This window comes from Pleurodeles waltl, chromosome 4_1 (genome assembly GCF_031143425.1).
Source record: "Pleurodeles waltl isolate 20211129_DDA chromosome 4_1, aPleWal1.hap1.20221129, whole genome shotgun sequence".
NCBI lineage: Eukaryota > Metazoa > Chordata > Amphibia > Caudata > Salamandridae > Pleurodeles > Pleurodeles waltl.
In genome coordinates, this window is record NC_090442.1 from 964,237,760 (window position 1) to 964,309,848 (window position 72,089).

A 72,089-nucleotide genomic window follows, 5' to 3' on the forward strand; every position below is an offset into this window, starting at 1 on the left:
CAACAATCTCCCATCAAATGTGTGACACATAGCTCAGCCCTTATTGTCAGGAGAAGCAGTCTGTACCCCACTAATTCACCTTGCAATAGTACAGGCAGGAGTTTGCTGTGTACTAACCCCCTTGTTGCTGCAGTGCTGCCTTCAAATGCCCATCCAGCGCAGGCTGTGTCTCTGCCAGAATGTGAGCTATTAGGGGTTCATGGTCTGACGGAGCAACCCACCCACATTGGGAGTACTGCCTCAACCAGGATTCTGCTATCTTTCAGGCCCAGCGTCTCAGGTCCTCTGAACTCCTGCAACAGTGGGCGCTCTGCCGGCTGAGGACCCCCAGGTTCCACAACTTCTTGGCAATGGCTCTTCAAATCCCTTTCGACTGATGGGCATTGACCTGCATGGATGCCAAAGACAAGACAGGAAATCATGTCAAAAATACATCATGTATTGGCCAGACTGGCCAGGTATGGCACATACTCGTCACTGAGTATAGGGAAATGATAACAAACACTACTTAATCAGCAGACCAACCCATTACCCTGCACAGGCCCTCCACTGACCAGGTAGGCCAACTGACATCCTGTGTGACATTCCCAAACAATCAGAGTGAGCTCAGAAGTACAATAGGACACATGGCAACTCTGTGGCTTCTGAGTTCATAGTTATCCACCAACATGTATTCCAGCCTAGTGCCAGGGTACAAGACCCAAACCCATATATAGGTGACAATGAAGGAACTGTCATGGTGGATACAGGAGGTTCCTAACCTGTCCATGTGTGGACATGTGGACTCAAAGATGCATATTAATTCAACCTCTGGGGCTGGGATAGTGTATCATCTACTTGTGACACGGAACATGCTTTCAGAAATATGTTTCCATCCTATTATGATGGATTCCAACAAACAAAGGCACGCTTTGTTCATTGTCCGCCATGTAACACAAATGTGCCGGATAGCATGGTATCACAGGATTCATCTCACTGTCTGCACTGTGAGACTGACATGTATGCTATAAGCATGCACAGGACAAAGTTGACCTGTGTAATGAAAAAAAAGGGATCTGGGAGTAAGGGACCTACCTGTCAGGGGTCAGAGACACACATTGACAGTGATGCCTAGTGCACATTGATCACAAAGCTTTGACTCTCCATCCACTGCCATCTACATACTCCTCAGTGAAAAAATCTCAGGAAGTTGCATCTTAGCACAGATACCACAGTGGTCCACAGGACAGGATTTCCTGCAAGACAGATAGTGGACACAGTGTCACAGTTGCATAGTCAAAATTACTCAACTCAATCCTAGACTTGGACCCATACAGTGAGATACAGTTGACAGACACTGGTCTGTGCAGACTGGGAAGACAGAACCTGCATGATAATCGATTCCCATCAATTCCATGCATGACAGAACATCATGTAGCCAACAGCTACTTACCATGTGATGTGTATGAGGCAACCGGAAGGGCAGAGTAAGTCCGCATATGCCTTCAAAATGACAGATTACCATGGCCAGACGTGGTCTGAAGCTCAGTAGCAACATACACATGGCACAGTTTACACACACCTCACACATACAACATGCCCACGCTGCTCATGCTGCCAGGGATGTACATGTGCTATCACATTGTTGACTTCCATGTGTCAATTGTTTTATGGACATGGCTGAGGTGTCCCCTCACGTAGTACAGGGTAAAATGGTGTAAATGTGGTTCTTACATGTTCCTCTGGTGCACCATAAAGCTGTTCATACAGGGTAGGACCTCCTCCACAAGCTTCTCAAGCGCCTCCAGGGAGAAGGCTGCAGCCCTATCACCTGCTAGACGTGGCATGATTGCTCCCAGAGGTGGTGTCTAGCAACTCATGTAGTGGAGGTCTTGCTGACAGCAGTGTCAGGAGCCAAGTGAGGGATGTCGAAGAACATGGAAGTCACGTCTGCCACAAGCAAGCCGTCACCGTCAGCGGACACAAATATTGGCCCAAGACTGCCATTGGCAACAACGTTAGCTGATGGCTGTGTTCGCTGCGTTAGCATCCACCTACTGACATGACAACTTCCGCCAGCGGTCAAGAGCAGTTCTTTTCCTTGCCCAACTTGACCTCTTCCCTCCCTCTCCACCCCTGTCCTGCCAGTAAGAGCAGGATCACAGTGACCTAGCTCAGCATCTCAGCCAAACAGTCCATGGGGACAGTGGAGGCTCCTCCTAGTCATGGAGGCAAGAAAGTGAAGGATCCCACTCTACCACCAAATAAAGGGAAGGATCCCACTCCACCACCCAAGAGAGGGAAGGACCCCACTCTACCACCCAAAAAAATGGAAGGTTCCCACTCGCCCAACTAAGAAAGGCAAGAGGCCCCCTCGAACAGCAGTTGGCAAGGAGCCCTCACCTCTGGCAGAGGCTGTCAGGGTTTCCCCTCCAAAAGCAGTGGGCAAGGAGCCCTCACCTCCAGCAGAAGCTGACAGGGTTTCCCCTCCAACAGCAGTGGGCAAGGAGCCCTCACCTCCACCTTGGACACAGCAGCCCTCACCTCTGCTGGGGCACAGCAGCCCTCACCTCCAGCAGAGGGCATGTAGGCCACCATCCAGTGACTGTTGTACAAGGAGCCCCCTCCAGAACCAGTGGGCAAGTTCCCCACCTCAGAGACTGTGACCTTGCACTCCCCAGCAAAAATAAATGGGCATGGAGCCCCCTCCAGATCCAGTGGGCATGTTCCCCACCTCAGAGACTGTGACTTTGCACTCCCCAGCAAAAAGAAATGGGCATGCAGCCCACTCCAGAACCAGTGGGCAGGTTCCCCACCTCAGAGACAGTGACCTTGCACTCCCTAGCAAAGATAAATGGGCATGGAACCCCCTCCAGAACCAGTGGGCAAGTTCGCTACTTCAGCTGAGGTGCCCCCAAAGCCCCTTCCCCCTGAGGTGCCTGGCCATTCCCAACATGATGCCCCTGCACAGTATAGTGCTGATTTCTTCAGGCAACAAGTTGGGCCTTGGACTGTGCCCTGTGGCCATGAGGGCCATTTGTACTTTAGACTGGCCATTAGCCCTTTCTGAACAGACAAATATGTCTTGCCACATGGACAATGTGTTGGCTGTTGGCATCAAATTACACTATCAGTTCTGGCTAAATATTGTCCTTGCATAATTATGACGTGTGTCCTTTGAGACTGGTTTTCCTCTGCAGCTGGGTTTGATGTATGGTGTGTGTTATGCTTGTGTGTGTCATTCTCCTTTTCCTCCCTCCTTCCCTTGTGTGCTAGGTGGCTGTACTCACTGTCGTCATCTTCATCGTTGTTTGTGTTCCAGGTGGAGCATGGCGTAGATGAGCATCGGGAGGACTTGAAGTTCCAGTTCTATGGCGGCGTTGATCTTCTCTGTGTCTCCAATGGTGAGACTTTCATCTTCTGTGTTCTGTTTCCGCCAGGCTTTTGATGACATTGGTACCGCCCTAGAAATCCTGGCGGTTTGCTATGTCATAATATGGTGGGTGGTACCTTGTCTTCCGCCTGGCTGTTGATTGCTACCGCCGTGGTCAGTTGTGTTTATACCCTGGAGGTTGGTGTGGTACATTGGCTGTCTATGGGAGTTATCACCACCATCATCGTAATGTGGCGGTAATTACCGCCAGCCTGTTGGCAGTGTTACCACCACTTTAACAGTCAGCGCCATTGTCATAATGACCACCTATATTTTTAATCAATATTTTGGCCAAACACTCTAGAGTTAACCTTTCCTTTTGCAGCTAATTCTTTTTGATACATCTGATAGCTGTCTGATAATTGCTGAAACTACAAAATCAAGGGTTATCAGGAGAAATGTAATTCAAACAATTAGAGAGTAGTTCTATAGGCAGGTCCAATATCAATCAATTGATTATTCAGATTTTGATGTAAGGCACACACAATGGGCCCCTCACTAATAAATCCACAAAGGAACTAGAGGCCTGATTATAAGTTTCTCAGTCCAGTGACCGTCATGGTGCCGGTAGTCTGCCACAGTGTTGGTGGTCAGACCACCGTCTAAGATACATGCACTTACATAGACGAAAGACGCCATGGTCCCACCCACACCATAATCAAATCTAGACCGCAGTGTTGGCGAGACAGGCCAATGCATCTATCAGACGGTGGACCACCACTGTAACCGCTATCCCAAACATGATGTTACTTCCTGCTAAGGTGACCCTGGTGTTCCACCAACCATATTTGAGCTGGCGGAAAGGGAGGGATATAAGGCCAAACCGCACCTGTAGGCAGCCTCGCACATCCTGTGCCACCATAGAGCCGATTCTTCATGTCTTGCGGCTATTTGTGCTGCTTGATGTTGTACAAAATCGATGTCGTCATGGACACAACTGACAGTAAGTCAAACACCTACCTGTTTCCTCCAACTCTACAGTAATGTGACATGCATTCATTGACATGGTATGTGGGCTGTGCTCCACTCCCCAAATATATTTTGAGTGCCCTGGTTTGGAATTGTACACAACGTATGCCTCAACACAGCCCCATGGTGCCTCCTTTGGCCAGGTCACTGACACTGCACCACCACACTTAAACAAAAATTGATATGGGTACAGGTCCCAGTTTCAAGGATAGTGATGTGTTCATAACACACAACAGCAAATCCACATCAACATCAATATCATACCTGCAAATTGAGTGACACCCTCACATTGTACACATGCCATGGCCTGTCTTGTCCTAACACATACATCTGTATGGATGTGTCATTGAACCCAAACCCACTTTCCCTGCAAGTTCATTGTAATGGACTCACACATATCACCCACATTGCAAGAGAATGTAAGGAAAATGGGATGCAGAATAATTTGTGTGATGAACATCCAAATCATACAATGTAAACAATCCCTGCAGAATAGGTATAGCAACATCAGGGGGATCTCAGGAAGGCTGCTGCTGTTGGACACATTTCGCTTTGCACATGCCTCAAAAACACTATTTGCACAGGATCTGTGGCCTGATGAATATCAGGGACAACCAATAGCATAACCAAGTCCCATGCCTATGTGGCACACGTGAAAGTGCACGTCTTGAAAGCAAATACACCAGTAACAGCATGGTTCACACATAAAAATGTACACATGTCCATTTAATTGTATAGGGACGTAGCACAATTGAACACCCTAAACGTGTGTACAAACACATCTCTAGATTGCACACATTAAACATATGTCCAATCTACATCAGGGGGAGAAATATAACCCAAAAGATGTTGGCAGTGGCTAAGAAATACTTACCATATGAAACAACACCCAATGCAATGCCAACCAAAAGCAGATCACATACCACACATCCATTCATAAAACGTTTTCCTTTGTCTTGGGGGACTCTAGCACTGGTTCCAAATTTTGATATTACCAACCTCACCAAATGGATGATCAATCAAGGTGAAACAAACACAGCTGTAGTCATATCTCACACATTATTCATGAACATCAAAAAGGTAGACATGTAACAGTAGGACCAATGTATGGCAAAGCAAACAACTGCACTTTATTTACATGCCTCTGAAAATGGAAATGAGGCCAACGCCCAGTCCTTGGTAAAAGGTGTGCTGAGCACACTGCTTTGCCCTACAACTTGCCTCACAGATCAACAGATCACTGCCACAGAAACCTCCACAGGAAGGGGCATTTTGTGGGTATTCCAGGAACCTCAATGATTGCCCTTGGGTGGGCTGGGGTTTTTGATTGGTGGGTTTTGGCTTTGGGGGGTGAGCTTCACTTTTTGAAAGGTTGTCTTCTTTTTGAGTTTTGGTGGGGTATAGCGAGGACTGGGGGGGGGCAGGAACCACAGGGGAGAACTTGGATGTGGAAGGAATGGTTTGGGGTGTGGTCAGGGTCCTTTTTGCTTGGGGAAGAGGGTGGACAGCTATTTCCCCACTTATGTCAGTCCTGTCTCCTCCGCTTGTGATGATGATGAAATGATGAAGACAATTATTCTATGTGCCAGAACACACTTGAGCAACAGTTTTGATTACAAACCATTACCATAATGTACAGTAGCCCAAAGCCACAAGGTCCCCCAAGGTGTTTCAAACATTTTCAACACCACATGCATTTTTGCTACATGAACTGTAAACATTTATGCCCTCGAAAATCAGAATCACAGACAACTTCAGTTGCATGAGCGAAGCTGTCCAATCGCAATATCCATCGATCAAGCATGAGCCATTTTCACTTTGAATGGTTCAACTCTTGTAGCACCCCTCACTAACCTGTTGGCATCAAATATAATGACAATGCCAAGGGCATCTAACGGATTCCACACAAGGTCCTGCAACCAGCAAATGTTCATATACACAATACAACATCAAGATGAAATGATGGGCACATAATCCAGCCATGTTGCAGTAAGAGGTACAGTAGCCCAAAGAAAGTGACTTGAAAACACCAATATCACACTGTAAAAGATCACCAATGGTAATTTCACAATATGCACATTGCCAAAATGGTGCAATGGAAGTTGTACTAATGTTACTTTGCTAGATAACACATCTTGCACAGAAAAGCACACTGGAGACAACCTGGTCAAAATCTCTGGGGGATTTGTCAACAAATATTTACAGCACAATTAATCAACTAGGCCTAGGGAAATAAGCTGTTTTGATTGATACTGCTGAGAGCAACCCTCTAGCATTGCTTTACTAAAAGGCACCAGCCCATTCAGTGTTGATGTGGCTTTGGAAATCTCCAAAATCTGAAGATGGCCTTTAACATGTTTCTCAATGGGAAAGCATATCCCTGTACCTTCATGTCAAACAAACACACATTGCTTTGGATTCCTGAATGTGCACAATTACATATGATTCCAACATTTCTGCATGTCCTTCTCTGATGCATGTCAACAGTCAGTCAATGAACCTTCAACAGTTAACTTGTGCAAAGCACTTAGCCAAATGATTCAACATCAATGGTATGGAAATGCACATTGTGAGTAAGCAAGTACTGTAGGTCTACCTGTCATGTCCTTAGTTGCTTCTGTAATTGTTCAAGGACATGGAGTAAATGGTTAGGGTATGTGTGAGCCAACAAACACTGTTGACACACTGCTGTCTGTGGTACCACATGAACTGTAGACCCATCATATGAAATTATTTAACAAGAGATTTTAGCATGCACACACATGTGATGGAATCAGAAATTATCCCAGGAAGACAGGTAGATCATGTATGAAACAGTAGTGGAAATAATACTACAAAAGTTCAAGGCATACGTCCTAGTATGTAGGCACACACTGATGCCAACAGTGATGTTACCCAAATCATTTAACTTTACGTTCCCTACTTACCAAGGGAAAGTATTGCTCAGTGACTGCACATAAAAGACAATGGCCCTTATTACAACTCTGGTGGTCGGTGATAAAGCGGCAGTAATACTGCCAACAGGTTGGTGGTAAAAAAAAAATGGAATTATGACCACAGCGGAAACCACTCAGACAGACAGCCACTTTAACACACCGACTGCCATTATCCAGGAGGAAGACAATGTACCGCCCACACTATTACGACAAGCCTATCTGCCACCTTTTCCGAGGTGGTACCAATGACATCAAAAGCACGGTGGAAACAGAACACAGAAGTCAAAGGACTCACCTCTGGAGACCCAGGGAACAACCACGGCGCCAGGGAGCCTGAGTTGCACATATTTCCCATGCTCGTCTACCTTTTCCTGCATTACGAACACCAACGCCGGCGTAGACGACCATGGTAAGCACTGCCGCATAGCACACAAGGGAGGGGGAAGGAAAAAGAGAGTGACACACACACATGCAACACCCCAACCCCCAACACCATACACACAACCAGATGCAGTAACATTACATAGCCACCCCATACCCCTCAGGATTAATGAAAGGACAAAATGATACAAAGAAAGTGAGTGCAATACGATAAAATAACATTAATAAGTTCATCAAAATACAAACGTATATACGTATTTACAAATGTAGGGACACTGCCCAGTCCTCAATGTCCGTGGGCCACAGGGTACAACACATAGGCCAAAGCCTCAACTCACTCCTGCAACAACATGGAGAAACACTGCAGGGGCATCAGGTTGAAAATACACAGGCACCTCAGGCAGGCAGGGAATGGGGGTGCACCTCAGCCGGAAGATGGTACAATGCCACTGGTCCTGGAGGGGGCAACATGGCCTGTGCACTGTCCTGGCGAGTGCAAGGCCACAGTCTCTCAAGTGGGTGGTTTGCACACTGCTTGGTCCTGGGGAGTGCAAGGCCACAGTCTCTCAAGTGGGTGGTTTGCACACTGCTTGGTCCTGGGGAGTGCAAGGCCACAGTTTCTCTAGTGGATGGCTTCTTCAACTGGTTCTGGAGGGGGCATTGTGCCCAGTGTGCTTCATCCTGGGAAGGATGGGGTGAGTGGATGGCTTCTTCCACTGGTTCTGGAGGGGGCATTTTGCCCAGTGTGCTTCATCCTGGGAAGGATGGGGTGAGTGGATGGCTTCTTCCACTGGTTCTGGAGGGGGCCTTGTGTCCAGTGTGCTTCATCCTGGGAAGGATGGGGTGAGTGGATAGCTTCTTCCACTGGTTCTGGAGGGGGCCCTGTGCCTTGTGATGTAAATCTTGGGGAGTGCAAGGTCACAGCCTCTCACCTGGGTGTCAGACCCACAGGATTTGCAGGGCCAGGATGCACAACAGTCCATGGAGGCAGGACTACACACTGTCCACTGGCAGTGACAGCTGCTCAGTGGTGGCAGTAGCAGGGCTGGTGTCGGTGCTGGCAGTGGTGGGGGGAGGCTCCAGCCCATCCCCTGCAGCCTCAGATGTCTGCCCACTGGGGCTGCTGCTGCTGGCGGTGGTGCTGGTGTCGGTGCTGGCAGCGGTGGGGAGAGGCTCCAGCCCATCCCCTGCAGCCTTGGACGGCTGCCGACTGGGGCTGCTGCTGCTGGCACTGGTGCTGGTGGTGGTGCTGGCAGTGGTGAGCAGAAGCTCCAGCCCATCCCCTGCAGCCTCAGACGGCTGCTCACTGGGGCTGCTGCTGCTGACAGCCGTGCTTGTGGCGGTGTTGGCAGTGGTGGGGGTAGGCTCCAGCCCATCCCCTGCAGCCTTCCACGGCTGCCCACTGGGGCTCCTGCTGCTGATGGTGGTGCTGGTGGCTGTGCTGTTGGCGGTGCTGGCAGTGGTGGGGGGAGGCTCCAAACCTTCCCCTGCAGCTGCGGATGGCTAAATCACCATGGTTGGTGGTGGGGGCTCAGAATGCTTTTCAGCACCAGGCCTCCTGTCCCTCCTGCCTGCTGGTGCAGGCCCCTTGCCCTTCCTGTCAGCAGCCGGGGATTGCCCCTTCTCTTCCCTCCTGCAGCTGGTGGTGCCTCCTTGCCCTTCCTTGATGCACCTGGTGCAGGCACAGTGTCTGTGTTGCTGCCTGGTGCCCGGGATCCTCTCCCACCTGCAGTAGCTGTCAACACTACTGTGGCTGTGGACTGGGTGGCTGAGGTGCTTGCCTGGGTTCTGACCACCCTGGCCTGACAAGTAGGACGGGGGGGTAGTAGTAGGGAAGAGGTCATGGGTGGAGCGGAAAAGCTTCTTAGGGACATTGGGGTGGGAAGGGTGAAGGTTTGGGAGTGGAGGAAGAGGAAGTGGTTGTAGGAGCTGTCTGTCTGCTGTGTTTGGGTGCAGGTGCATGGGTTGGATGATGTTGTGAAGTGGATGGCTGTTGGGTGTCTGAGTGCTTGCATTTGTGTACTTTGGGAGGAGGGGGCACAGACAGAGTGGGAGAGGACACGAGGACGTGTGCATGGATGTGGGGGTGGTGACTGCCAGTGAGGGGCGTGTAGTGATAGGCATGATGGTAGTAGTAGATGATGATGTAGTGCATGCAGGTGTGAGTGTAAACGCTACTGGGAGGCAGGTGGGCGACGAGGATGAGGGGGACACAGTGTAGGCAGTGAATGTTGGTATGTCTGCATCTGGATGGTGTTTGTGTGAGTGCCTGAGGGATGATGTGTGGTGCTTGTGCTTGCCTGAACCACTCAATTGTATTGTCCTGGGTGCATGCTGGTCTGCCTGTGTGCTTGGGATAGGTTGAGGAGAATGGGATAGGGCAGAGGAGGTTTGGAGGGGGAGGCTAGAAGCAGGGACAATGGCTGCCATCAGGGAGGAGGCCAGAGCCTGGATTGATCTCTGTAGGACCACCATGCCAGAGGAAATGCCCTCCAGGAATGCATTTGTTTGTTGCAAATGGGCTGCCAGCCCCAGGATGGCATTCACAATGATTGACTGCTCAACAGAGATGGATCTCAGGAGGTCAATAGCCTCCTTACTCAGGGCAGCAGGGCTAACTGGGGCAGGGCCTGAGGTGCTTGGGGCAAAGGAGATGCCCACCCTACTGGATGAGCGGGCATGAGAAACACGCTGAGGGGCTGCTGGGAGGGCGGTGCTGGTACGGGGTGGCCGCTGTACCTGTAGTTGGGGTGGGCACAGAGGTGTCCGCCACCACCAGGGAGCTTCCATCGGAGGAGGTATCACTGTCAGAACTGTCCCCTCCTGTCTCCGTTGTGGAGCTCCCCTTGCCCTCAGTCCCACTGGTGCCCTCACCATCAGTGGATTCGGCCTCCTGGGCCCTGTGGGATGTATCTCTCCCCGTCGACGGTGCCTATGCTCCTCCGCACGATGATACTAATGCATATAAGGACAGGGAGAGAAAACAAAAGAGGGGGGGAGAGACAAAGTATTCCCTTGGTCATTGGCCATTGGCGGCAACAACACCACTGTTGGCGTACACAACACCCACACAGGGAACAGCCCTATGCACTAGGCAATGCACTAACAGTCACAAGGCTAGTGACCAGCCCATGGACAGGGATACCTCACGCCAAATGCAGCATACCTGAGACACCTGCCCAATAGTGGATGCCTACTAGCTTTGTTGGAGGAGGTTGACATCAGACCCTGTCCAACATGGGCCCTACACTGCACTGTCCGGCCAGGCCTAGGGGTACCCACAGGCCCACATCCCCCACCCGGATGCCACCCCACTCACCCCCTTTTGGCTGCTGTGATGCCCCCAAGCACCAATCCAGTTCCGGATAGGCCACCGCAAGTATGCAGACCATCAGGGGTTTGATGGGCACCCCTTTCTTGGTAGGAAGCCCTTCCTATCTGGCCGTCTTCCATGCCCAGCGTCTCCAACAGTGGGTGCCCCCCCTGCCGTAGACCCCCATGGTCCGCACATCCTTGCTGTTGGCACACCATATACCCTTTTTCTGATGGGCGCTGACCTGCAGGGAAATGGACACAGGGTAAGATATTCATCCGACCGTCCTGCCTGTTACACTCAAGGACTACCATAGCCCTTCACATAAGCACCATTTAGGCCTATACAACAATATTGTGCTACAGTCACAACATACAATGCAGTGTAGTGTTTAGAAACTTGGAATACTGACCAGCTGCTCACCGTTTGCCCCGTAGATTGCAACCGCTGCGGATGAATAGGAGATGGAGACATCCCGCGTGTACAGGCCCCTGGTGGACTTGGCAACAATGGAGGACAGGCACATTATCCTCACCTATAGACTGGACAGGGCCACAATCACAGAGCTGGGTGCCCAATTGGAACCTGACCTGATATCTGCTATCCGTCAGCCCACTGGGATTCCAGCTCTTGTGCAAGTCCTATCAGTGCTCCATTTCCTGGCAACTGGCTCCTTCCAAGTGATTTGGCCACAGTGAAACCTGATTTCTATGCAATGTGACATATCCCCAACAATATTGGGGTGATTGATGGTGCACATACTGCATTCCCCCCCCCCCAGAGTAATGAACAGGTGTTCAGAAATCAAAAGAGCTTTCACTCCATGAATGTGCAGATACTGTGCCTGGTGGAGCAGTACATCTCCCATGTCAATGCAAAGTATCTTGGGTCTGATGCCTTCATCCTGAGGAATAGCAGCATCCTATATGTGATGGCTCAACTCCAGAGGCACCGGGTGTGGCTAATAGGTGAGCCCTGGTTCCCACCCAGTAGCTGTTGGTGTATGGGTATGGTGTGGGCCCTTAGGGTTAGTTGTCCCTCGATATTTGCAGGTGACTCTGGTTACCCCAACCTCTCATGGCTGCTGACCCCTGTGAGGAATCCCAGGACAAGGGCAGAGGAACGTTACAATGAGGCACATGGGTGAACAAGAAGAACAATGGAAAGGATATTCGGCCTCGTGAAGGCCAGGTTTCATTGCCTCCATCTAACAGGTAGATCACTGTACTACTCACCTAAGAAGGTGCGCCAGACCATTGTGGCATGCTGTATGTTGCTCAACCTTGCCTTACGTCGCCAGGTGCCTTTTGTGCAGGCGGATGAGGCTGTAGATGGACGTGAACATGAAACCACATGAGATGATTGACCACTGCACTCAGCCATGTATCTGCTAAAGGGAGTATATTGTTAGCAGATTGTACTCTGTTGTTATCCTGGTCACTAGCACAAGAGTCAAGGCACTTCACCATGCACCAACTATGATACCTACACAAACAATAACTCATCTTGTGTATTGCACACTGGCCATCTTCAATATTCATCGGGAGATAGCTGCCTTTAACACATAAACCTGTCTATGTAACAAGTAAGAAACTGCCCAGGACCAACACCCTTGTGGCTGCTGTTCTCCCCCAAATGCTAATCAAGTTCAAGGTATGCCACTGCCAGTATGTGGGCCATCATGGGGGTTGGGGTAGGATATGTGTCCTACCCACGGAGAGAAGACAGCCCCAACTGGACTTCTGCAATCTTCGCACCCAGCGTCTCAGGTCCTCCCACCTTTTTACATGGTAGACGCACTACCGGCGATAGACCCCCAGGGTCTGGACCTTCCAGGTGATGGCTCTCCAAATCATCTGCTTCTGATGGGTGTTGACCTGGATGGATGCAATAGACAAATGAAGAGGTCACAGTTGCAGTATTTTAGGGTAACTGGTTGTGTAACACACATTTTTTAAACACAAGCATATTGTAATTGTCAACACACAACATGTGTAAAACAAACATGGGGATAAGTACAGGGACATAAATAAACACTTTTGGAATCATCTGCTTGCTTTCCACACACCTGGTCTTGGCCTACACTGACTAAGCTATCCCACTGACATATTGTAGCCCAGGGTCAAGAAGCATGTACTGTGATGTGAGCCACTAGGAAACACAAACCACCATTGTGACCTTCGGAAGTGTAAGTTTCTTGTGCATGACTACACATACACCCTTACATCCAAGCACATTGACTCGCTGCATGTGGTCCATACAGGCAACTATCATGGTATAGACTACACCGTAAGGCTTGAGTGACAATATAAGGGCTGGTGTGGGTGTCACTGAAAGCTTCTTCTCTATAGATGTGTGGAAATGTGGCTCACATAATGGAATCTCATCCCACTTCTGAGTAGGTTTGTGTGGTATGTTCTGGCATTCTTTTACCAGATGTTCATAGCTGAACCTTGAGTAGTAGACAGTTTTGATTTGTAACGGGTGTAATGTATTTCCAGTCAGTAATGTTTTGTCACATGACTTTGGTCATAATCATCAGATATGTTGGTCTTGACACAGTGACTACTGCTCCTTCTTATTTAATTCCACAAACAGAAACCCTGGAAGAGGGAGGATGCGACAACCTCCAGTCTACCGTCCACTTCCAGACCTCCAGACCATGGAAGAAAGTGAGCAGGGTCCGTCTGACTAGGCAAATAATCCAAGATCTATGCTGTCAGTTGTAGCTAGATCTCATGCCTCAAAACAGTAATTCACCATGCAAGCCATCCATTGTGAAGCTCGTGGCGGTATTACACTTCATGGCCACAGGGTCATTATAATATACAGTTGCTACATCTGGTGGTATGTCACAACCTACGTTGATTGGTGTTTTAAGAGATGTGCTATCAGCAATGATGAAAAACATTGACAGCTATATCAGGTTTCCCAGACATGAGGATTTAGCCAATGTGAAGGTTGACTTCTATGGATTTGGTCACCTCCCACATGTTGTGGGGGCCATTGATGGCACCCATTTTTTATTGGTGCTACCGCATGCCAGTGAACAAGTCTGTCACAACAGAAAACACTTCAATTCGATCAACGTGCAAGCTGTCCTCTTTTCAGATCTGTACATTTAAAACATCTGTGCCTGGCTCCCAGGTTCATCCCATAATTCCTTTGTAATGCGGATCAGCACCATACCCCAGCTGAGATCACAACTGCAACCGGCAAGGGCCTGGTTTGTTAGTAAGTTACATCTGTCGTGGTTTAATGTGTGCAATGTCAGGTCCTACAATCAGGAAGTGTGTGACTCACTGTGGTACTTATGTCTCATTACAAAACAGGAGACACAGCACATTCCAGCCATCCTTGATTGTTAACACCATTGATGAATGCAACTACACCAAGGAAAGTCCACTTCAATAAGGCCCATGGAAAAATAGGGCAGCCAGTTAAGGAAGCTTTTGGGCTCCTGAAGGCCAGATTTCACTGTCTGGACAAGACTGGGAGAGCCCTCCTCTACTCACCTGGGAAGGTGTGTCAAATTACCATGGCATGCTGAATGTTCCATAATATCACTCCGCGAAGGAACATCCCTTACATTTTAAAAGGGGGGGGAGCCTGCGGTGCTACTGGATGAGAATCCGGAAATGTCAAATGAAGATGATAGTGGTGAAGAGGAAGAAGCTGACTTGCGACAGCAGCTTCTTCTCATGAGTGAAAGTATGTCATGAGATGTCATAACTTTGATTGTACAATGAACCTTTGTTGTGATGATGTGAGTATATTTTTTTAACAGTACTGAAGCTGAAGCTTTGGCAAATACTGGCAAAGTGTGTCTGATGAGGAAACTATTGACAAATTAACATTTAGGAGATGTTGCTTTGTTATTTATAACATGGACTGCGTTCCCCAGATGTTTGCTATGTAAATTGTGTGATATGTATGGTTTCATAACTATACTGCTTGTTTTTGCGTTATTATAGGCACCTTCACCGTGACATCTTCATTGGGACCTATCCGAGTTGTGACCTTTGCAGGTATATGATGACGCTCGAACATGAATTGTTCCTGGGAATGTAGGTCACATACTTTGGTTGTACAAGACCTGTGTCAAGACAGCTTGCACAGTGACGGGATGGAAGTTTGGAAGACTCCGATGGATTTGTTTGTTGTCGTGTGGTGACCCTGATGGATCATGTTTGTCACCATGTGGTCAAACAATATGTAGTCCCAGGCCAAAGTCATGTTAGTTTCCCTTCACATTGGATAAATACTCTTTTTGTATGAACTGTATGTGGCTGTTGATGTGGTTCATCATTGTAGGCCAAAGTGCCTGTGGCATGTCACTGATATTTGCTTGTGTCATACCACCAGATGCAGAAGCACTAGTTCATAATGACACTGTGATCAGAAACTGCTGTACTGACATCAGTCTGAGGTTTGCATTATATGATGTTGGATTCCTTTTGTGGGGTAGGTATTGTGGCTCCAGATGATGACATCAACCAATTTCATGTTTGCCTATTCTATAGGACAATATTTGATATATCCCTTCCTTCCATGGTCTGGAGGTCTGTACCTGTAAATTCGATCATTCACCAAGTATTATTCAATCATTTATGATTTGTAGACACATTGACAACCTAGGAGTTGAACAATGTAATACATTTTCTTCTTTGACAAAAACACTTGTATGTATGTGTTTGTGTGGAATGGTTGCAGTCCTGAGCTGGACACTGTGTACATGCAACATTTCCCTGCTTCCACAAGTAGCTTGTTTTTTCATTGTATGGTTCACATGTTCTTGCATATCTTCATTGCTAAATGTGAAATTTAAGACAGCAGCCAATGCGTCTGTGACTTGTGAATTTATTAAAGTGTTAAGGGTAAAAAAAAAAAATATGTGGCAAAAATTAATGTAAATGAAAAGTGAAGGGGTAAGTCACGGTGAAATAAATCATAGGAGTAGATGCCACACCATCAGAAGTCAAAAGTCCAGAGTCCTCCTTCCATCAAAAATGGAAAGGGTTTCAGGAGCAGTCCACAGAGTGAATGTGTGACACACAAAGGAGGACATTAAGGATGAAGTTTCTTCCTATCATTGGTGGGTGTCTTGCTATCTGCTCCTCCTGGATTTTTACACTGACGGCCCCCTAGCGAAGATAGAGGGGTTCAGCTGCTGCAGAGGCAAGGGTGTCTGTGGGTGGTTGGTCCTCTGGCAGGGCCTCCGTTCCTGTGTCTGCCAAAGATGTACGTGGGCTTGATGTAGTTGGCCCAGAGGACGAAGTAGATGCTGGTGGAAAAAAGCTCTGCTCAGGGTTGTATGGATGTCCCCCAACACCCCTGTTAAGGGGCCCATGTTGGAAGTATGGGCCTCCACATGTTGGTTCATGTCTCTCTTCAGCTGCTTGATTTCCCAGAGTTTGGTTAGCACCTGGCCCATCACGCCTTGGGACTCATGATAGATCCCTAAGATGTGGGTGATGGTATCCTGGTTGTGAGTGGCCCCAGTGACCTCACTCTGCGAGCCCACAGCATCCCTCACACAGACCCTACCCCTATGAGCTTGTGCCCTTGGCACAGAGTACCCCCTCTAATGGGTCCTGGACCCTCAGTGACAAGATTGTCAATTTGCACTTCAGGATCCAGGCCTGGGAGGCACAAGATGGTAGCAACTGTGCTAGGTACACAGGTTTGGGGGCACATTGTTGTCTGTGATGTTGAAACAACTTGGGTGGGTGGTGTTGTTGTGGGCATAGTGAGACTCACTCTTGCCATCTGACCAGGCTGCAGAGGTAGGCCAGGACTGTCATCCAGGTCCACATGTCTAGGAGTGTCATCCTCACTGAGGGCTTCATCCAGAGTTAGGTTGGGAGTCTGGTTGGTGAGTGATGTCTATCCAGGTGCTGTGCCAGCTCGACCTACTGAGGAATTAAGTGCCATGTTATTGGTTGAGGTGTGGAATCTACAGCCAACGGTTTTGTGTGGCTTTAAGTAGAGATCTTAGACACTCGTAAGTGGTAGGTTTTCTGACCATGGTATTGAAGTTGTTGATGTGAGAAGTGTGAAGCTTGCAGAAACTATTAGAGTGAGTCAATGTGTTAACTGTCATTAACAATCTGAAGAAGCAGCTTAATGCCTTAGGAATACTTGATGTGCACACTTTTTAAAGTGTCATTCCTGTCCTCAGTAGTTTCATTTTGGGATACCAGGAAAAGAGCAAGCTAGGTAGACAGACACATCTCTGAGTTGAGCATGATATGTAGATTGCTAACTCCTGTGTCAGTGAACATCATTTCAGAGATGGAACACAGGTGTATGTAGAGAAGTGCAAAAAGGCCTGTTGATTAGAGATACAGAAACAGGGCCTCCTGGTTGTTGTAGGCATTTCACTTGCTGACTCCTCAAACTATACAAATGTTAAACTCCCAGGGGAGGGTAAATCTTTTGAGAGATGGCACAAAGGTGTATTTGGACAAGTACAGGAAGGACTGTTGGTTAAAGGTATAGGAACAGGACCTCCGGATAGTTGTAACCATGTCGCTTGCTGTCTCCCCACACTACACAAATGCTAAACTCCCAGTAGAGGATACATTATTTGCGAGATGGCACACAGGTGTATTTGGACAAGTACAGAAAGGACTGTTGGCTAGAGGCACAGAAACTGGGCTTTCTTGCAGCTGTAGTCGTGTCACTTGCTGAGTCCCCACACTACACACATGCTAAACTTCCAGGGGGTGGTACATCATCTGAGAGATGGCACACAGATGTATTTAGAGGTACATAAGCAGTGCCTCCTGGTTTTTGTATTCATGTCACTGTCTGTACTCCCCAACACTTGAAAAAAGTTTAGTCTTACAAATCTGTTGCTACACTGCAATTAGGTTGGCCCATACATTTATATGTTGACACATGATGTGGGTCCTGAAATGGTATTTTGATGTTGAAACACATACAGATCCCATTCTAACATATGGCATGTAATGGGGATTGATACATGTGATATTATGTGCAACAATGCATATTGACAATCTTACTTCTCTGCAACTCTGGGTATTGCATGTTGGGAAAGTAGATGAAAAACATAGTGGCAAAACGTGAGATATGAGCATGCAGGACATTGAAGATCTGTTGCTATTTTATGTTGTAACACTCCACTTCCCCAACTCTTCCTGTCAAGCCCTCGGGACACAAGATGCCCAAGACCTTCTCCTCCCAAAGTAACAGTTGTTAATGTGGCACTGGGAGGACCACCACCAGTCGTATTGGCCTCCATGTGTTGCCTGGTGACCAGGAAATGCAGCTTCTCCCTCAGGTCGTTCCACCTCTTCTAATATCCTCCTTTGGGCACATGGTGGTGCCTACAGTATTCACTCTGTGGACTAACTATTCCCACACGTCCATTTTTCTACAGAGAGGAGTGTGCTGGACAATGGGCTCCACATTATTGTGAGTCTACTCTAATGACTTCATCCACCATGACTCTCAACTCATCTTCGGAAAAACAGGGATTTTTGGAATGTGACATGGATGTAAAATGAAGTACGTGGCAGGGACTTACTTAAAAAAAGTGAAAGAGTACATGGGCAAAAGTATATGAAAGGTGTTGAATGGAATGGTGAAAAACAGGGTGCCTTATCTGTCACTATCTGTCAAGGATGTGAAAAACAGTGGTCTCTAGTCTCTTTCTTTCAGTGGGGAGGCAATTGACCATGGTCTGGAAAGCGGTGTGTTTTATAGTGTGTTTTGCAGGTGTGTCCACTGGGCTAATTTATGTAAGCTATGTTGTTTTTTAATCCATCCAATTAGCACTTGTCCAGTGCTTTGCTTAATAAGTACCGTGGCCACTGACCATCGTCAGATGACCGTTGCAAGGAGACTGTCATGTTGATTCTGTTTTTGGAATGGGCTCGGCAGTTCCACATGGCCATGACAGCAATGAATTGCGCACTACTAAGATTTCAGCCTACCGCACAACTAGCAGGCAGTCATTTGTTTTGGCAGTCAGTGGTTCAGCCATCGTAATACGGTGGTTTGGAGGCCCCCAGCGCAGAGGTCTTTTTGGGACCACCGCCTTGGAGGTCTGGCTATCCGACCACCAAACTCCTAATCAGGCCCTAGATTTTTTAATGGGGGGTTCTATTGATGCTTGTCCACGCAGTTTTTGTCTAGCAGCCATTAGGCCAATTAAGCCATCCATAAGGATTTTAGTATTCATGAAATCCACTGTATTTTCCAAGGCTACAACCAAGCACAGCCTAGGATGCCTGCCCTTGTACCTACTAAGTATAATGCTCTGGTATTTAAGGTCCCATACCATCCTCCGTTTGAACCTCTTTAGGTTGTTTTCCCTGTTGGAGTTAATAATAGAAAGCCTAGACACAGGGAGTCGTATTTTTGCAAACACATTTGAGGACACAATGGGGGTGATTCTGACCCCGGCGGTCTTAGACCGCCGGGGCCAGGGTCGGCGGGAGCATCGCCGACAGGCCGGAGGTGCCCCGCAGGGCATTCTGACCGTGGCGGTAAAGCCGCGGTCAGACCGGTAACACTGGCGGTCTCCCGCCAGTGTACCGCTGCCCTGTTGAATCCTCCAAGGCGGCGCAGCTAGCTGCGCCGCCGAGGGGATTCCGACCCCCCCTACCGCCATCCAGTTCCCGGCGGTCCGCCCGCCGGGAACCGGATGGCGGTAGGGGGGGTCGCGGGGCCCCTGGGGGCCACTGGCATGGGCACTGCAGGGGCCCCCATAAGAGGGCCCCTACAAGTATTTCACTGTCTGCTTGGCAGACAGTGAAATACGCGACGGGTGCAAATGCACCCGTCGCACCTTCCCACTCCGCCGGCTCGATTACGAGCCGGCATCCTCGTGGGAAGGTCGTTTTCCCCTGGGCTGGCGGGCGGCCTTTTGGCGGCCGCCCGCCAGCCCAGGGGAAAACTTGAAATACCCGCCGCGGTCTTTTGACCGCGGCGCGGTATTTTCGAGGGCGGAATTCTGGCGGGCGGCCTCCGCCGCCCGCCAGAATCAGAATCACCCCCAATATGTATATTAGGCAAGATTTCTGCGATAAACATTCTGAAGTGCAATCCTATAGCAAGGACTTATTTAGTTTGTTTTATGTCAAACTAGTGTTTTGTTATAAGTGCAAATCATAGTACATTTATAAGAGACCATTTTGCAACTTTCCACACCCCTAGTGAACATTTCTCGTCCGTTTATTTCAAACATTTGATTTCACCCAAACAGTGTTTTTGCAACATAATACAGCAACCTATATAGGTTTCAAAGGTGATTATAGTTCATGAGATTTTAAATATCACATCAAACTTCTATTTCCCTTCTGTTTTGCTAGTTAAGCTTCACAAGCACATCCATTCTGGAAGCAGTTTTCCTTGCTTTTAACAATCTGTTGCTTATTTCATGATCAGGTTTCTCATAACTCTCCATCTAAGATTTCACAAAAGCATTTGGGTGCTCTTACAGACAATGGCCATATTAGTTATTTGTTAATCCATCATTTAAGTTGTATGCATGCAAACATGCTAATTTTTCATTTGTCAAGACGTTAACGATAAACAAGACTTCATTCTCAGTTTTCCATTGTGTCAAAATCTCAGTGTGCCTTCCCTGTTAAGAACTTTACTGAGAGCATCATTCAATTTCCTGCTTCATTTAGGCATTACCTAAAATGAAAGTACTCATTTAATGTGTGACATGTTCAAGCATCCTTCAGGTAAGTGAAAAATTGGGAAATAATCTTAAAACTGAACTGATGAAGAATTTGGATTTTGAAAACCAGCCTGCTTATGCTTGGGCCTATACTGGTTCAGCCACTGATAATCTTGATAACTCTCTCTAGCCTTTCTTCCCAAAATAATATTTCAAACATGCACCTATCACTGAGTAATGCAGTTTGAAGTCAGTTATTTACAGGGCTCCTTCATTCATGCACATTTGCTTGTACTTTATTAATACACATTTACAAAACTATTTAAAAATGGTGAATAGCTTTGTGGGGCTAATCACAAAGGTAACGTGCAAATAAGTTACACATGTATGTTTACATTTACACTTCCAAGTAACCTGCTACTTTTGGTTATCCACTTTTGGACCTGACATTCTCGGTGCAGTTTTCCCTAGGAGGTTGCCTTTAATCCTCCTGTTTTTTGCTGACTTTGTTTTTGTTGGCCTTGGACTCTGGACACTTTAACATTGCTAAACAGTGCCAAAGTGCTTGTGCTCTTTCCGTAAAAGATGGTAACATTGGCTTACACCCACGTGGCAAATTTAATTCATGTGTAATTACCTAGTAAGGTAGTAATCCCTGTACCCAAAGCCTGTAGGGTAATTTTACTAGTGGGTCTACAGAGCTCATTGTGCCAACCTCTTAAATAGCCTTTTTAAAACATATCTCAGACCTGCCAATGAAACCTCTGTATGCAGTTTTAAAATGCTATTTCGACATGGCAGACTAAGGCGGTCATTCTGACCGCGGCGGTCGCCGCCCGCCAAGCGGTTCCCGCCGAAAGACCGCTCCGCGGTCAAAAGACCGCGCCGGCCATTCTGGCTTTCCTGCTGGGCCAGTGGGCGACCGCCAGAAGACCGCCGGCCGGCCCAGCGGGACAGCCCCTTCAACAATGAAGCCGGCTCGGAATGGAGCCGGCGGAGTTGAAGGGTTGCGACGGGTGCAGTGGCACCCGTCGCGATTTTCACTGTCTGCACAGCAGACAGTGAAAATCTATGTGGGGCCCTGTTAGGGGGCCCCTGCACTGCCCATGCCAGTGGCATGGGCAGTGCAGGGACACCCAGGGGCCCCACGGCAGCCGTTCCCGCCATGCTGGTTCCGGCGGTGGACACCGCCAGAAACAGGCTGGCTGGAAGGCGCTCGGAATCCCCATGGCAGTGCTGCAAGCAGCACCGCCATGGCGGATTCCCTGGGCCAGCTGGAAACCGGCGGGAAACCGCCGGCTCCCCTTTTCTGACCGCGGCTTTATCGCCGCGGTCAGAATCGCCCAGGAAGCACTGCCAGCCTGTTGGTGGTGCTTCCGCCGCCCTCCGCCATGGCGGTCATGGACCGCCAAGGTCAGAATGACCCCCTAAATCTTTCGCCATGCCTAAACACATATACTACATATAATTCAACTCTAAGGTAGGCTCCAACTATCCAGAGGGTAGGGAGCAGTATAAGTAAGACAGGGGACATGTGCTTTAAGCTTTCACATGTCCTGTTAGTGAAAAACCCCTGCATTTATTTTTTACTACTGCAAGGCCTACCTCTCCCATAGGTTAACATTGAGATACATGATTACATTTAATAAGTGAAACTTTCAATTGGGAACAAGTAGGAATGTCAAATTGGATTTCTAAAGAACTGTAACTCAAAACCATCTTTAATGATAAAGTTGGATTTGAGATCACAGTTCTGACATTGACCCGCTTACAAAGTTAGCATTTTCTTGTCCCAGCCGTTTGGTGCCTGCAGCCTGTATCATGGTCACATGACTAGCTGTGGCTGACAGATGTTCTTTATGTATTGCTCCCAAACAGTGAGACACATGGGGAATAGGTGTTGGAAGGATGGGACATCTCTGACTTATTAAGAGGGTGGAGATTTTAACTACTACACAGGCACTTCACAAAGGCTCTGCATGAGCACACTCACAAAGGATATGACACTGTTTTTTATGTCCCCAGACAAGCTGGAGCCAGAGCAGGGAGGCAGGGAAACACAAGCACCTCTGGGGGTGGAACCCTCCAGAAACATCTTCTACTTCAAATTGACACAAAGAATAAATAGCAGACCCTTAGATACAACTCTTCAGTATACCTCTGGATCTGTTGATACTATAGAAAAAGGACTGGTGTGCTGTATGAAGGACAACTACTCTGTTGTCCATTACTCTGTTTCCTCACTATTCTGCTGCCCTGCCATTTGATACCCCGCTTACTGAGAAGGACGACTCCATCTCCACCCTTCATCACAGGCTGAGGTGACTCCAGAGTTCAGCTGACTGATCTCCTGTTCTGAGCTACAGGTATGTAAGAAGCTCCAAAGACCTGGCTGCATCTGCCTAGATGTCCTGCTGCCAGGACCTGCAACCGGACCTGCTAGAGCCCTGCTGACCTCTGCTGGAGTGAGTTCCTGATCACCAAGAGGTGCCCCTAAGGTCCTGGACCCTTAGTGGGGCATCAGTGGAGCTCCCACTCCAAGAAAAGGAGCCCTAATGAAGACGTGGGCTCTCCATGACCACAAATGGACCTGCCCATGCCAAGATCTTGTCACATGTGCTGACTGCCAATGAGAAGCTTGGGTGGATCCTACTCTTCATGTTACAGTGCTGCCCAGCAACACTAAAGCTATACTTTGTGCTACAGCACTATAGCCCATGGAGACACCTGACAGGATCTTCATGCTAGAGTGATGACCATCAGTGACACCTGGCCTGCTCTTCACACTACACGGATGACCATCCAAACTTTGTGCATGCTCCTGTGGCTCCTCCACCATGAGCAGAACTCATTGTGCTGGACTTTAGAAGGTAAATCTGTCAGGGGGACTAATGTGGTCCCTGTAGTGAGGCCACGCTACATTGCAGTTAGCCTGAACATATGACTTTCACCCAGTCTCTCATGACCAGATAACCGCAAGTGGCACTTGTTGCTTCTAGGTACTATACTTACCGTAAGTCTTTGAAATTGCATCTCCGGTTGTACTGATTGGATGTTTGTCATTTTGGTCTAAAATAAATGATTCAATTTTATTCTATTTTTGTAAATTGATGTGGGATATTTCATGGGCTGTGTTTTTGCTTTATTACTGTTTGAATTGCTGCATAGATACTTTACATGTTGCCTCTAAGTTAAGCCTGGATGCTTTTGTGATAAGCTACCAGAGGGTGTTAAGTAACCACTCCAGACTGGACGCAAGTTTCTTCTTTTATTTTAAGTAATTCTCCAGTAAGGCCGACACATCTGCTTGCTATCTGTCAACGCTCTGTTTTCTGCCCTCAACATTCCAGTCTCCTAACATTCTCTCCTACCTCATTACATTACATCAGTACCTAGCTATTATTATTAAACTTTATAGTTGAAGACATAACACATCTCCTCTCTTATATAATGAACATGAACACATATAACATAACTTGAAAACATTTTACACATTTTTCTTTTATAAAAACCATCACTGTAAGAGCAGTCTACATTGTTATATAATCTTGCAAATAGGAAGGTTGTTTGATAATTCTACCTTGTTTACTCTTATATAATTCCCTCTTCGTATCATGTCCTAAACATTCCTCTTACATAGTAATCTCTTCTTCAACTCCATTCCTAGACTCATCCCTGGTTGTCACACTACTATCAACTTCTTGTTGTGAGTCTAATCAACAATAATTTTTTTTTTTTTATTCTCGCTCAGAATTGCCTTACTCTGTTTACATTTCACAAAATGACTCATGTTCCAAACCATCACTCAATTTGGCCGAATTTTTGTAAACTTCAACCACAACCCTCGGTTCAGAATATTTACTTTCCCCTTTCTTAACTTTACTTGGTAGTTTAACACGTACTGTTTCTCCCTTCTTCAAATCAATCTCTTTAGTTCCCTTCTTTTTGTCCATATACCTGTTATAGTTATCTTGTGCTTTTCAAATATTCTTTATTACTTCAGAGGGTGACCAATTCTTTAATCTAGAATTATTTAACCACCCCTGATTGTCCTTCATGAATGGTATCCTTCCCCTCATGATAGTAAATGGCCTGTACCCAAAGCATTTTTTAATACTGGATTTCCAATCTACATTTTTATATTTAGCCAATTGTAAAGATTCTTTAATGACACGATTAAATATCTCCACTTCTCCATTTCCACTCAGGTGATAAACAGAAATTAACCTATGTTCTATACCATTCCATTAAAAAAAAAAAACACTCTATTTCTTCACTTTTGAATTGTACACCACTGTCTGCAATAACTTTTTCAGGCAAACCCTCCCTTTAGAATAGTTCATCCAAGAATGACAAAACATTACCAGAATTAGCCTTATTGACAAATTTAACTTCTGGCCATTTGGAAAAGTAGTCTATAGTCACTATTATAAACCATTCTTCATTTTCCTCAGCAATTGGACACATAGGGGGTCATTCTGACCTCGGCGGTAAAAGGCCCTTACCGCCGGTCAGAAGACCGCCATAACACCGCCGCGGCCGCGGTTAACCGCCACGGTCATTCTGACCCACAACGGCCAAACCTCCAAAATTCCGTCCTCCACTGCAGCCCGCCACATCAGCGGGCAGCGAGAAACTGGAGATGACCAAACCTCCACCGTCACGCCAACAGAAATACGCCCATGCCATTACGACCCACGAATCCACACGGCGGTCATTCAAACGCGGTATTCCATTGGCGGTACACACCGCGGCGGTCAGAATACACACACATCACCAAAACACAGCCACATTGGACAATTTGAAATACACACACCTGATACACATACACACACCACTCTCACACAATCAACCAACTATAAAACACACACCCACATCACCCACAAACCCCTGCGACCATAATTACTGAGAGAAGGAGAGAGAGACACAGCAGACAATCCAAAGCAAGACACACTGAGGCACACTACACCATCACACACACCACATAGTAGCACAAAGCACAACTCACCAACATACTCCTCATCACATACACCACCCCACACCTGACCCACACCACCCCATGGCACCCCAAAGGCACCCACACTTTTCGGACCAAGAACTCCGGGTCATGGTGGAGGAAATCCTAAGAGTGGAACCCCAGCTCTTCGGCTCGCAGGTGCAGCACACCAGTATAGCCAGGAAGGCGGAGCTATGGCAGCGGATCGTGGACAGGGTCAACGCGGTGGGACAGCATCCCAGGAATAGGGAGGACATCCGCAAAAGATGGAACGACCTACGGGGGAAGGTCCGATCGATGGTCTCCAGGCACAACATCGCGGTCCAGAAGACTGGCGGCGGACCCCCACCCACCCCTCCCGAATTCACATCGTGGGAGCAAGACGTCTTGAACATCCTACATCCTCAGGGCCTCGCAGGAGTAGCCGGAGGAATGGACTCTGGTAAGTCCAATCTCAACTACTATATCCCCCCCACCCCACCAGCATGCCAACCCACACCCCCACCCTCACCCCCAACCCCCCAGCACACATCCTCCCTGACAATGTCTCACCAGCACAACCCACCCATCCCAACACCAACTCCTGCATGCCAACACAAATCATGGGCACCCATCACCTAAGCATGACCACTGCACTAACCCCCCCCCCCACTAACTACCCTCACAACACCTCCCTCAAGAGAATGCCTGCACTGGGGGACAAGGGCACCCATAACACGCACGCTATTGTACACACAGAAACAATAACCAAACTCTCTTACCCCATGCAGGACCCGAACGACAACACACCAGCCAGGAGGGTCCAGAAGTGTCCATCCCACCACCGGAACAGGCCCACACTGAGGATAGCAGCTCTGTCGACAGTGAACCTGATGACCAGCCCGGACCATCGGGGACCTCTGGGCAGTCGGTTCCCCTCAGGCAGCCACAGGCCACACCAGACCCGACCCCCTCTGCCAACACCAGCACAGCTCCCACCCAGCGGGCCCATGCCTCTGTCTCTAGGACAGCTCAATCAGCGGTGTGTCTGCCACTACAGGGCACCCAGGCTAACCCAACACCCCAACAACACCAGGGACCTGGGGGCAGTGGTAGCGGGCACACAGTCCAGGGGACAGAGGCCGGGGGAAACCGGGCAGCTCGGAGGGCTGCTGTGCGAAAGGGGGGGGAGGAGAGGCCCAGGGAACCCACTCTCCAAGAGGCCCTCACCACCATCATGGGGGCATACCACCACTCCCAAGAAACGATGGCGACGGTACTGGCCAGGTTCACTGAGATCCAGGCACAGCAGGAGGAACGCTACATGGGGTTCAGGGAGGAGCTGAGAATCATCGGGACCGCAATGGGGACCATCGTCCTGGCCCTCCACAGGATAGAGGACGCGTTGCGGGACCATGGTGCACCACACAGGGCCCCTGTCACTAGCCCGGACCAGGAACAGCCTACCACCTCCGCCGGCGCTAGTGGACAGGAGGTCCCAACACCTCGACAGCCCCCCAGAACCCAACCTCCTGCTGAAGAACAACCACCCCGTAAGAGGAGCCTGAGACCAAAAAAAAAGACAGAGTAGGATGTCAAGACCCCCGCCAGCAGGACATACCCCCTCAAGTCTTCCCACTGTCCCACATTGCCACCCTGTCCAACCATGAACTGCCTATGCTCCATCCTTCCACAGGCAAAAGGACAATGCACCTGTGAGACTGAGAACTGGACTCTGCCATGGATATTCCTCCACCCCCACCCATCACCCTTAGAATCACATGTACCGATATCTAGCACTGTAAATAAATCACATTTTGCACACAAATCTGTTTTGAGTCATGCTGTATTATTAACAAATGTATTACATATTACTGTTCGATTTCTGTTCTGTCAATTAGTCATGACAACATACCAATGTCAATACGCTGTATTTCATGGGCGAACCAAGCAGAAGTCAGGTACTGAGTCAGACAGCACTGAGAAGGGAAGGGAAAGGCAAAAATTAATGAAAAACATCTGTGGGGAACTACAGAAAGTACAGATGCAGGAGGCTATAAGCAATTGTGAAATGGCGTGGGTGATTCTTACCTGTGTGTTACTGGAAATACTGTTGTATCACTCTGTCCCTATTGTCTGTGTCGTCCTCAGAGTCTTCCTCCTCTTCACTCTCCACAGGCTCCACGGCTTCTACAACACCACCATCTGGACCATCCTCCTGCAGGAAAGGCACCTGGCGTCGCAAAGCCAGGTTGTGGAGCATACAGCACGCCACGATCATATGGCACACCTTCTTTGGTGAGTACATTAGGGATCCACCTGTCATATGCAGGCACCTAAACCTGGCCTTCAGGAGCCCAAAGGTTCGCTCAATCACCCTCCTAGTACGCCCATGGGCCTCATTGTACCGTTCCTCTGCCCTGGTCCTGGGATTCCTCACTGGGGTCAATAGCCACGGCAGGTTGGGGTAACCAGAGTCACCTATTAGCCACACACGCTGTCTCTGTAGCTGGTCCATCACATAGGGAATGCTGCTATTTTGCATAACATACGTATCATGCACTGACCCTGGGAACTTGGCATTTACATGGGAGATGTACTGGTCAGCCAAACAGACCACCTGGATATTCATTGAATGGTAATTCTTCCTGTTCCTGTACACCTGTTCATCGTCATTTGGGGGGACTAAAGCCACATGGGTCCCATCAATTGCACCAATGATGTTGGGGATGTGTCCAAGGGCATAGAAATCAGCTTTCACTGTAGGCAAATCACCCTCCTCTGGGAAAATGATGTAGCTCCGCATGAGTTTCATCAGGGCAGACAACACTCTGGATAAGATCTTGGAAAACATAGGCTGAGACATCCCAGATGACATGGCCACTGTTGTCTGGAATGAGCCAGTTGCAAAGAAATGGAGGACAGACAGAACCTGCACTAGAGGGGGAATTCCTGTGGGTTGGCGGATGGGGGACATCAGGGCTGGCTCCAGCTGGGCACACAGTTCATGGATGGAGGCTCGGTCAAGTCGGTATCGTAGTATAATGTTGCGTTCTTCCATTGTGGACAGGTCCACCAGCGGCCGGTACACGCGAGGATTCCTCCTTCTCATCGCTAGTCCCAGCGGACGGTGCCTAGGAAGGAGAATATGGAGTACAGAGTCAATCCACTCACAGGTACGTACAACACAGCTTGCACAGTACAGGTAAATGTATGGTTTGATATGTTTGTATGTGTGCCATTGCAAGGCCTAGGCCTGTGTGACGCATTCGAAATTAAGCCATGTGGGCCCTTGAAATGGCCGATGCCTGACCTGTGAAGTGGGACAATGGGATGTGAGGTAACTGCGCTGGCGGGGCACACCGTGGCGGTAGGCGGTTGAAGACCGCTGTGCGAAGACGCATTGGTTAACATTGAAGCCTATGGGTTTCAGGAGCCAATGACGATGTGCGCCGGTGGTCGCGGGACGCACCGCCGCGGTACGCACCGCCGCGGGCGTGACCGCCATTTTCTATCTGCTCAATCATTCGAGACCTGATCATCCACAGGAGAGGACCTATACTGCAAGTGCTGCTGTGAACTCGGTGTGGAAGTGACAATGGCTGCTGCTACTGGTGAAAGGGCCCCCGCCTTCAGTTCAGAAGAGTTGGAGAAGCTCGTGGACGGGGTCCTCCCCCAGTATGCGCAACTCTACGGTCCTCCAGACCAACAGGTGAGTACACTCAGTGCACATTGAATTGGTTATGCCTGTGTGGAGGGGGGGGATGTAAGTTGGTGGGGTGTGGAGGGAATGGGGAGTGCAACGCACGACAGATGAGAGAATGGGAACCATGACAAGGTTGGGGAGGGGGGGGCATGTACTCCAAACATGCAGATATGTGACGGTTTCTCTTTTCCACCCTGTACATGTCAAACAGGTGAGCGCCCACCAGAAAATCGATATTTGGCGTGCCATCGCCGAGGAAGTCCGGAACTTGGGGGTCCACAACAGACGGGGCACCCACTGCCGCAAGAGGTGGGAGGACATCCGCCGCGGAACGAGGAAGACCGCAGAAACACTGCTGGGGATGGCCTCCCGACCTAGGAGGGGTGCCAGTCGCACCATGACCCCCCTGATGTCCCGGATCCTGGCGGTGGCCTACCCTAATTTGGATGGGCGCTTGAGGACAGCACAGCAGACACAAGGGGGTGAGTATCCGCACATTCTCCTATCTGTATGCGCATTGGAGGTGTCTGGGTGGGGGAGGAGGGCTGTGGGTGACATTAGGCCCGGGCGCTCTCTGTAGTGTAGTCCGCTCCCTTAGGCATGGCCCTGTGCCCCCGCCCCCCACCTCTGTAGGGTGCCAAGTGCAGCTACCCATGCTCCAGCATCACACATGTGCGCGTGTGTTGTCCCTAGACCTGTTTGCCTAGTCAGAAGTACTGAGTAGTGTACCCCAAGTTCGCAACTTAGTGCACGAGGCACCTGTGTCTGTCCTCTCCGCAAAGGGTATTGCTAAGGCATGCACTCAACTTTGTTTCATTTCTCCCCCCACCCTAAATCTTTGTCTTCTTGTGTTTTAGCATCATTAGGCGGAGGAGATTTGGCGTCGGAGCAGGAGGGAGCTGCAGGTCACCAGGCCCCGGTGGGCACTGACACAGACACCGAGGGCACCAGTGATCCGGAGGGCGAGGGGAGCACCACAACGGGGGCCGGTGGAGACACCAGCGACACGGACACGTCCTCGTTTGGGAGCTCCCTAGCGGGGGCGGCACCATCTGTGCCCCCCGCAACAACAGGTACAGCCGCCACCCAGCGCACCAGCACCGCCCTCCCAGCAGCCCCACAGTCTTCGCTCTGTGCCCGCTCGGCCAGGAAGGCGCGCGTCTCCTTCGCCCCAGGCACCTCAGCCCCTGCCTCTGTTACCCCTGCTGCCCTCAGTGCGGAACTCATTGACCTGGTGAGGACGGTCATTGTTGGGCAGACTACCCTTCTGAATGCCATCCAGGGGGTGGAAAAGGAGGTGCATCGGAGCAATGCCTACCTGGAGGGCATTCATTCGGGTCAGGCTGCCCATCAACGAGCGTTCACTGCTCTGGCCTCAGCACTGACGGCAGCCATTGTCCCTGTCTCCAGTCTCCCTCTTCTATCTGCCTCCACCCTTTCTCTGTCTCCTGTACCTCAACCTATCCCATCCACACCATCAGACCAGCCTGCACACACCTCAACACCCAAGGCCAGCTCATCCAAACATAAGCACCACAGAAAACACAAGCATTCACCCAAGCAACACACAGATGCAGACATATCAACAGTCACTACCACCTCTGTGTCCCCGTCCTCCTCGTCTCCCTCCTCCCTCCCTGTGACGTCTACACTCACACCTGCATGCACCCCAACATCAGCCAGTTCTTCCACCACCAGCAAACCCTCCACTACAGTCCGCACACCTGCAGTCACCACCCCCACTGGCATTTACACGTCCCCTGTGTCCTCTCCCACTGTGTCTGTCACCCCCTCTTCCAAGACACATAAACGCAGGCAGACACCCAAACAACAGCCAACCACCTCACCACAGCCTACGTCCCAGTCACCTGCACCCAACGACAGCACACCTGGCTCTCATACAACCACATCCTCTTCCTCCACTTCTCTCACCACTACTCCTACCCCTTACCTTGGTCCCAAGAAAAATTAACTCTCCACTTTTGACCTCTTTCCCTCCCCCGACCCACCCCCTCCAACTGGGAAAAGTCCCAAGGGCACCTCAGCCACCACCAGCCCAACTACTACAGTGCAAGTGGTGCATGGCATGTGGAGTCCACCCTTTGGCGGCAGTAACACTTCGGTGAGCAGCAAGGGGACAGCCAGCCCCCCCCCCCAGGCAAGAGGACCCGGAAATTGAAGGGCCGCCGTGAGCGGACAGAGACGGCTGCCCCCAAGGAGGTGACTCCGGCCACTTCACCGGCCACAGCAGCCAGGGGAGGCAAGGGCCCGAGAGCCCCATCTAAGGAGCGGAAGGACAGCAGGGCAGAGAGGACAACCACCAGGAGCGCGGAGCAGGAGGGCCCCACAAGCCCCATCCCGGCTGCAAGGGACGACACCAAAGGGCCCAGGACTCACTCCCCGAAGGGGCCTGACACAGCACGGTCGGAGGGCGACTGAGCAGGGTGTCCAGGCCAGGTATGACTCCCTTGACATACTGCAAGAGCACCGCTGAACAGGGCCCCGCCGTGAAGACAGGTACCGCTGAACAGGGCCCCGCCGTGCAGAAGAGCACCGCTGAACAGGGCCCCGCCGTGCAGAAGAGCACCGCTGAAGAGGGCCCCGCCGTGAAGACAGGTACTGCTGAACAGGGCCCCGCCGTGCAGAAGAGCACCGCTGAACAGGGCCCCGCCGTGCAGAAGAGCACCGCTGAACAGGGCCCCGCCGTGAAGACAGGTACCGCTGAACAGGGCCCCGCCGTGCAGAAGAGCACCGCTGAACAGGGCCCCGCCGTGCAGAAGAGCACCGCTGAACAGGGCCCCGCCGTGAAGACAGGTACCGCTGAACAGGGCCCCGCCGTGCAGAAGAGCACCGCTGAACAGGGCCCCGCCGTGAAGACAGGTACCGCTGAACAGGGCCCCGCCGTGCAGAAGAGCACCGCTGAACAGGGCCCCGCCGTGCAGAAGAGCACCTCTGAACAGGGCCCCGCCGTGAAGACAGGTACCGCTGAACAGGGCCCCGCCGTGCAGAAGAGCACCGCTGAACAGGGCCCCGCCGTGAAGACAGGTACCGCTGAACAGGGCCCCGCCGTCTCAAGCACCGCTCCGCTGGGCCCTTCCTGTCAAGCACCGCTCCGCTGGGCCCTTCCTGTCAAGCACCGCTCCGCTGGGCCCCGCCGTCTCAAGCTCCGCTCCGCTGGGCCCATCCTGTCAAGCACCGCTCCGCTGGGCCCCGCCGTCTCAAGCACCGCTCCGCTGGGCCCTTCCTGTCAAGCACCGCTCCGCTGGGCCCCGCCGTCTCAAGCACCGCTCTGCTGGGCCCTTCCTGTCAAGCACCGCTCCGCTGGGCCCCGCCGTCTCAAGCACCGCTCCGCTGGGCCCTTCCTGTCAAGCAGCGCTCCGCTGGGCCCTTCCTGTCAAGCACCGCTCCGCTGGGCCCCGCCGTCTCAAGCAGCGCTCCGCTGGGCCCTTCCTGTCAAGCACTGCTCCGCTGGGCCCCGCCGTCTCAAGCACCGCTCCGCTGGGCCCTTCCTGTCAAGCACCGCTCCGCTGGGCCCCGCCGTCTCAAGCACCGCTCCGCTGTGCCCCGCTGTCTCAAGCACCGCTCCGCTGGGCCCTTCCTGTCGAGCACCGCTCTGCTGGGCCCCGCCGTCTCAAGCACCGCTCCGCTGGGCCCCGCCGTCTCAAGCACCGCTCCGCTGGGCCCTTCCTGTCAAGCACCGCTCCGCTGGGCCCTTCCTGTCAAGCACCGCTCCGCTGGGCCCCGCCGTCTCAAGCACCTCTCCGCTGGGCCCTTCCTGTCAAGCACCGCTCCGCTGGGCCCTTCCTGTCAAGCACCGCTCCGCTGGGCCCCGCCGTCTCAAGCACCGCTCCGCTGGGCCCCGCCGTCTCAAGCACCGCTCCGCTGGGCCCTTCCTGTCAAGCACCGCTCCGCTGGGCCCTTCCTGTCAAGCACCGCTCCGCTGGGCCCTTCCTGTCAAGCACCGCTCCGCTGGGCCCCGCCGTCTCAAGCACCGCTCCACTGGGCCCTTCCTGTCAAGCACCGCTCCGCTGGGCCCTTCCTGTCAAGCACCGCTCCTCTGGGCCCCGCCGTCTCAAGCACCGCTCCGCTGGGCCCTTCCTGTCAAGCACCGCTCCGCTGGGCCCCGCCGTCTCAAGCACCGCTCCGCTGGGCCCTTCCTGTCAAGCACCGCTCCGCTGGGCCCCGCCGTCTCAAGCACCGCTCCGATGGGCCCTTCCTGTCAAGCACCGCTCCGCTGGGCCCCGCCGTCTCAAGCACCGCTCTGCTGGGCTCTTCCTGTCGAGCACCGCTCCGCTGGGCCCCGCCGTCTCAAGCACCGCTCCGCTGGGCCCTTCCTGTCAAGCACCGCTCCGCTGGGCCCTTCCTGTCAAGCACCGCTCCGCTGGGCCCCGCCGTCTCAAGCACCGCTCCGCTGGGCCCTTCCTGTCAAGCACCGCTCCGCTAGGCCCTTCCTGTCAAGCACCGCTCCGCTGGGCCCCGCCGTCTCAAGCACCGCTCTGCTGGGCCCTTCCTGTCAAGCACCGCTCCGCTGGGCCCTTCCTGTCAAGCACCGCTCCGCTGGGCCCCGCCGTCTCAAGCACCGCTCCGCTGGGCCCCGCCGTCTCAAGCACCGCTCCGCTGGGCCCTTCCTGTCGAGCACCGCTCCGCTGGGCCCGCCGTCTCAAGCACCGCTCCGCTGGGCCCCGCCGTGTCAAGCACCGCTCCGCTGGGCCCTTCCTGTCAAGCACCGCTCCGCTGGTCCCCGCCGTCTCAAGCACCGCTCCGCTGGGCCCCGCCGTCTCAAGCACCGCTCCGCTGGGCCCTTCCTGTCAAGCACCGCTCCGCTGGGCCCTTCCTGTCAAGCACCGCTCCGCTGGGCCCCGCCGTCTCAAGCACCGCTCCGCTGGGCCCCGCCGTCTCAAGCACCGCTCCGCTGGACATCGCCATGTCATGCACCGCTACGCTGGGTCCCGCCGTCTCAGGCACTGTTTATGGTTCACTGTGCCCACCATGCCTCCTCCTTGACCAGTGGACTCAGTAATCCACCTGAGAGACTGTGGCTTTGCACTCCCCAGGATGGCACAGTGGGCAACCCACCCACTGTAGAGACATTGAGAGACTGTGGCTTTGCACTCCCCAGGATGGTCCAGTGGGCAACCCACCCACTGTAGAGACATTGAGAGACTGTGGCTTTGCACTCCCCAGGATGGTCCAGTGGGCAACCCACCCACTGCAGAGACTTGAGAGACTGTGGCTTTGCACTCCCCAGGATGGTCCAGTGGGCAACCCACCCACTGCAGAGACTTGAGAGACTGTGGCTTTGCACTCCCCAGGATGGTACAGTGGGCATGGTGGCTCCTCGTGGATCTGGCGTCGTGGACTCATGTGGCTGTGGTGGCCCCCCCTTCCCTTCCCCCTGAGGTGCCTGTAGTTTTGACATCGGATGCCCCTGCAGTGTTCTCTCCAAAGGACTCAGGTCTCGTGTGTGGGCTTTGCCCTTGTTTCGCAGAACCTTGGCCCACGGACATGTTAGATTCGTAGGATGTGCAGGACTTGTTACTTCAGTGATACACTGATGTGTATATCTTTTTGGTTTTTGTAAATATTTTTCACGGTTGCTCAATTATTTCCAGGTGCTATTTTTTGAACATGAAAATTTATTCAAAATTTGGTTGTGTCATTGTATTTTTAAAGGGGCTTTGTGTGGTGTCACTGTGACTTCCTGCTCTGCATTGGTGTGTACATATTGGGGGGGTGGGGGGGTCGCATGTGTATGCCCATAACCTTTCTTCCTCCCCCCTCCCGTGTGTCGTAGGTGCAGTACTCACCGTTGACGTCTGCGCCGGAGTTCGTACTCGTGGTAGATGAGCAGGTAGACGAGAGCAGGTATGATGTTCAATTCGGGTTCCATGCTGTCCGGATTCCGCGAGGAGTGTCTCGAGGTGAGCGTTTTCCATTGAAAATGTCTGTTTCTGCCGTGTTTTTATCGGCGGGGCTCCCGCCCCGGAAAAGGTGGCGGATTGGTGGGTCGTGATAGGGTGGGCGGTACATTGTCTGCCGCCTGGCTGTTGGCGGTGACCGCCGCGCTGTTTGTTTGTTCCGCCGTGGCGGTCGGAGTGTTAATGCGGCGGGCTGTGTTGGCGGTTCCCGCCAGGGTCAGAATTGCATTTTTTTGACCGCCGGCCTGTTGGCGGATTGGCCGCCGCTTTATCACCGACCGCCAGGGTCAGAATGACCCCCATAATATCTTCACCAATAATTTCCCACGCCATCTTTGGGAAATGAACTAGGTGTAACATTGGTTTCAAAGGAACAAGTGATTTATCTGCATTCAAACATAAATCTCTAATGACTCTTTCAATCTCGACATCCATTCCTGGCCACCAATAATTTTCCTTAATTTTCTTTTTTGTCCTGACAATACCTAAATGTCCTCATGACATATTTTGATAATAGGTAAAACAATGAGGCAAGTACCCTCTAACCCTTATGACCAGGGTAATAAATGTAATTGTGTGCAAGGTCAGTGCAAGGGGAAAGTAACCTAGACTTCTGCGGAATATAGCATACTTAAAAAATTCTCAGTGTACCATAAATGTAATACAAAATAAATGTATTACTTCACATATAACTTAAATCACATTAATCTAGACGTTTTTCATGTAAATTTTGATTGAACAAGTAATTACATTCGTGGAAGTGTATTATTTATTATATTCGTCTCGATAGGTGCTCCTAGGAAAACAGTGAAAGTGCTGATGTGCAGGTAAGTGAAGGTGATATATACAATCAGTGCAGAGTGTGGTTTTAAGAAAATTAAGAACTTCGAGTGGCTCCTTCTATCCAGGAAGCCCTGAAGATTCCAAATATTTCTTTGTATTTATCTCATCCACTCTTTGGAGATGTGTCGACGTTTCGACCCTGTAATCAGGTGATTCAAGGTGGGGTAATCATCAGGAAAAAGATAGTCGAATTGGTAGCACATATAGGTGGTATAAATCACTATATTATTAGGGGTGTGGAGAATCCATTTAAATAATGTGATTAAAAAACGGTCTGGAAACCTCACCAAAATTCCAGTGTAAGTAGTCATTCAGGCGATCAGGGACAAACTTCCTGCTGAAAAATGATTACATAATTCAGTATGCCAGATAATCATAAAGATTGGTCTGTGTGAAAATGGATTGATTCCAATAAAGGACTTACAAGATATGGAATAGTCCCAAAGCCTGAGGATCTATGCTTGTCTGTGGTTGTTGTGGAGCTCCAATGATCTCTAATATCAAGTGCTCAGGAGATTTCTAAAAAGGAGATATTGACTGGTTAAATCAGTATACAGGGATGGCACAAAGCTGAATGCTCTAGGAGATGTGGAAATGAATCCCAAATGAAAATAAAACACTTACAGTATGTGGATGTGTGTGGGGTTGTACAGAGACATCCAGAGGCTGCAAATAGCCAAGGAGCGCCGAGGATTCAGGGGCTCTGTTGATCTAGAATGTAAGGATTGTGCGTGATTCGCACTAGTTACAACTATGGGAATGAGAGGGATTATTCTGAAAAATTGACTACTTACTTGTAGGTACAACCTGCTGCCGAAGCAATCAGCATGCAGTCATCAATAGGCCGGTAATCACATAAACCCGGGTTAGAGAAACTGCTGGGAAATGTCTGCGATAAATCACGGAGGAACGCCGTACGTATTGCGGACGTTTTGACTTAAATGCTTTGCCTCCATCTTGGAGCAAGCATCCAGATCTGTGATTGGTTCGAGTTTCATCCAATCAAAAAAAAAATCCTGCGGCCCTACGTGGAAGCGGACCCAGAAGGGAAGGTTCCCTTTCTGGTCCACTCCACCCGTGGCAGAAGTCCGCAAGGACTGTGCAAGAGCGTGCGAGTTCCGAGTCCCAAAGGACCGCCCGCGGGGGCCGTGACTATATAAAGTTAAACATGGTCGATGTAACGCCTAAAGTTGGTACGATGTAAACCAGAATGACTGACTGGTAATGCAGGCACACATAATCCATGAGTCAAAGTGGATATATATAGTGGGTATAACGGTGATGTTTGATTAAGAACATACATTGATAATAGTAAATACAGGCTTTTTATATTACACATAAATCTCCATCGAGGGCCCTTATTGCAGAAAAAGAAGCAATAACTTAAAAATGCATTGGAAAGCAATCCGTATGTTAGAATTGCATACAGGGGAAAAGTGTCGACCGGTATTGCAGGCACACATAATCCATGGGTCAAAATGGATAATTATAGTGGGCATAACAGTGATGTACGATTAAAAACATATGTCAGTAATAGTGAGCACAGGCTTTTTAGATTATACATTAATTTCACTCAAAGGCCCTTATCGCAGAAAAAGAAGCAATAACCTAAAATTGCATTGGGAAGCAATATATGCTAGAATAACATACAGGGGAACAGTGTTGAGTAAAAACCTGTCGATATGGCCGAGGGGTATACGCTTGGTCGTCTGTATGTCATAGTGGCCACAGGAAAAACATGTACATATACAATGATACAGTACTAACTGTATTGTGAATAACCAGGAGGATTGTATCATACAAATAGAGATCTTAACATCAGGTTGTCACATGTAAACTTCAAAGAAGAAATAACTAAAAGGTGCGCAATAAGAAGTCCGTAATCGTGTATCAACCTAATGGCATGCCTGAGATCTTGGTGTCATGTTTAGGTAAAGTAAAGTGTGGTATCCGTCTAACATATCAGATGACTGTGTGTGGCTCATAGGACAGCGTGTCTCCAATCCTCAATAGTGTTAAGTCCCTCTCTGATGGTACCACATTTCTCGATCCAGAACAGTTCACGTTTAGATAGGATGCACTCTTTGTCTCCTCCCCTTGCTCCCAAAGAGATTTGTTTAACTACTTGCCATTTAATCTCTTCACATGTATGCTGTGATGCCTCGCAGTGTTCTACAAGTGGAGCGCCTGGTTTTTTGCACTTAATCCTGCTTTTATGCTGAAGGATCCTGCACTTCACCTTTTATGTGATCTGTCCTATATAAAGTAGTCCGCAGGGACACCAAATGGCGTAGATGACGTCCTGTGTATTGCAATTGGTGAATTTTGGCAGCGTGAGCGTGTGATTTTTGTGGCAGAATTCGGTGGTATTAAAGATCATTTTGCAAGCTGTGCAATTGCTACCCTTGTAGTGACCGACTACAGCTGGTAAGCCCCATAGCGTGTTTGCATTTTTCTTAGGTGCCTGAGGGAGGAGTGTGCACTTTTGCTAGTTTGCAGGATCTGGTTCAGAGTATCTGTCCCAGGGAGTGTCTGAGTTGGTAGGGTCAGGGACCCAGATTATATACCCAAAAGTGCCTTTGAAGTGGGGGAGACTTCAAAGAGTAGTTTTGAAATGCACAAGGTCCCCTTTCAGTACAGGTCTGCCTGCCAGGTTCCCAGTAGAGGGGAGGGTGGCAGTCCTTTGTGTGAGGACATTAGTCTTTAAAATTTGAGTGTCAAGCCCTTCCACCTTTCCAACCCAGGAGGACCCATTCAGTATGCAGATGTGTGCAAGTGGGACTGAGCATCCTGTGTTTGTGGTTGTCTGGGTGAAATGCACAAGGGAGCTGTCAACCAGCCCAGCTCAGACGTGGTTGGAGACAGACTGTAAGGCTCACTTTCTAAAAGTGGCTTTTCTAAAATAGTAATATAAAATCCAACCTCACCAGTCAGCAGGATTTTCTATTACCATTCTGGACTTAATAAATATGACTACTCCTGTCTACTCCCTCCTGATCAGAATCTACCACTCAAACAGTATGTGAGGGTGCCCCTAATGTTAGCCTATGAAAGGACAGTTTAAGGCTGTGCAGGTACTTTTAAATGCCAAGTCGAAGTGGCAGTGAAACTGCATACACAGGCCTTGCAGTAGGAGGCCTGAGACATGGTTAATGGCCTACTTATGTGGGTGGCACAACCAGTGCTTCAGGCCCACTAGTAGCATTCAATCTAAAGGCCCTGGGACTATGTAGTGCACTTTACTAGGGACTTACAAATAGATCAAATATGCCACTTGGGTATGAACCAATGTTACCATGTTTGAAGGGAGAGAGAATATGCACTTTAGCACTGGTTAGCAGTGGTAAAGTGCGCAGAGTCCTAAAACCAGCAAAAACAGTGTCAAAAAAGTGGAGGGAGGAAGGCAAAAAGTTGGGGGTGACCACCCTAAGTCTGTCAGTTCTAACAATGTGAATTAGAGGTTGTAGCTCATGCAGGTGAGGTGTCCGCTTTAAACCATCTCCTAGAAATGCAAAATGAACTGGACATGAGTTTGGAGGACTGTCTGGGAAGTCAATCTCATGACCTCTTTCTATTATTTACAAGACCACTATGCTGCAGCAACTGAGAAAGAAAGAAAGAAAGAAAGAAAGAAAGAAAGAAAGAAAGAAAGAAAGAAAGAAAGAAAGAAAGAAAGAAAAGAAGAAAGAAAGAAAGGCGTCCTCCCACTGGGACGCCAGTGTAGTCTGGAGCGCTTCCAGGGCTCACAGGAAGCGGCAGCTGAGGCTTCAGATTCTGCCTATTTGGAAAAGATTGAGAATGCTAGATCATCCCCTGAAACTGGAACTGAAATTCACTGTGATCTCTTCTTCTAGATGTCCTGCCGGGAGGCTCTCTCTTTAGCTGTATTTTAAAGCTCTGGGCATGTTTCTGGTTTTTAAAACCTCTACGAAACATATCGTTCAACTAGTGGCCAATCAGATTAATGCCTGAATACAGCACGTGAAGCAATCCAGCCTTCTGAGCACCTTGAGCCTTCCAGTCTATCAAGTATAATTGTTGTTGGGGCAGTGACAGAAGAAGCAATAAAAGATGTTGAAGTGTTCTGAATATTGCAAGAGACTTTTCCCAGAAATGTAGTTTGCACCTCCATATTTGAAAACAATCTCGAACATTCATGCTAATTCTGAATGGGCTGGAAGGCACAAAAAGCAAATATAGCAGAACGCAAAGCCAAATTTCCTTTCTTCAATGAAGCCTATACCTGAAATGTCACTCAATTCTGATACAGGAATTTCTTCACCTATTACAGTCAAATGTTCTGCTAAATTAGTCAGCGCTGGGTACATTTTAATCGACGTCCGTATCTCTATATCACCCTTTGCCAAAGGATACAGTTGAGAGAAAAACGTAGGGTGGTCCGCATACCCTGGATTGTTCTATTCTGTAATTTCTTTGTTTATAGCGAGGCATGTCAGAGAGTTATGTGAAAAACAGTACAAGTAGAAAAGCACAAGGAAAGTTAGTGCAAATTAGTCTTACTATTTGGTAAATATTAAATAGGTAATGATGAATGCATTGGTAGCTCTCCTGTAAACATGAAATATCTGGCATGCAAGAGAGAGGAAGACACACAGGGTGAGAAAGAGAAAGACATTAAGGCCCATATTTATACTTTTTGACGCTAAACTGCGCTAACGCAGTTTAGCGGCAAAATATTTAGCGCCGTCTAACGCCATTCTGAAGCGCCATGCGGGCGCCGTATTTATGGAATGGCGTTAGCCGGCGCTAGCAGACCGGCGCTGCCTGGTGTGCGTGGAAAAAAAACACGTAGACCAGGCAGCGCCGGCGTAGGGGGAAAATGGCGTTAGGGCGTCTTAAAATGGGGCAAGTCAGGTTGAGGCAAAAAAATCGCCTCAACCCGATTTGCGCCATTTTTTTCGACGCCCAGACGCCATTTAAATGACTCCTGTCTTAGTAAAGACAGAAGTCATGCCCCCTTGCCCAATGGCCATGCCCAGGGGACTTATGTCCCCTGGGCATGGTCATTGGGCATAGTGGCATGTAGGGGGGCACAAATAAGGCCCCCCTATGCCACCAAAAAATATAAAAAATATAAAAAATTATACTTACCTGAACTTACCTGAATGTCCCTGGGGTGGGTCCCTTAATCCTTGGGTGTCCTCCTGGGGTGGGCAGGGGTGGCAGGGGGGGTCCCTGGGGGCAGGGGAGGGCACCTGTGGGCTCATTTTGAGCCCACAGGCCCCTTAACGCCTACCCTGACCCAGGCGTTAAATAGTGGCGCAAATGCGGGGTTTTTTGACCCGCCAACTCCCGGGCGTGATTTTTGCCCGGGAGTATAAACACGACGCATTTGCGTCGCCGTCATTTTTTTAGACGGGAACGCCTTCCTTGCATCTCATTAACGCAAGGAAGGCGTTCACGCAAAAAAATGACGCTATTTGCCCATACTTTGGCGCTAGACGCGTCTAACGCCAAAGTATAAATATGGCGTTAGTTTTGCGCCGAATTTGCGTCGAAAAAAACGACGCTAATTCGGCGCAAACGGAGTATAAATACGGGCCTAAATACTGGTGTGTATGTGTGTCTGTCAGCATATCTATGGTGGATCGATTGAGTGCCTGTATTTCAGAAAATTTGGCCTGTCACAGGCCATTCCTCAGAATTCGTCCTGTCACAGCCACTCCTGGATAGACTGCAGAGATACATTTACCCTGGATGCTGGAAATAGTGCAGGCTAAAGGCTGTCCGACCGTTATTCCTGGATGGACCAAATGAAGCATTTTCCCCATACAGACTGCCACTAGTGCATAGCAACTTTCTTAATCCTGGTTTATTTATTTATAAGAATCTTTGTAAAGAACCTATTCTCTCTAAGCAGCAACTTGGCACTAAGAAACACTTGTGATGGACACGCAAAATAATACTTTCAAGGTAGGCTTGCAAGGTGAATTAGCAAAATAGGAGGGTCTTTATTGACTTTCCAGAGGGTACATAATTCTGTGGAGTTAATGAGTAGGATCAACCCATACTTTAAGGCCAAGCGCATCTTGGAGCTTCCCCTGGCATGTGCATGGTTATGTCATGGTATGTGAAGCCAAAGAAGAAAGATAGAACTCCTATACCTGAAGAATCTGCTTGCAGTTGGAGGGGTCTAGCCCATAATGTCACTTATGCATGAGTCACAGGACTTTAAAAAAGACTTGTTGCTTTATGGGAAGCCACTGGAACTGTCTCTGTGCTACCAGTACTTGGCCAGATTTCCTGACGACTTTCGCTTTGCGGACTATGATGTTCTGAACTTGCTGCTGTTTAAACAGTCCAAAGTTATGAAAGTCAACGTCGACATCATTTTGGTATTCCAAGCAAATAGGGCAAAAAAGTAGTGCGTCATTAGCATACGTCAGAACCAAGCATTTGCATTATCTGATCAGCTGTAAGATGTCCATATTGAATACCATAGTTATGTGAGCTGAATAAAGTTAATGAGTAAGACCTGCCAACGCACCCTTGGAATGTGCACTGTCTGCTGAAGCAGTCTTCCTCAGGAGCCGAGGCCGATGCCGCTGGACTGTTTCCATTGGGCTGACCGGCGAAAACCTCCTAATATGGAGGTTTCCGCCGGTCAGCCTGGTGGAAACATTGTAATAGGTCTGGGGGAGACCTACAGCTTCACGGCAGTCTCCTCCCCGTGGGTCTAGTGGGTCAACGGTCAGCCTGCCAAACTCACAATGAGTCCCTAAGTTATTGCCTGCTTTACTTAAGCCTTTAATTCAAATCCTCGCCAGGCAGTGATAAAAAGCCCACATATTGCTTCACTCATTGCATATTCGATGACATCACTGATAACATCATTGCAACACCTTAAATGGCATAAACAATGACAAGTGTGCATGACAGGGGTGCAAGTCATATTTACTTTAGGGCACAAGCTTATAGTAACTTGAGATAACTGTAACTGCTGAATTTCAGTGGTTTTGTTAGTTTAAAATGATATGCTTAACTGACAATTTCCCCTAAATCTAGTATCCCTTTACAATTTGTTTTTTTTCAGTAAATTTCTAGGATTTTTTTTAATATAAAGTGAGATAGTATTACTAACTATAATGCCACTCTAACCTCTGTTTTTTCAGTGAAATTCAATGTTTTTTCACATAATTCAAGATCTGCACTGCTGTGAACTATAAGCAGTGTGGGGTTGGGCACAGGGCCTGGACTGCAGGGCCTGGACTGCAGGCAGGCCCAGCAGCCAACTTCCTCCCACGGTAAGACAGAGCTGACGTAACAATATGAAGTGTGTCATTTTAAGTAAGACACACCTACTCACTTTGCAAATGGTTAAAACACAAAAAAACTAAAAATCAGGCTTATTGGCTGTATCAGTGAGTCAGCACTCCAACATATTTAAAGCAGATTTCTTTGTCAAAAAGTCACCAATAACAATAATCACATGAATATTTTATTCTTTCACACATAGCAATATTCAACTAAAATGATTAACATAAAGTACTTACAATAAATCCTTCAAGAAACATTAACGTGTCTTTGTGTCCTTTTTTAACGTTTCCAGACCACAAACTGCAGCTATAGAACCAAACAGAAAAGGTCCCGCCACTCAAACTGAAGAGCACAGAGCTCTAGCTTCAAAGCCATAAAAAATATGTAAGCTCTCTTGGGGACATATTTATACTCTGTTTGCGCTGGACTTGCATCATTTTTTTTACGCAAATCTGGTGCAAACTTAACTCTATATTTATATTTTGACGCTAGACCCGTCTAGTGTCAAACTATTGGAGTTAACATAATTTTTTGCCTGCGGAATACTACTTCGCGTCAATGAGATGCAAGATAGGCATTCCTTGTCAAAAAAGGACTCTAAGGCCCTTGCGCCTTATTTATCCTCCAATGCAAAAATCACGCACGGGAGGAGGAGGGCCTTAAATAATGGCGCAAGCATGCTTAGTGCCATTATTTAACACCTGGGTCAGGGCAGGCTTTAGGGGACTGTGGGCCATTTTCCATTGTCAGAGACCATGGAAACAGCCCACAGGTGCCCTTCCCTGCACCCAGGGACACCCCCACCCCCTCCCACCCACATCTGGAGGACACCTAAGGATGGGGGACCCATCCCAGGTAAGTCCAGGTAAGAATTTCTGATTTTTTTTAAGTGCCATGGGGAGACTAACTTGGGACCCCCTACATGGCACTGTGCTCAATGGCCATGCCCAGGGGACATAAGTACCCTGGGCATGGCTATTGGGCTGGGGAGGCATGACTCCTGTCCTTACTAAGACTTATGCGTAAAAAAACTGACCCGTCAGGTTAGAGTCATTTTTTTTACTCTAACCTGACTAGCGCCATTCTTTCATGCACAACCTCCAGTTATCCCTACGCCTCCCCTACCTGGTTAGCGTTATTTATTTTGCCTCTAACCGGGCAGGTTTGCATTAAAAAGTATAAATCTGGGCCTTAGTGCCTCATGTACGAAATCTAAAATTTGCAAGTCTGTATTTGCAAATCCATGTGAATCACAATTTGGAATGTACGTAGGCAGGTACCACTTATTTGATTTGGTACACAATTGCATCACAATTTGCGTAATCGCGATTTGCAATTACCTAAATTGAGAATAAGCTGGTTACCGAATCGCAAAATACGACCCATATTCGCAAATTGCAACTGCAAGTCGCAAATAGCAAGCGGGACCCAATAAAAGGGAAACTATACTTCCTGGTGCTGGGGAACAAACCTTGAACCATGAAGTTCATCCCATGAGTGTGGGAGGAGTCTACCAAGCATACACAGGAGAGGCTTACCAAGTAGAGAGGAGCAACTGCAGCCATAGCCAAACAAAGGACACAAACCCAACGGGGAGGAAAAGAAAGCTAAAGTTTTCCAAAAAGGATTTGGACATCCTCACTGAAGAGTGCTGCCTGCCCTATGATGTGTTGTTTGGGAGGGCAGCAATGACTGTACTTGACTTCAAGAAAAAAAAGTATGGTAGGAAATACAGCAAAAAAATAAATGCCATTGGAGTCCACCACCACTCCCTTGACAAAGTAGGCAAGAGCTGGTATAACCTCAGGACAAGAACCAAAGAAAAGGATGCAGAGCAGCTGAAGGAGTCACTTAGAAGAGGTGGTGGACCATCCACAGTACCACCATCCATAGCAATAAAAAGCATGGTGGTTACCACACTGGAGTCAAAAGCTGTTGTGGGAATCGGGATCTTGACAGTTCAGCACAGGATCCTCCAAAAGTAAGTGGCATGTATTACCATTTCCCACATCTCAAGGCACCATGCACACAACCACGGATTAAAAAACCATGCATCAATCAGCAATTTCCAAGCTTACAAGTCCAGTGCAAGTATAGTGCGTTATGGGTAATGTAGTCCAGTACTCAGCTTAGGGATGAAATGTGACTTTATTGAGCAATACATCATATAGATATTCACAATATATCATCTATGTCCCACAGATCTCCCTCAGGTTCCTGTTGAGGACCCCAGTGTGGAGGGAGTGGATAATGCCAACATGGCAACAGAGGTGACAGTTCTCCATTGATACATAGGAGTGCAACATACCGCCTCAAGTTTGCACTGGCCTAGAACCCACAGAGCACACAGAAATGGACCCGAGGATGTAACTCTGCCTCCTTGTCCACAAACACAGACAAGTGTGAGTGAACTATAGCGACTTGCAGAGCGTGAGCACAGAAGGCATTGTCAGGCGCAGGATGCTGGTGAGAAGGAAGGCAGCACACAACTGTTATTGGGTCTCAACGCATCCCTTGACCACAATCAATGCCTGAAAAACAGACAGTTGCGCCTCATGAACAGCAACCTGCATCACATGGAGCAGACCCTGACAAAGGGCTTTGAAAGTATGGGGACACTTATAGCCACCATGAATGGCAACATAATCAGCCTCACCACTGCCATCCATGATCTATGTGGAGAAATGGTGGCAGACCGTGCCCATGTCAGACGCCATGAATTCAGTGCTTCTCCATTGATGGACCGCTTGAGTTTGTCCATTGGCTGTTTGACCACAACAACAACATACCTTTCAGTTAGAGTTTGATTTGGCAACTCTTTGAAGCACAAAGAGCCTGAGGGGAATTAAATAAATTGAAGACCGTCCTTTGTTATTTAAAGCAGACAGCTACACTACGTTGTTTCATAAGGACATTTATAAAGTCATGCTTCACAGATAGATGTGTGATTGCAAAGCTGGCAGCATTCTACTGCTTTAAGGATTTTATACACTGCCTTTTAGGAGGCATGGATCCCTCGTTATTTTATTGATTAAATTGATTTCCAGGCTGCTCCCCATCTCAAAAGGGTATTCTGTTCTGATGAAGACCCGCATTCGAAGCTTTAAGCGGGCCCTTTCCCTGCAACCTGTTGGGTCGAAACATTTGACATTCTATTTAACCTGAATTGTAAATTGTTTTGAAAGGGGTGATTATGAATGATGCAATTACCTCTGCTTAGATGCAACTATTTTGCATATTGGATAATAACTATACACAACTAGGCTATTGTATGAACAAGATGATATATCTAATTTTTTCCTTCACTTTTTTCATCTAAAATGCTTTATGTATGAGCACTTCTTTTCTGAGTACCCTGTCACTTCCTTTTTTGGAGCAACCAGATGTGTGTATAATACATTTATTTTTAAAGTGTTTTGGGAATACAGAAAAATGTATACATCCAAATGATTTTTTTGGGGTGTGTGATGTGAATTTTATAGTTATATTATTGATCCTCCCTTACGTGCAAAAATAGCACCAGTCTTCATCTTTGAGTTATATGGCTGGGCAATGTGAAAAATCATTAGGATAGGTGTATTCATGAAACCATAGCTGTTAAGCGGAATTCATCAAGAGGACCATTGCTGATACGCATCATGTTGTGATGTAAAGTCGCACTCCAGGTGGATTTGGGGCATTTGCTGGTGGTGTGGCCAGAGGACTAGGCACATTACCACAGCTGTTGAGCTGCTACAGACCACCCAGGCAGCAAGAGGCAATGGAGACATCCCTCTGGCCAGTGAGGAGATGTCAAGTGTGAGCAGCATTTCAGCCTCTCATGCTCATATCCTGTGGTGTAAATTATCAAACACAACAATGCCCTTCTAGGAGGACAAAACCTCTTTCATATACATTATAATTATGTCATAAAAACCGCACAGGTGAACATATAAATAACGCTTTTATTCAATTACATATAAATATTAAAAACATGTCTCAGTTTCTTTGCCACAAAGGACAACCCATTTCAAAATCAAAAAACCAAAGGACAAACCAAATAGTGAGAAAAAAGTGCTTGTGATAGACAGTAACCAAAAAGAGAATAACCAATATCCTAATTTTCCCTGATCACATAAAATAATAAGAGCTGTTGGTTGGTTATCCTTTTACTGCATTGATCAATTCCAAATCATCAAAGAATATATATCTCCGTCTTATGTCCTTCTGTAATACTCTATGCAGAAACCAATCCCGACTGGAATATGTACGTCGACGTTTCGATCCTTCTCTATGCTGGGCCAAAGCACTGCTCCATAATGGGTCTTCTTCAGGACTAACGGATGGGAGTCCCCTATAATCTCTTTAAACCCTTCACTGTTTGGGAATTCCTACTTGCTGAACAGATGAATCTTCAATCAAAAGGAGACTTGCCTATATGTATTAGTTTCAAAGTTCTTCAATAGGTACCATTTTAGAGCATTCCTTCCAAACAATCTCTCTATTAGTGTGTGTTCCTACTTCGGAAGCGTATCCAATTGTTCTGCAAGCAAAAGCATATCCTGTGATGTAACCCCATATCTTTAACATTATTTGTACTGGCCTCTTGATTCATATTCACATTATATAAAATGGCATGGGTAGCCCCAATTTTGCAGTAATCTCATGGGCATACTGGAGTGCATCTCCACTTTTGTGCAGGCATCAAAAATGTGATTTTAGCATGCTATATGTCCTTTCGGTGATGGATCTGATGCGCCAATGTTGTATGTTGTAGCACCTCTCATTCTGATCTGTGGGAGATAGGTATGGGGTCAGTATCCATGACCTTAAAACATATGCATTGTCACCTGTGTTACAAAAATGTGATTTGGAGCATGCCATTACCTGGTTATTCACTGACACGTATCTTCAATTTAGGTTAACAACTAAACATATCCCAAAAAATATCCATCATGAAACTGCCCACGTTCTAGGCGTTGGTGTATTCCACTGTGCCTGGAGATATATGTGTCATGTGTGCTCCCTGAGTATTTTGCCACTATATCTGTGATGACATTATGGCCCTTGCATACCACCTGGATGTTCAGTGACTGAGTTCTTTTCCTATTGTGGAACATATATTCTAATTGTGCAGGGGGACAGATGGGTACATGTGTCCCATCCACTAACCTTAACACATGGGGGAAGTTGGCTATCCTATAAAAGTTCTGTTTCGTGTTGTGTATTTCCTCAGCATTCCTGGGAAGGTAAATGCAGCTGGACATGTGTGAGCGTATGGCATCTAAGAAACATGGAAAGACCCTGTCGGACACTTCACCAGCAAAAGCAATCACCCCCTGTTAGCTACCTCAGGCCAAAGGGTGCAGTGAGCACAGCACTTATGAGGGGGGTGGAGCAGCTGCACAGGGTACACTTCTCCAGCTGAGGTTTGAGCAGTTCTATCAGCTCTAGGATCACTGTGCTACTCAGCCTGTATTTCTGATGTATGTCCTCCTTGTTGAAAGATGGACTGCCTGCTTCAGTATATCCTCTCCTGTCTCCGCCTCCTCCTCCTCCTTTGCTGGGCAGCCTGGAATCACCTCCTCAATGCAATCATGTAGAGTGCAGATATTGTGGAAAACCCAGATGCATTCTGGATCTGCTTTTATAGTTTGATTTTGCTTACCTCCTGTATGGAATCAGTGCTAATCTGGATGTTCAAACTGGCCTTTTTGCGACTAGTCACTAATTATGACTGTCTTGAGCATGTGGTTTGCGAGTCGCAAATTGTGATTTCTTACAACAGTTACAACATTTTGTGATTCGGTAATGGGTCGCTCCACTATTTGGGATTAGGAAATGGCATTGATACATACCATTTTGCCATTTCCAGGGTCGCAAATAGCAATAAAATCAATTACTGAACCGAAAAACATACGTACATGTGGCCCTTGCTGTTTTTCTTTTAATGTTGCTGGGGGCTGCTTTACTCTCTACAGCCGTCCAAAACATTACCAAAACTTGGTGGATCACCTGTGCCTTCTACGAGCACCACCAAGCTGAACAAAAACATGTTTAAGCAGTTTGCTGGCATTATGGGGTGCTCCGTGCAAAGGGCATTGGAAAATAAATGAGGAGAAGCTCATGAAGGGGGACCACGTGCCCTCTCCCCTTATCTAAAAAATTGGCTCCAGGGGATGGGTCCCAAGAACCTTATGAGGCTTAGGGAGGGGTTCTGTGCATCCCTTTACTTTCATTTCTCAGACAACCCCTGGAGATGGTGTCACCAGGGCCTTACAAGTCTTTGGGAGGGGGCTTGTGTACTTTTTCCAATTCATTTTATGTGGTGGTCCTGGGAAATGAGATCCAGGGGTCAAAATTGGATTTTGATGGGTCCCCATGCACACCACTTCCCCAAATATTAATACCCATAGACCCACATGCCCAGATTTGCACCGGAGTAATTTTAATTTAAAAATACATAGTGGCTGACATTACATTTTTTTTTTTTTTTGCTGTGGTCTTGTCTGAGTACCTCAAGATTGCAGAAAAAACTCACAAGGGCTAGGGGGAAGGGTATACCTACCTTGTCTTCTTAGAACGTTTTTTTAACTTTCTCAGGATAGGGGATTTACTCCCAGAGTCTTGTAATTGCTGCCACAATAATTGCTTGCATGAGACAGTCATCCAATCAGAGCGCTCACTCCTTCAGGACCGTGACTCTTGCAGAAGCGAGGTGGCCCAAGGGAAAAAGCCCCCTAAGCCAATCATAATGCTCTATTTTTTAACTAGAGCTAGCGAAAGTCCCTCAAACCCTCTCTAAATATGCTGGACGGATTGACATCAAATCACAAAAAGTATACTTTCTAGGAAAAAGTCTAGTTTACTGGCAAACTTGCCATAAGTCTTTTCCGCACTTTTGGCTGTAGCCCTTTTCAAGACAATTTATTAAAAAAGCATGGGAAATTTTGGTGGTTTTGGGGTCCTCCTTTTCTCTCAGCTGCTGCTTATCAGATCACCCTGAAACTTTCCAGGAAGATGTGGGGGTGGATGAACACCTTTTTTTGTACATTTCTTGAAGTTATTTGCAAACCAAAAAATGCTCTTTCTATGGGAACACAGACATATTTATCATTACCCCGTGGCGAGGTGAGGTAAGGAATTTCAATTTTTTAGTATTTGTTTTATAACCATACTTTCACTTTTTAACTGTGTTTTTTTAAACATATGTTAATGTCTTATATCAAGCATACAACACATTTATTGTAATCTTTGTTTTTGTCTTTGAATTTCTTGGATTGTTTGATGATATTCCACATCAAGCTGTTCCTTGTTCTACCCTTTTATTAATTGGGCTGAGGTTCACCTTTTCTACCCAGTTTGGCTCCTGTGATGGGGGCACTTGGCACCAGACCGTTCTGAAACAGTCCTTCAGCAACAAGCTTTGTTGCAATTCTCTCTATTGAGATGTTACACTTTGACTTTCTACAAGTTCAAATAGGGAATTTGTTTTACAGTTTAGTGACCCTGAAATATTAATGTTTTTTTCCCTGGGCTGCGCTGACCTGTATGCAAGCCAAAACCTGCTTGTGCTAGCCAAACATCTTCATTACAAAGAATGTACTTATTCACATTAGTTACTATGGTAATGGATTACAACCTAGAGTAATTATTCCTGTATTTAGTTTTACTACTACATATTAGAAATCTAATCTTTAATATCTGTAACATATGGCTTTCCACCACTTTAGCAGGGCAGAGGCTTGCATGTCACAACCTCCAACATATCTTCATTACTTAGGAAATCCTACACTTCCCTGGAAACATTATTTGAGGCAGATTTACTAAGTTTTTGCACAATGCAGCATGAAATGGTGCTGAGTTATATTGCATAAAAGGAAGAAAGCAGAACTGCTAAGCTTAGACATGATGCTGCTTTTCTCTCCCACTGTGCTGATGCAAGTTATGCTGCCTATGTGTGAGTAATGTCAAGCATAGATTGTGTAATGTAAGGGTACCCTTCCCGTAGACATTGCTATGTTTAGACAGAGCTTTAAACATTTCCCATGTTTTAATGTGTACTTTACAGTGCAGCACTCATGCAAAGCTGGAAACGTTTTGAGAAGATTCATAGGTGGTTGGAAGGTACATCCATGTACCACTCCTTCAATAAAAGTGGTGCAAACCATCTCAAAGCCATACTTTGTATTTCTTTTGGGCTTTTTTGCAATGCAAATTGGGATTTGTACGCAAAAAAAAATCCCAAAGCAGGACCTTGTTCACGTTTGTGTCACTTTCATGGCTGAAACCTAGTGCAAAGGGTTTCTAAATGTGCCCTTTTTCTCACGAAAGTCTTTTCCTTGTCTCCTCACATGACCATGACCGTAGTCAAAGACACAATAGTGCCATCACTAAATAAAGATGGAGAGAGCATGCCCTCACTGCCCACACCTGTTTAGAGGGGTGAGTTATACTAAAATGGGCTTGCCGTGAATCCACCAATGTGGAAAACACATGCAAAGAAAATCTTGCAAGACTTTACAAGATTGAATTTGAGGAAGTTATAAATACCCCAGCGTGATGACACCCTATTGCTTGATCTTCAAGGTTTCTGACTCAAGTGGTTATGCGCTGCCAAAGTCTAATTCAACACTTACATTCCTGGGAGTTCGGTTGGATCCTGCACCATGGCGTCCAGAAGGAAAAGAACCACAGTGATCTACTAATCAGGCACATGCTGGAATTTTGCAAAATAAGAAAAAGGAAAGAGACAATATTTGTTCTATTTTCAATAAGCCAAATTGTAACTTAAAAATATAAAACAGTACAAATAACGAGAAACAGCAGTGTGTACCCCATTTCTTCAAGACTATTTTTTTCAAGAGACAATCATTATAATTCCATTGAAATACAGAACATATTTCTCAAGCTCAAGAAGTGTTGCACAAGCTTGTGTTCTGGAATAAAATCCTTAAAGACTGCAAAAACTCCTAATAGAGAGAAAAACCATGACTTATGATAAGATGGTCCTACAGGCAATCAAGGGGCATACATTTGAAACACATCACTGTGAAAGTGATGATAACTTGGGGAAAACATGAAAATACTTACCAGTAGTTAATTCTGTTTCTGAATCAAGGCAAGAACTCAATAACAAATAGTATTATTATGAATGTGATTTAAAGGGTGATTTGGTGTAATAACTGAATACCCCTTATCTAGTAAAAACATAAAGCGTTGAACAAACTCTGATCAACTGCAATCATCTGTTTCGGTCCCCAACCGTGAGAAGGTAAGCTATGCCATTCCTAAGAGGTTTCCAATAGTGAGAAGACAAGTCATGATGCGCCCAACACCAGGTATTTTGAAAAGGGGAAATCTTGGTAGGGAGAGGTGACACTCATTTCGTGCAAACTTCATCAGATTACACGTTAGTCCACATATGGGGTATTTTATGGGCTTTACTTTTGGAGGCGCCTGACACTTTTGAGCCTTAACTCTTTGTTGCATTCTACTTCACAATTTGGAGATAGAGAGCAGAGATCTTCTTGAAAATTACCTTAATCTACCCAGTGGAGAAGGTAATGTAATGGAAGCCCAATTGGAAGCATTTTGGGTGACTTTTTGGAAAGTTGAGAAACATTTTTGTGATAAAATAAAAGTTGGGTTAAAAATGTATAATTGTTTGGAAAAGGTCATAGGAAACACGAAGAGGTGGCTAACTACATCCTGAAAGGACTAAACACTTGTGAGTTTAGTGGACTCTGTGACCAATCAGAGACCAACTAGTAAGGTGTGCGAGCAATCCCTGCATTCAGGGGAAACTGTTGGCAAGCAATCCTGACCTGAAGGATGCCATTGATATTGGAGAGGGAATACTAATGTTTGCATGAGTGAGATGAGAGCACCAGTAAAGTTTATGAAATTGAAAAGGTAAGGAAATCACTAAAATGAAGGACAGTGTTATTCATAAAACATAAACCAATTGGTAGCATTGGGGGAGTCAAATGTTACATATGTAGCAACATAGGACGCTTAACTGATCACTCCAAATACAGGCAAAAGGAAGCGTAGGAAATAAGTGCAATTTGCGAAGAACAGAAGAGTAGAAATGTAAATGCTGTTGAATATGAAGAAAACACTCTACAAAGTCAATAGCAACAGTGCTAATATTCATCTACCCAGTTGCAATATTTTGCTTGATAATCAAGATATGTCTTTGCCGGCTCAGGCTTTTTTGCCAATTAATTTGGTAATGATTGCAATGTACTGTCAAAGACTGACATTAACAACAGTGGGTACACTAAATACCCAATCCCATTAGAAAGCATGAACATGAGAATTTCCTTTGAAGAAAGTACCCATCTAGTATAGAAGCATGTTGCCAGAAGAGGGAAATCCTGTTAAGGTGGAGACAAAGTAACTAGGTAATAAATTAGATCACAATAAAATTGAAACAGTTTTTATCTCCAGCATATAACTTGCAACTCTTCCCTCCCAACTACTACACCTTGCACTCCGACTGATGTTATCTGGAAGTGACTACAATTACTAGCATCTCTACACATCTACTCCTCATTTTTGCAACAAATAGAAATCAAAACATATATATAATAAAACATATATATAGAACTTATGCCACAGATAAATAAGAACAACAATATACACACCTAAAAAAATACAGAATAACGTATTTCATCTGGCTGAACAATTCAGCTCATAACATTACTTCCATTCATTTTGGTTAAATGATGTGTAATTCAACACATACTAATCCACAATTTTCTATGGCTTGTAAGCTTTGCATATGTTGCACAAACTCCAAACAGTTCAATTTTCTAACCCAACAACATTTAGTCTAACCTCCTTAACCTGATGTGGCCCAAGATACTTTCTGTCACCCCTGCTAACTATTCAATTTTTCTGAATCACCACCCAATCACCACTTTTCACCCACAGTTTCTTCATATCTTTTCTTTTGTTGTACTCTTCTTCATATTCCTCATATTTCCTTTGTACAGTGCAAACTTTTCTTTTCATTTGTTCCTGGTCGAATGAAACCGTATCTTTCTCACACAACCAAACAGGACACTCTTTCCAGTGTGGTTCTTTTATCTTTAAAAACACAAAATGGTGACACTGCTGTTGCAGAATGAGGAGTAATACTAAGTGCCCATATCATTTTCCTCATCTCCTTCCTCCACGACAATCCATTGGCAAGGGACAACTGATTTTTTTTATTACCATGCGATTGTTCCTCTCAACCAGTCCGTTCGCCTGAGAAATGAAGAAAGCTACCTGATTCCAGTCCTCATAAGATAACTTGCCACCGTTTCCAAAACCATTGGCTGTATTTATCTCACCCATAGTTTCCATTATAAATCATTTGGATTCATAACCTACAAGTGTAAGGATATACTTATCTCTGACCCCAATCTCTCTGTAGGCCCAACAAAATAAATAGCAACTCTTTCCCATTGTTTTTCATGAAATTTAGCACACACAAATGGAGATTGCTTCACCAACTTGGACTTATCACTGTTTGCACACACATGGCAATCTTTCACTATACCCTGAATGTCACTATCCATTGTCTCAGCCTTCTTTTGGTATACTTCACCCTGGATGTCCTTCATGTGCAATATTATTAATACATTTATGGGCACTTCAAGGAGGTACAATCTATCTTCTCCTCCCTACCTTTCTTTCACTTATACTTAGTTAATCTTTTACCTCAAAAACTCCCTTAGCTCTTTGTCTACACTATTTTTCCTGATTCCATCCCTTCACATTTTTTTCTTTCACCCTTCGCAGTAGCTCTTTCATCATGTTTGGAATGTTTCCTATCTTGTGGACCAAAGGCTTAGAATGTTATAACATTATTTTAGGAGAAATCCCTTGGAACAGGCCTAATTCCTGGTTAAACACCATTGGATACTCTCTTCCCACATCATCATGCTATTCATCAAGCTACCGAACATTTGCCTTTTCTGTTACTATTACAGGTTCTTTGGCATTCAGGTTTATACTGATGTTGACATCTCTTTGATGGTGCACCCTAATAAGTATGACCCACAGTTAGTTATATACATTCTCCCTCTTACTGCTTCACTTTTGAATTTTATTGGCATCCCTAGTATCTCTATCCTCTTCCCCCGCACATCCTACCACTCTGATGCCTGGATTTCTTAAGAACGGACTACCACCCACGGACCACTTCTCCTCATATGTTTATTAGGAATAAGCGCATATAGGCTGCCTGCACATGTTAATAAACTAATGGTCTTGTCATCAAAAGACACATTGCAATGAGGTTTATCCAACTTAACCACACTTTCCATTTTCACATGTGACGTACCCGTCACCATTGCAATTTCTTCTTTTGTATTCACTCTTTCTACACCATCTATCGTAAGTACAATTTCTTGCACTTTTTTCGCTTTTATCACCCAATTCCTGATTCTTCTTTTTTTTCTAATACCCTTGTCTTGCAGACTTTTGCAAAATGCCCCCTCCTTCCACAATTACTGCAAATGGCAATCCTAGCCACACAATTCAGGCAATGTGTCCTGGTGCACTGCAAAAAAAAACATTTTATCTCTCTAGATCTCTCTAGAAGGAAAGTTTTTCATATACTTTTTACCCTTCAGAAATCATATGCCATCTTTACTTTTCTTTTTTTTCATCTTCCACAACTTCTACTGCTTCCTTCCTAACACTTGATGTATCTTCGATCTCCTTCAAACACATGGTCATGTGTTCCATATCCTTTGCTATTTTAATATCCTCCTCTAACGTAGGATCCGTCATTAAAAAAAATTCCTTTATCCTCCTATTATTGGTACATTGTACTATTTGATCCCTTATCAATGAGACAGTTAATTGCACAAATTGGCTTGACAAAGCTAGACTGCTCAAAGCAGCCACATAAGATGCAATATCTTCATCAGTCTTTTGTATCCCTAAAAGAAATGTATGGCATCCAAGTACTACATTGGTTTTGGATGTAAAATGTAAATCTAACATTTGAATAGACGTTTCATACTCATTGCTAGGTTGACCATCACCCATACCCAGTGATATCTCTGATACGTTCTCAAACACTCTCTTACCTCACACTTCCAAGTGATGAAGTAAGATGGCTTGTCTTCTCACCGGGCCATACTTATCATCTCCATTTGCCAGCATGTGTGTTACAAAAATGTTTTACACTGTTTCCACTGTATGACTGAATCACCAGGAGTCATTAAAATAGTGAAGGTGAAGTCATGCTTTGATCTGACATGATGCCTACAAAAAACAAAAAAACGAAAAAATAAAATAAATAAATAACACAATAAGTTACCATAGCAATTTAAAATACAAATCTAACAAAACAATTCAAAATAACAGCACTGTGGTTCCTTCTATTGCTCCTTTCTCACTTTCCTTTTCTTCCGATTTCAGGATTAAACAACTTTCCTCTTATGTTTCATGTATTCACTAGTCCTTTCTCAGTCTTTTTCTTCTCATAATTTTTTTATTCTTCACCCGACAACCTGCTCACCAGGAAAGCATTGGAGACCCGCACATAAGCTGGACACGTCATAATTTCTACTTATTCCCTACTTTCTTCTTGGCACTCAGCTTGCTCTTTCTAAAGTGCATGTTGTACACACCTATCTCAATAATGGGAACTCGCGCTTTACAAAGCAGCTCTCTACATGGCCACAGAGATCATGCATACGTGCTCATTCATAGAATCATCGAAAAACACACTCATAAAGATCTGCGCAGGCCGCACTCATGCAACTTAGAACTCACCATTATAATTAGCTCAGAAATAAGATGTGCTCATGAAGATCTGCGCCAGCCATGTCGTGCATCAGTGGGATCACATACATATTGGAATATGTAAGCTCCTTACTTTTACCATTACACCCGCAGCATACACTATGCACACAATCCTACGTGCAATGCTTGGAACAGCTAAAAATCTAATTTGCCCTTAAGTAAATCACAGCATGCCGAGTTCTTCTTCTTATCCTGTGATTTTTTTCAACCCTTGCCTCACAGCTTAAATACTGCTCCTCATGGACCGACATGAACATGAACATACAAATCACAGGTTCTCCTTGCAACTGCCCCCTCTTAACTGCTTTACCCTACATTCCGATGTGATCTGGAATCCACAGTCACCTAGGTGACTATCATTACTAACATCTCTACAGTTCTCCCTCACAATTGAGGTCTCCGTGCCAACTGTCAACATCAGATGAGGCTTACAGCTGTGGTAGCATTGCCAACTCATAATACCTGTCCCTTTGTACCTCTGATGAAGGAACCCCACAGAAAGAGTTGAACAGGCTGTAGAATCTAACAGTCATTTAAACAATTAAGAGTGCTGACTGCTTAGCTCTGAATGTGATTGCCTCCAATGCAGGTAGAAAAGGGATATGTGTGTGCATTGACCTTAGAGACTTTAATTTCAACAAATGGGTCACCATTAACCCATTGCTGGGATCAACAAAATCTGTAGTGTGATTAGTGAAGCTAGTTTTTTCTAGGTCCTACATCTGTTTATCACTAGGACAAATTGTATCCTTATTCTAGATCCTTGACTTACTTTATGACATAATTCAGAGCATATTCTTTTGCAAAATTCCAATAGCTTTGGACTCACGTGCAAATATATTCCAGTGCATTATGCAATACATTCTATATGGCTTCCCAAATGTGCTATGGGTTAAAGATGACATCCTGGTGTATGGCAAAACTGAGGATCATGAGTCTACACTAAGAAAGCAGCATCACCATCAAGAGTGATGAATACTTGATGCAGGTGAGGTCGGTAGCTTATTTAGGATAGACACGGCTGATAGATTGTAATAAAGTTAAGTATGACTTAGAGAAAACAATGGAGAAAGTCCCAGAATCCCTTGAAAGAGGTAAACGAGCAGGGAAGACTTCTATTCTTCCACCTGCAGGAGCTGTATAACAGTTATCACCAGGTGGTATCACCCATTTTATCCGTGCCCATGCTCAGAGAAAATAAATGCTACTTCCAGTGGGGAAACAAGGATACTTCCTTCTGCACCCAGGATGGGTGCAGGCAGCTGGGCCAGTGGGGCTGCAGGGACCATGGGCCTCTTTCAGCATCCACCAATGTAGTACGTCTGGTGGGTCCCCTTGAATGATACCAAGGCACTCACCTTAGGCCCTGGGGTGGGGCCTCTGGGGCCAATATTGGCTTGGGAGGGGGGCTGCATGCTTCTCTCCCCTTTAAGTGAAAGTTTGCCCTGGGTGATGGTGCCCCCATGGACATTTGAGGCTCTGGGAAGGGGGCTGCATGCCCCTCTCCACAATGTTAAAAACCAATTGTCTGAAGTAGCCCACACCCTCCCCACGATTAAAAAAAAAAAAAAGAATTGCCAGGTCCTGCCAGCACCCAGAGTGGGTCCTGGCAGTGAACGAAAGCATCCGCAGAGGGCCTGGGCCCCATTCCATGGCCTCAAGAAAAAAAGTTGGTGGGTGCCCCGGGTTGGGACATGCACAATGATTTTGAAAATGTTAAAACGGGGTAAAAGAGCCATTCATTTGATATTCTCTGTGCCTAGCAAGGAGTACCCCATAATGCCCTAGTGGTTCTTTAAAGTTTATTTTCTCATTGGCGACGTCTTTATAAGGGGCAGGACCACCAACAAATATTTTTTTAATGTTGTGGGGTGGCTGCAGGGAACGCCCTCATGAGGGGACTCCCATTGACCCTGGTTTGATCCATTGTTGTTGCAGGCACTAGGCCCAGCCACACATGTAGCAAAATGTTTTTATCAGCACAAGTGGGATAATGCTGTGTGGTAGGAATTTTGTGGATTTCTGCTGATTCCCAAAGTTTCCATCACAGAAGTGTAAGGAATTGTGTGATTTTGGGCAGAGCATTGTGTTGTGATATGGACCTGGTTGTCTATTTTTTTAAAGAAACATAGGTAGGGGCCCAGTTTATTACTTCCCATAAAAATTGCCAGTTCACTAGGTAGACGTGGGAGCTTGAACAGGGGAAAATGGACCCTAGTCCCCCATATGTAGAGTGAACTTACTGATAAATGGTAAGTTCCCACTTGTGTATCGATGATTTATAAGCATCCAAAATGCCAAATATCCAATGATGTTCCTTAAGGAATTGGAAAAGTACTCCGATATATGTAATCAAACTTGAAGTTTATTAGACAGTTGTGAATAGCTTCATATTGTGCAACACGTAGATGAGGCGTAGAACATAGTAGGTTCTCAGCCAACACGTGTTTTGCCCTATGGGGTGAGTTTACCAGGGCTTTTTCAAGGCATAGTTGTGGTTCATTTTCACTTATAACAATGTACTAAGTATTAGTGAGATGGTGGTCAATCTGTTTAACTGCTATAATAGCCGCACTGGGAAATTCAATCAGTCGCGTCTATTGCCATCTTAGGGGCACATTTTTTACGAAGTTTGTGGATGGTCGGTTTGAATGGCTGGCACAAGAGCATGGCCCATGTACCGCGGTTACCCCTATTGCTTATCTCTCAACGTAGCTCCTAAGAGTCATTTATGTGGTTGTCCGTTGGCTTACACACAAAAGTGAAGTACTGTTTTTATTGTGAGTCCTAGGGGAATGCTAGGTTGCTGGAACTTTGTAGGTCCCCACACATTCCAGAACTTTCCATCACAAAAATGTGAGGAAAATGTGTTTTTTTAATCAAAGTTTCAAGTGTGCCAATGTTTCTGGCTTCCCACAGATTCCAGAACCTCCCATCACAGAGATGCGGGAAATGAGTTTTGATATTAAACGTTTGATGTTCACAAGGGATTCAGGTTAAGAAAAGCTGATAATAGCCTCACAAGTCACCCCACCCTGGATTTGGCTATGTGTCTAGCTTTCAAAAATGTACAGGCTTGATGGGTTTCCCCAGGTGACTGCTGAGCTAGTGCTCAATATCTACAGCTACCCACACTGAAAAAAGGGTCTACTGTTATGGAAAAATGTGATGTGGCCATGCTGCATTTTTCCCTGTTTCCTCTCACAGGCACTAAGCCTACCCACACTTGCGAGGCACCATTTTTACTGGAAGACATTGGGGTATTGTAGGTGGTAGAAGTTGTGTGGCTCCCCACAGATTTCAGAACTTTCATTCACAAAAAATTTAGGAAATATACATTTTTAGGGCAACAGTTAAAGTTTGCAAGGTATTCTGGGTAAGGGAAGTGGGTGACAGCCACACAACTCACCCCACCCTTGGTTGTCTTAGGACTCTAGTTTTCAAAAATGTACTCATTTGCTAGGTTTCCCTACATACCGGCTGCTCTAGGCCCCAAAATCCAAAGATACCAACATCACAAAAAAAGATCAGTTTTCAGTGAAAAAATTTGATGTGTGGGTGTCTATGTTGTGTTTTGTACCATGTCTTGTTTAAGGCTCTAGGCACACCAATACAAGTGAGATACCATTTGTATTGGGAGACTTGGGGAATTTATAGGTGGTAGGAAGTTTGTGGTTACCCACAGATTATAGATCTTTCCATTGCAGAAACATGGGGAACATGTGTTTTTACCCAGCTTTTAGGTTAGCAAGGTATTCTGGGTAAGAAATGCTAGTGAGAGTCATGCAAGTCGCGCCACTCTGGATTCCTCTATGTGTCTAGCTTTTAAAAATGTACAGGTTTCCTAGGTTTTCCTGGATGCCAGGTCAGATAGAGCCCAAAATCCACAGCTACCGGCATTGCAAAAAATTGTCTGTTTTCAGTGGAAAAAAATGATGCGTCTATGTTGAATTCCGAGCCATTTCCTGTCTCAGGCACTAGGCTCACACACACAAATGATGTACCATTTTTATAAGGAGACTTGTGGGAATGATAGGTGATAGATAGTTTTTAGCTCCCTGCAGATTCCAGAAATTTCCGTAACAAAAATGTGAGGAAAATATGTTCCTTCAGTCAAAGTTTGACGTTTGGAAGGTATTGTGGGAATGAAAAGCTGGTGAAGGCCATGCAAGTCACCCACCCTGGATTTTCACAGTTGTCTGTTTTTCAAGTCCATACAGGTTTGCTAGGTTTCTCTAGATGTCTTCTGAGCGTGAGCCTAAAATCCACAGCTACTGACATTGCAGAAAATGGGTCCGTTTTCAGTGGGAAAATGTGTTGTGTAAACATTGTGTTTTGGACCATTTCCGGTCAATGGCCATAGGCCTACCCATACAAGTTAGGTAACATTTTTATCAGAAGACATAAACAGTGGAAGATTTGTTACTACCAGTTGAGGTTTGCTGCATTTGTGCCCTCCAAATGTAAGCCAGCGTGTAAGAAAGAAGACATTTTGATAAATGCCCTCTGAATCACATGCTAATATGGGTACCCACAAATTGTGCACATAACCACTCCTCTTAATTTCCATATCTAGTGACCATTTTAGAACTATATAGGTTTCCTTGATTCCCATGTCTTTGTATACATATTTCACCATATGAAATGGTCAATTCTCAGTAACCAATGAAAAACCATTGTACAGTGCAGCTCAGTTGTTGACTCAGGATAAGTTATCCTGAGTCAACAACTGAGCTGCACTGTACAATGGGTTCTTGGATAGCCTACAAACCCTCTATATACCTGCAAACAGAAAGGTGTAATCGATGTAATGGTTTACTGCTTTTGTAAATCATCCATTTGTAAATCGTCCACGGTGACAAAAAATTTGAAATAAAAATGTTGTCACATATGGCTGTTTTTCTTTTTCATTTTCAATATTTATATAATTCAAATGTTAGTTTCTTGAAAAAACCTTAAGGTATCTTCACATATGACCTCTTCATGAATTCAGAATTGTATCTGCTTTTCATAAATGTATAGCTTGTTCTGGATCACCAATGGGTTTCACACAGATTTCTACCACAAATTGGACGTAGGGTGAAAGTACAAAAATAGGAAAAAAATTGCTTTTTTTTTAAAATGCCAAAACTGTGGTAAAAAAAATGTTTTTTTACTTCAGCTCTGCATGCTCCAAAAAAGCTGTGAAGATGGAAATTTTAGCACAACACACCTTTTGTTGATGCTATTTTTAGAAAATGACACTTTTTTGCAGAGCACTTTTTCTTATTTTTCCCAAAAAGTCTTAATATTTAGTTATTTTTTGCCTATTTTCTCAATCCGCTTAGGGAAATTCATAAAGTAACTTGTACCCCTGCCATGGACAGTGTTGTCATCAATGATGTAATTTCAAATGCTGCAGTCATGCTATCAGTGATTTCATAGAGTGATAGTCCTGGCACTTTCTGCAGGGTCCTCCCTAAATGTTTTTCCTTTCTCCAATTACTTTTTGCTGAATTTGTTTTTGTTGGCCTTAGGACTGCCAACTTTGCTAACATGCTTGTGCTCACTCCTCTATATATGGTATTATTTGCTTAGCCCCAATTGACATATTTAAGTTACTCATACGTCCCCAGTAAAGTGTCCCAGATGATCCCAGGGCTTGTAAATTAAATTCTACTAGTGGGCCTGCAGCACTGATTGTGCCACCCATGTATCCATTTCTCAGGCCTGCCCTTGCAGAGCCTGTATTTGCAATTTTACACTGCCATTTCAAACTTGCTAAATAACGCTTTTTTCAGACCCAAGCCTTCCTTTTTAATACATATACTTCACACCTAGGGTAGGCCCTGGACAGTCCAGAGGGCAGGGTGCAGAGTATTTAAAAATCACGATATGCACTTCTAAGTTTTATATGTCCTGCTAACAAAAAAACTTTACATTTATTTTTCACTCCCTTAGGATAATATTGGAGTTGCCTTATTACAATTTATAAGCACAATTTCCATATGGGACGAGATAATTATTTTACGTTTGATGTCTCTGGAATCACAATTTAAAATCCAAATTTATATTAAAATCTAATTTTAAATTGCAATTCTGAAAATATCCTTATAGAAAGTTGTCATTTTTTTACTATAGCAATTTAGTACCTGCTCCCTGTCTCTGATCACATGTCTGGGGTGGATGACAGCTGGGCTTTGTGTATTCCTCCAAGACAGCCACACACAATGGGAGCATAGGTGTGATTTGATGGGCCATCCTGGCAGGATGGGAGAGAGGAACTGGACCCAACCTTACTTATAACTATAGGCTGTATCCTGTACCTGCACAAAATACTACATACCCCCTGTAGTCAGTCTGGAGCCAGGGCAGGAAGGGAGGATATCTGTGCCCTTCAAAGGCATGTTTTTGAAGTCTCCCCCACTTGAAAGGCACCACTAAGAATAAGAACTCAACCTCAGACACCACCACTTCAGTACACGTGTGGACCTGTGGATACTCTGCTAGGAAGAAGGACTGCTGTATTCCTGAAAGTCTGCCACGCTGCTTGTCTGCACTCTGCTGGACTCTTGCTTTGATGTGCTGACTTGCTGCTTTCTGCTGTCCCCCTGGGTGAGAAAGACTGTAGCTGCATCAGTTGATCCCAGAGTGACTCTAAGGGTTAGTTGGCTGACCTCCTGATCTGAAGTCTCAGGGACATAAAAAAATAGCTTCTGCACCTGGACTCTGCCATCTGTAAGTGGACACTGCCAAGTGGTGCCACCCCAGTTCTGGTCCCTGGGAAGTGGGCCTAAGTTGTTTATCAGTGGAACAGATGCATTCTCTCTGCTGAGTGAAGCATCCTCGAGCAGAATCGATGCATTTGCGTTACTGTGTGGATTCACAAAAAACATGCATTACCACTGCATCCCTGCACTTGGGTGAGAGGCTTTGTCTTCATAACCTCCGCTTTGCGATTCTTTTCCTGGCACAAGTTCCTCACATGTCCTGTTGACAACGGACTCCACGACAATTCCGAAACTTCACCACTCATCTGAACCAATGCATCATTTCACCTGCACAACACATCCATGACATTGGCCTTTGCATTGAGAGTCCTGTCCACAGGATCCTTGACATTATCGCAAAAGGACCTTGCAACGCAGCCTCACCTCATTAGCTTACATTTAAAAAATAAAATGGAAATACACTGAAAGAAACAAAGGGTAAAGTGACTTTATATTTAGGCCTTGTAATATTATAAACACGATGGGGCATATCTACAAGAAATGATGCATCGTTGCATTATGGCAGTGATGGGTCAAAATTATTTGAGATGCGGATGAATCCGTTATGACTCCATGGATGTGGCGGATTTACCATACAGGGCACCATGGTACAAGGACCCAATATGCATCAGAAATACTGAAGCAACTGTGGCCTCTTTGCCGTAATGATTCCACTGAAAAACTGGCCTAAAGTTGACCTTACAATTGACACAGTTTAAATGATGCATCAAAATTTAGAGATGCTGCATCCGTTTTAAATCATGCAAGTAGCCTAATGTTTAAGACCAATGTAAAGGACTGCAAAATGGTGGAATATCACCTTCCAGACATTTTCATTGGTCCGGGATATAAGAGAGCTATAAGACATGTAGTATGTCATATGTCTATGTGTCATATTACAGTGGGTATAGTTTACTTGGGTGTATGTACAGACCTGAGTATTTGTGGCTTACTGAGAGATGGTGTGATGTATGTGAATACAAGTATGTGTTGGAATGTGAAGTGGCAATACATGTATTACCTAACTTATGTGGTACTTACCTGTTGTTCTTTCGGAGTACGCAGACATGGACTTGGTGACCCGTTCTTCCATGGATAAGTGACCATCCTGGCCTGTCCCTTGCAAACAATACACAATGTCACATAGTCTTGCTTCAGTGGATAATGAAATCATAGTTTGGTCAGGGGGTTCTACAACATGATTGGCACATATGTAGACCTACTACTAGTAGGGGGAAGTGAAATGCAGACATATTCCAGTGTGTAAAGTGACTTCAGGTAGCAGATTCCTACCGAAAAGTCACTGTGTTATTTTTACACCTAGGGTAAGCAGTTGTGAGAAATTCAATATATTGTAGACATTTGCCAAGGATGAGTCACTTTCTGAAAAAATTGTAAGTATGTATACGTCAGTTTTGCATGTGATTTTAGGAGGGAACGCCTAACTTGCACATGATTAATGTAACCTGACGCAGCCGGTTGTAGCACAGGTAAAATATGATGCAGGACAGAGAAGTGATGCATTAAGCCTAATGTGCCACTTTGTAAATATGGAGGCCCTTATAGTTTTGAAACAAAAAAGCACTGACATTATTCAGTTATAGTGTACTGACCTGTCTTTGACTTACGCCCTCGCCATGCAGTGCCTATGAACTCACATATTACATCACTCTTCGCATGTTTATCAGAGTGATGGAGGACAACAGTGAAGTGATCTCAAGTGACATCATTAATGACATCTCTGATGACAATACTGATTCTACGGGATAAAACAAGCTTGGTTTTGCTGATGTGCTGTGTGACCTTCAGAGGGTTTTTCACTGAAGAAGAGGTTGATGTCATTGCATCTTTTCCTGGAGTGGAGAATAGTGGGATTGGGGGTCCTGATGCAGTGCTTGATTGTGAAAACCATTGTAAATCTGCTGGTGGCCTCATTGATGGTACTGGTACAGCACTTGTTTGACTGATGCATTTAGATGTCTCAGTGTTGCATGGAGGGACTTCAGTATCACGAGGTCATTGAAAGCTACGTTTTATTTCCATTTTCATTCCTATCTCTGGATGGATCTATTTGTTGTCAGCAAGCTCTTTAGAGTACCATAGAAAATAAGACCTGGCTTGCAGATTCTTGTTTTATTTTGGATGTGGATGCTCAGATAATTTTCCAAAAATGTGTTGAAATTGGTTAGAAGGGTGTCGGTATCAGACGTGGAACTAAAGGTTTGTGAGATGATTTTAATTATTAGGTTATCTTTGTAGAATTCTTTTGAGGCTCCTAAGGATTGGTCTTCTTTTTTGTGCTAACCTTTAGTGTGTGAGTCGAATGCTGAACAGGAAGAAAGGGAAGAAAAAAGTTCAAAGTCCAAGGGCATAGATAGTTTGCATTGGATTGATGTTGCTTTTCAGATGCATATGTTTCCTCACAAGTGTACAATTGGTCATTTTAGAAGAGCTTTGTATTGCCCCTGGCAAATGGTCTAGTTCAGTGTTTGAATCATACAATTAAGGACAGCTCGCTTTGTGTTGATGTATCTGTGGACAGATCGACTCATGGCATGTTGTGATTATATGGTATCACTTCCAAATATGATTGAAGTCTCACATTTTGTGTCCCTAAAATCTAGAAAACCTGGCACCAAGTCACCCCCATTTGGGTGACATGGGGTAATACTACTAAAGAAAAGTGAGGTATTATGAAGCAGAAAGTCACCTTCAGGAATACAGGCTAAAAGAAATGTAAGACAAGGCGTCTAGGCTTAAGGATTCAGGACTGTGCCTTATTTCTCTGAACCCCTAACAATTGTGCAAGCTCAATGGAATGTAGTTCAAATGAAAAACAGGAAAACTTGGAGCAGTCTGACAAGGATTCTCAAGCCTTAATGTATTGCCATCTGCTGCTGTCCGGTTGAGGCATGAGGCAAAAATCTGCAAGAAAAAAATATTCCCAAGGTAGCAAGGTCACTAAGACCCATATTTCCAAAGGCCTTGTTTTGCCATTACTTCACACCACTAAACCCCTAAATCGTATTTATGAAGCAACACTAAGCCACTGTGTTGCCTTACTCTGCACTAGGGAGGTGTTCCATGGGTGTTGCAGTGGGTGTTTCAACGCAACACCCATGGATTTTGACACATCCCCAGATTTACAAGATCTTGTAACTATGGAAATGTGCCAAGACCTTACACCTCCTCAGGGGAAGCACAAAAAGGGGAAATATCTTTATAAGAAGGAAAAACCCTTCCAGGATTGTTTTTGTGCCAGAAGGTGCCCTTTGCTGCACAAAAACAATCCTACATGTAGTGCAGAAAACCTTGCACTATGGTGCAAGGGTGCCTGAGTTAGTGCTCTTCTGCCAAAATGGTGCCACTCAGGTGGAAACAGCAGGGCAGCACAGCAAGGTGACTTGCTGTGAGACCCTGCACCAAAATCTCATACATTTGCAGAAAAGGGGCAGGGCAGCAGAAGGTTTGGGGGGAAAAGATAAAAAAACACTTCCCTGCACCTCCACTGAAGGCACAGGCTCCCAGCCTGCCATGCGATCAATCCAATCGATGCTCTCATGCTGCTGTCAGCATGAAAGCAGCGTTCACATTGGACAGAGCATGTGAGGCAGACCTGCCACCTCTGCCTGCTCTCTCCAACCCAGCAAGACAGTGGCGGGTTGGAAAGAGCCCAGTGCGCATGTGTGTTTGGCCAGTCCGAGACAACCAACCAAACACACATGCGCATTGAGGAGAGTGCTGTCTCTGTCATGCCACATGTCCCTGTCCCTTTAACAATGAAACGATAATTAACATAGTTATTGTCGTTTTATTGTAAGAGGGTTGCAGCTGCTGCTGCTCGGGGTGGGGTGAAGTTCTTCTGCCATAGCAGAGGATCTGCACCTGCCGTAAGTACGGTTAAGCATTTTTATCAGATGCTCTCCTTAAGAGAGGAAATATGTTGTAGTTGCAGTATTGTTTTCACTGAATATATACATATTTGTGGAAAAAAATCACTGACTTGACTATTCTCTATAAAGTATTTCACTTATTTGTAATCTGTTCCCTTTCCGTTTCCCCTTGATGCAGTCCTTACGCCCTTGGTTTCTCCCTCTTTCCATACCTTATGTTTTGGAGCATTCCATTGTATGTTCTGTAACATTGCAGGGAACTTAAGCAGTAGATACCCCAATACTTGACAATATACTTGGTTTTGAATAATGATAATTACATCTTCTTCTTGCTGCCTGGCCTCTCATCATTTGGATAGCCGCAGCACTTACCTTCGAAATAATTGCCTTTCACCCTCGTTAGGCACCTCTACTTCTGCTCGGGGTGCACAAATTGGGTTCTGTCAGTCATCTCATGATAATGCCCACCAACATGCTCATTGATAAAATTCAGATTTATATCTGACCGGCTCCCAGTTTCATTTTGAATATTACAGCGGAGATTGACATGTCCAATAGTTTTGCTGCCAGGCACGATATTTTCTCTTCCTTCACGTACATGTGGGAAATGTTGTGGCCTCATTCTTCTCATATTTAGTTTGCAGAAAATGAATTCATATATTCGATATTTTTCGATAGCAAGTAGTTTTTAGTTCCATCGCCTGGTGATATAGTGACATCTATTTTTATTGTATGGCAAGGGCTAGTGTTAATGGGCGTCTGAGTCACAGCCCATTATGTATGACAAAGGGTTGTAACCAAACGGTGAATGATATCTCTGAGTAATGACCGCCTGTCTTCACATATAACTGATGTTTCAGGGAAGGGTTTCTGACTCTTGAACCAGTAACATTGTATTATTTTACCTTATGTAAGAACACACGTCAAAATACTTTGCAGCTGAAGAGAACATTACACAGCACACTGAGAGGATAAAACGCAAGCACTTGTTAAAAGAATGATCAGGAAGCAGGGCACTGACCCTGTGTCTGAATCCGCTTTGCAAGACGTGTTCTTCGTTTAGTTTCTGCATCTCCCGGTCTCCAAAAAGTGTGTTCTTAACCTCTCTCCCTCGGTCCTTTCCATTTCATTGTACCATGGCAAATAGTTTCAAATCATGATTTGAATTGCCTTGAGCTAAAATTTTTGTGGGAGTTCTGATTAAATGAAGCAGAGTAAAGCAGGCAAAACTTAGATGAACGCATTTTCTGACCGCAATATTGAGTCTTATTTTCTGCAAAATTTGTTCTACACTTATTGCTGTTTTGATTATAATGAATGTTGTATTCTTGTTAATAATATTGTTAATATAAGCATACTCATATGACTAGTAGCACTGTCACTGTTTTCATTCAAAAAGCCAGCATTCACCAATCACACCGTCTTCAAGATCACAATTATTCATTTGTGGTTTCATTGTATTCGACTGCAAGACATTGAAGTATTAGTTAAGAAAGCTGAAAATCCACCTCAAATACTAGTCACCATCCTTGTCACAGTGAACCACTGAACTCACTGAATAAACCTGTGCTCAGCCCTCTGGCAGCTTGCACAAAGGAGTCAGGCTTAACACAGAGGCAATGTATAAAGAACGTATGCAGTACTCAAACAGTAATGAAATTAAAAAACAACATAAGAAAAATCCCCAAATAATTTGGGAAACTAGAGAATATGTGGGGAAAAAAAAGACATAAAAATGACAAATATCCATTCACTGGGTGCATACCAGCGGCCCTGCTCTTCCTTTGATTCGGTCCTGTGGAACTACCTCTTTTCTCTCTTGCAGAGGCTGAACTTTGGCCCTAAATTCCTCTAAGTCAGAATGGATGCCCAGGTGCCAATGGGGACCAAGTCTATCCAATAGGATTACTTTGTATGCCGATGATATTCTCCTCTTCACTTCTGAGCCGGAAAACACCAGACCCTGCCTTGCTCCGATCATGCACGTATTTGGAGAAACCTTTGGCATCTACAGGAATGCTGCGAAATCCAATGTTGTTCCAGTCAATGGCTACGGTGACCCCATTGAGTGGGCACCTGGTTTGACGTGCCCGACGGGTGGATTCAAGTATTTGGGGATCTTCATTTCTCTGGATTAAACTCTGGCAAAGGACAGGAATCTGTCCACATCCCCGGCTGTTTCACAGGTGAAGCACGAAGCAGGGATCTGGTCCCATCTCTCCCTTTCATTGATGGGCCGTTCAGCCATCTTTAAGATGGTGTCCCTTCCGCACCTCCTGTACCTCATACAAAGCCACCATTCCCCAAATATGGTTTCAGCAGATGGATTCCATCCAGGGGAGTTTCCTCTGGGGGTTTGGGGTGCAGCCCGTGCAGTTCTGAAGACATGTTTCCAATCGACCTACTGTGGGGGCATTGCAGTAGCTGACATATGTGCATACTACACTGCCTTCCACCTTGTGGTTATTAATGATTGGGGGCATGGGCTCCCAGATGACTCCGCATATACAGAGAAGAAGTGTGCCATGAATAATACACCCATCCTGCCATATCTCAATAGCAGGGAAGCCATGGACACGCTGCCGTCTGCCACCCGAGTAGTTGTCACTCTTTGGAGGGGTACTCTGCGACAAATGGGGTGAAGAGGCTATCTTACAAAACAAATACCACTTTGGTGGGGTCGCTTGCTACCTCAGTTATGCCGACTGGGCAGTTTCCGACCCTGAGACCTTATAGGAATTTCTACATTAGGTAATGTCATGCTGGAGACCATCCTGATTTTATATAGGGACCTGCAGCGGGAATACAACCTGCATCAGAGACAATTCTACCACTTCCTTTAGCTCCGTCTTGCTCTCATCCATACACACATTATCCCGTGGATCTCCCTGAATTTAACCCCCACTAGGGCAGAGTCCTTCTGGGAGACCTCGACTCACACAAAATCACACAGATCTAGCGAACCCTAGTTACTAATAGTTCTAACACTTTACCGACCCTTCGGGCTACCTGGGAACAAGATTTTGGAACATTAGATAATGATAACTGGACAGAGGCTCTTGGTGCTCCCAGGGAGGTAGTGGTATCCACCCGCCTCTGGCTTATCCAATTTAAATACCTACATAGAGCTTACAACACTCGACACTGCCTGCGGAAGATGGGTCTGATGGCCTTGCCCCAGTGTCTCTGATGCAGTGGGGTGGAGGGCACCTTTCTGAATTCTGTGTGGAGCTGCACAGAATTAGAGGTGTTCTGGCAGAGAATTCTTTCCTGCCTGATCACAGTCTTCTCATTGGTTCTGTCCCAGGATCCTAAGCAAGTCCTGCTATATGTCACAGAGGGCACTGGGAGCAATGGATATAAACATGCTCTCCTATTCCTGGGCCTCACTTTGGCCAAACATGATATTGCTAAACATTGGAAGGACACATCACCGCCCTCACTAGCTGCCTGGAAAAGGGGCCTAGTCCACTGCATGGGGATGGAGGTGGTGGTCTACCAATCTAGGGGATGCCCTAACAAACTTATGAAATTCCGGCAAAGATAGGCACAATATTGAGGTATTGTACTGGAGATGATACATCCTCCTGACCAGGGATCTGAAGAATACATCCAGAGCCAAGGTCCGCTCAATAAGGATGAACACCCGCCAACTGATATATAGACACCAGTTGATACATAGTCCTTGAGGTTTGGATGGGGAATGGATTTCGACATGAGCAAACTGTTGGGTTTTAGGTTTTCTTATTTCTTCTTTCTTTATTGTCTAACAATGCTCCGCTCCTTCTTCTTACATGCACGGTAATATGCATACCTATAACTTATCATCTCTTGTATCCTTTTAGGCTGCATATGTACATTAAAATCATTAAAATGAACAAAATCTACTAAGTAGAACCAGAGATGTGAATTTTCAAAATTTGAATTTAAAATAGCACCAAAATCACAAAGCACCAAGTTTGATAATCTGGTTGTGCTAGACAGGTTCAAAGTCCAAAGTTAACGATGACCGCGATGGATTGCCAGACCAATACAGTGACCAGGCTCGTTCCAGCAGAAAGTTTAATTTTGGACTTAGAAACGTTTATAAAGAGAAAGTGTAATTGACAAGTTGTCATCAGAGCAAGCTGCTAGCTAGATCCAACACATGAAGGCGACGCTTGCTGAAAAGTGGGGTCCCAGTGCAGTTATCGATCAAGGCAGGAAAGTACCGAGCAGGCAACGTCCGAAGTCAGTGCTCAGAATTAATGTGACATTGATCTGC